Source organism: Phocoena sinus, chromosome 8 (assembly GCF_008692025.1).
Source record: "Phocoena sinus isolate mPhoSin1 chromosome 8, mPhoSin1.pri, whole genome shotgun sequence".
NCBI classification, from domain to species: domain Eukaryota; kingdom Metazoa; phylum Chordata; class Mammalia; order Artiodactyla; family Phocoenidae; genus Phocoena; species Phocoena sinus.
This window is the reverse complement of record NC_045770.1, coordinates 103699206-103755840: the sequence shown is the minus strand read 5'-3', so window position 1 is coordinate 103755840 and position 56635 is coordinate 103699206. Positions and strand designations below refer to the sequence as shown.

General features: G+C 55.9%; 8 protein-coding genes and 1 non-coding gene across 45 annotated transcripts; 5 read left to right on the top strand and 4 right to left on the bottom strand.

Annotated features, from left to right (window-relative positions):
• The first annotated feature begins 3465 nt into the window (after nucleotides 1-3465).
• On the top strand, nucleotides 3466-12175 carry FOSL1 (FOS like 1, AP-1 transcription factor subunit). Of its 5 annotated transcripts, none has more exons than XM_032641040.1 (5): nucleotides 3466-4318; nucleotides 6138-6335; nucleotides 8245-8352; nucleotides 9006-9162; nucleotides 9811-10080. In XM_032641040.1, exons 1-5 carry the CDS (start codon nucleotides 4229-4231, stop codon nucleotides 9969-9971), a joined length of 714 nt encoding a protein of 237 aa, XP_032496931.1. In that variant the 5' UTR covers nucleotides 3466-4228; the 3' UTR covers nucleotides 9972-10080. The 5 variants fall into 5 exon arrangements, with proteins under 5 accessions (XP_032496931.1, XP_032496930.1, XP_032496932.1 ...); XM_032641043.1 differs by adding an exon at nucleotides 4734-5424 and having other exon boundaries at nucleotides 3476-4318; nucleotides 6141-6335; nucleotides 9006-10080; XM_032641042.1 differs by adding an exon at nucleotides 4734-5424 and having other exon boundaries at nucleotides 3818-4318; nucleotides 9006-10080.
• CCDC85B (coiled-coil domain containing 85B) lies at nucleotides 9775-13367 on the bottom strand. Its single transcript, XM_032641044.1, has one exon. The coding sequence runs from the start codon at nucleotides 11512-11514 to the stop codon at nucleotides 10906-10908; it is 609 nt and encodes a 202-aa protein (XP_032496935.1). The 5' UTR covers nucleotides 11515-13367; the 3' UTR covers nucleotides 9775-10905.
• An 84-nt stretch (nucleotides 13368-13451) lies between these two features.
• FIBP (FGF1 intracellular binding protein) lies at nucleotides 13452-17261 on the top strand. 3 transcript variants are annotated; one of them, XM_032638949.1, is made up of 10 exons: nucleotides 13459-13738; nucleotides 13940-14138; nucleotides 14340-14466; nucleotides 14971-15071; nucleotides 15554-15708; nucleotides 16030-16138; nucleotides 16216-16279; nucleotides 16529-16615; nucleotides 16703-16800; nucleotides 17140-17261. In XM_032638949.1, the coding sequence occupies exons 1-10, from the start codon at nucleotides 13654-13656 to the stop codon at nucleotides 17207-17209; spliced, it is 1095 nt and encodes a 364-aa protein (XP_032494840.1). In that variant the 5' UTR covers nucleotides 13459-13653; the 3' UTR covers nucleotides 17210-17261. The 3 variants fall into 3 exon arrangements, with proteins under 3 accessions (XP_032494839.1, XP_032494840.1, XP_032494841.1); XM_032638950.1 differs by having other exon boundaries at nucleotides 13474-13738; nucleotides 15554-15687; XM_032638948.1 differs by having other exon boundaries at nucleotides 13452-13738; nucleotides 15554-15687; nucleotides 16529-16800.
• A 204-nt stretch (nucleotides 17262-17465) lies between these two features.
• CTSW (cathepsin W) lies at nucleotides 17466-20941 on the bottom strand. Its single transcript, XM_032638951.1, has 10 exons — nucleotides 20785-20941; nucleotides 20451-20535; nucleotides 19506-19619; nucleotides 18957-19111; nucleotides 18753-18849; nucleotides 18590-18670; nucleotides 18324-18449; nucleotides 18065-18129; nucleotides 17779-17988; nucleotides 17466-17693 (listed from the first exon to the last, which is right to left on the bottom strand). The coding sequence occupies exons 1-10, from the start codon at nucleotides 20869-20871 to the stop codon at nucleotides 17583-17585; spliced, it is 1131 nt and encodes a 376-aa protein (XP_032494842.1). The 5' UTR covers nucleotides 20872-20941; the 3' UTR covers nucleotides 17466-17582.
• Nucleotides 20942-23182: 2241 nt separating this feature from the next.
• On the top strand, nucleotides 23183-30833 carry EFEMP2 (EGF containing fibulin extracellular matrix protein 2). Of its 4 annotated transcripts, none has more exons than XM_032638934.1 (12): nucleotides 23183-23619; nucleotides 24081-24141; nucleotides 24448-24565; nucleotides 24794-24842; nucleotides 25437-25643; nucleotides 26248-26370; nucleotides 26652-26768; nucleotides 26913-27032; nucleotides 28371-28490; nucleotides 28579-28705; nucleotides 28948-29143; nucleotides 30011-30833. In XM_032638934.1, the coding sequence occupies exons 1-12, from the start codon at nucleotides 23448-23450 to the stop codon at nucleotides 30170-30172; spliced, it is 1572 nt and encodes a 523-aa protein (XP_032494825.1). In that variant the 5' UTR covers nucleotides 23183-23447; the 3' UTR covers nucleotides 30173-30833. The 4 variants fall into 4 exon arrangements, with proteins under 4 accessions (XP_032494825.1, XP_032494827.1, XP_032494826.1 ...); XM_032638936.1 differs by having other exon boundaries at nucleotides 23189-23538; XM_032638935.1 differs by having other exon boundaries at nucleotides 23190-23592.
• Nucleotides 30834-31004: 171 nt separating this feature from the next.
• Nucleotides 31005-36683, bottom strand: MUS81 (MUS81 structure-specific endonuclease subunit). Of its 13 annotated transcripts, none has more exons than XR_004350961.1 (17): nucleotides 36266-36683; nucleotides 36046-36172; nucleotides 35726-35808; nucleotides 35082-35180; nucleotides 34898-34966; nucleotides 34652-34737; nucleotides 34213-34353; nucleotides 33942-34040; nucleotides 33738-33859; nucleotides 33547-33644; nucleotides 32866-32982; nucleotides 32676-32771; nucleotides 32366-32494; nucleotides 32248-32289; nucleotides 31525-31665; nucleotides 31256-31339; nucleotides 31117-31164 (listed from the first exon to the last, which is right to left on the bottom strand). XR_004350961.1 is itself a non-coding variant. In XM_032638927.1 (16 exons), the coding sequence occupies exons 1-16, from the start codon at nucleotides 36398-36400 to the stop codon at nucleotides 31098-31100; spliced, it is 1656 nt and encodes a 551-aa protein (XP_032494818.1). In that variant the 5' UTR covers nucleotides 36401-36682; the 3' UTR covers nucleotides 31005-31097. The 13 variants fall into 13 exon arrangements, 6 of the variants coding, with proteins under 6 accessions (XP_032494818.1, XP_032494820.1, XP_032494819.1 ...); XR_004350958.1 differs by having other exon boundaries at nucleotides 31124-31164; nucleotides 32186-32289; XR_004350959.1 differs by lacking the exon at nucleotides 31525-31665 and having other exon boundaries at nucleotides 31005-31164.
• A 2410-nt stretch (nucleotides 36684-39093) lies between these two features.
• CFL1 (cofilin 1) lies at nucleotides 39094-42704 on the top strand. Of its 4 annotated transcripts, none has more exons than XM_032638952.1 (4): nucleotides 39094-39250; nucleotides 41151-41458; nucleotides 41738-41814; nucleotides 42041-42704. In XM_032638952.1, exons 1-4 carry the CDS (start codon nucleotides 39248-39250, stop codon nucleotides 42151-42153), a joined length of 501 nt encoding a protein of 166 aa, XP_032494843.1. In that variant the 5' UTR covers nucleotides 39094-39247; the 3' UTR covers nucleotides 42154-42704. The 4 variants fall into 4 exon arrangements, with proteins under 4 accessions (XP_032494843.1, XP_032494846.1, XP_032494847.1 ...); XM_032638955.1 differs by lacking the exon at nucleotides 39094-39250 and adding an exon at nucleotides 39499-39740 and having other exon boundaries at nucleotides 42041-42699; XM_032638956.1 differs by lacking the exon at nucleotides 39094-39250 and adding an exon at nucleotides 39735-39757 and having other exon boundaries at nucleotides 42041-42699.
• Nucleotides 42443-53014, bottom strand: SNX32 (sorting nexin 32). 13 transcript variants are annotated; one of them, XR_004350966.1, is made up of 14 exons: nucleotides 52705-53014; nucleotides 47884-47988; nucleotides 47441-47551; nucleotides 47199-47341; nucleotides 46879-47002; nucleotides 46616-46720; nucleotides 46315-46420; nucleotides 46077-46152; nucleotides 45822-45861; nucleotides 44964-45050; nucleotides 44699-44884; nucleotides 44538-44623; nucleotides 44006-44223; nucleotides 42443-43291 (listed from the first exon to the last, which is right to left on the bottom strand). XR_004350966.1 is itself a non-coding variant. In XM_032638940.1 (13 exons), the coding sequence occupies exons 1-13, from the start codon at nucleotides 52738-52740 to the stop codon at nucleotides 44088-44090; spliced, it is 1341 nt and encodes a 446-aa protein (XP_032494831.1). In that variant the 5' UTR covers nucleotides 52741-53013; the 3' UTR covers nucleotides 43867-44087. The 13 variants fall into 13 exon arrangements, 9 of the variants coding, with proteins under 9 accessions (XP_032494831.1, XP_032494836.1, XP_032494837.1 ...); XR_004350967.1 differs by having other exon boundaries at nucleotides 44538-44858; nucleotides 47199-47320; nucleotides 52705-53004; XM_032638940.1 differs by lacking the exon at nucleotides 42443-43291 and having other exon boundaries at nucleotides 43867-44223; nucleotides 52705-53013.
• On the top strand, nucleotides 49293-49365 carry TRNAW-CCA. Its single transcript has one exon. It is a non-coding gene; the product is annotated as a tRNA-Trp (tRNA).
• Nucleotides 53015-56635: the final 3621 nt, after the last annotated feature.

Here is a 56635-nt window from a genome sequence, read left to right as displayed (position 1 = left end):
TGTTAGGTATATGCCCAAGATAAATGGAAACACATGTTCACACAAAAGCTTGTACACAATGTCCACAGAAGCATTATTCATAATAGCCAAAAAGTAGAAACAACCCAACGTCCATCAACTGATGAATAAATAAATTGTGGTATAGCCATACAATTGAATATTATTCAGCCATAAAAAGGAATGAGGTGTCGCTACTTGCTACAACACTGATCAGCCTGGAAAACATTATGCTAAGTGAAAGAAGCCAGACACAAAAGGTCACAAATTGTACAATAAATTTTCCATTTATATGAAGTGTCCATATGAGGCAAATCTGTAGAAACAGAAAGCAGATTAGTGGATACCAGGGGATGGGAGGAGGGGCTAATTGGGAGTCATTACTTAATGGATATGGAGTGTTTTTCTGGGATAATTTAAAAGTTTTAAAACTAGAGAGAAGTGGTGGTTGCACAACATCGTGAATGCACAAAATCCCATTGAAGTGTACACTTTAAAATGGCTAGGAAGGAACTTCCCTGTTGGCGCAGTGATTAAGAATCCGCCTCCCAATGCAGGGACACCAATTCGATCCCTGGTCCGAGAAGACCTCACATGCCGCGGAGCAACTAAGCCCGTGCGTTGCAACTACTGAGCCTGTGCTCTAGAGCCCGCGAGTTACAACTACTGAAGCGCGCGCGCCTAGAACCCGTGCTCCGCAACAAGAGAAGCCACCGCAATGAAAAGTGTGCATACTGCAACGAAGAATAGCCCCAGCTCGCCATAACTAGGGAAAGCCCATGTGCAGGAAGGAAGACCCAACGCAGCCAAAAATAAAAATCAATTAATTAATTAAAAGACTTTAACAAAACATTAATTTAAAATGGCTAATTGTATATTATATGAATTTCACCTCAATTTTAAAACTAAATAAACTTCAATGTAGAAAGTGAACGGAAACTGGAAAACATAAACATCACCTACAATGCCCTGGGAGCATTGACAGAACCTACTGGGCGCAAGGCACACTCATCCACCACCTCCTTTCACCTCATTGCAGCCACAGGAGGTGGAGATTGTCAGGGGCTCAGAGAGGGAAAGTGATTGAGCCAGTCTCACACAGCTGCCAAGGGACAATGCCTGGATCGTTCAGACCTCCCAGCCCCCAGACTCCTGAAACCACTGTGGCCCCCTGGGATTCTCACCAGGCCTCCCTGGGTGGGAGCCGGTGAGGTCAGGGGCCAGGAACGTTACTGCAGCCACGAGGCGGGCGTTAGTGACTGAGGAGCTTGGAATGTGCTGCCTCTGAAAAGACCTCTTTGTGGCTCCACTGACGGTTAGAGCAGGAAGGGACTTTCAGAGTCACGTAATCACACACACGCACACACACACACACACACACACACGAAACCTGAGCCCCTGCTCAGTCACTGTCCCAGGCTGCTTGGGGAGTGGGGGTAGGGTGGTGTTTCTGGAGCCGGCAGACGAATGCAGTCCAGGCTGACCTGTGTTAAGCCTCGCCTCGCATGTGCCACAACCTGGCTGCCTGTGTCACTCCGACCTGTCCTGCTTGGACTTAGCCAAGGAATTCAGATATCAGTTAGCGTGTGTGCATGCGCGTGAGTACCTTAGCCTGTGATCAGAGCCCCCAGAGCTCCCAGCCCTGGGGCTTTTTATTAACACGTCATTATTTTTGCTATTTGTCAAATTTTTACTATATGCTGTATGAAGCATGTGACATCATTTTATATCTATTCTCCGACAACCCTGAGACGTTATCACTATATAGTTATGGTTATGTCTTCATTTTACAGATGAGGCTCTGAGAGATTGTATGCCTCATCCAGAGCACACAGCTGGCGAGCAGCCGAACCGGAATTCGAATTCAGACCTCAGGCTTGTCTGATTCCAGCATATCTGTTCTTTTCCGTGAATCACACTGCCTCAAAAAATCTCTCTCTCTCTCTCTCCCTCTCTCTCTCTCTCTCATGCACGCACATGCACACACACGCGTGCACACACACACACACCCCCATATATTTCTCATTCTGGTAAACTGTTGGTGGTTCCTTTTCTTTTTAGAGAATGACAAGCATTGAGTAGAATAAGGGCAAGGGAGAGGCACCAGGCTGGTAACCACCTTCTGAGTGCACATCACTTTACAGCCTACAAAGCACTTTCACATTTGTGATCTCATCTGATTCCACAGCAACCCCATGAGGTCAGCAGGAGGCTCAATTATTCCCATTGGGAGTGGGACTCAGAAGGAAGGTGACCCGCCCAGGGTAACAGAGACAGAAAATGGTGGTACTGAGACTGGAAGCCCAGGGCCAAGCTGGCCCCTTGGCTCTAAGTCCTGAATGTGTCAACTGACCCTGACGTCTGTCCCCAAGGAAGGCAGCCCAGGTCCCCACCTTCCTGAAATCTTCCTTCCCTGAGGACAAAACTGGAGCTGATCAAAAGGAGGTACCAATGGAGGGCCTCCCTAGTGACACAGTGGTTAAGAATCTGCCTGCCAATGCAGGGGACACAGGTTCGAGCCCTGGTCCGGGAAGATCCCACATGCCGCGAAGCAACTAAGCCCGTGCACCACAACTACTGAGCCTGAGCTCTAGAGCCCGCAAGTCACAACTACTGAGCCCACATGCCACAACTACTGAAGCCTGCGCGCCTAGAACCCGTGCTCTGCAACAAGAGAAGTCATGACAACAAGAAACCTGCGCACTGCAACAAAGAGTAGCCCCCGCTCACCGCAACTAGAGAAAGGCCGCGCACAGTAACAAAGACCCAACACAGCCAAAAATAAATAAACAATTTTTTAAAAAGGAGGTACCAGTGGAAAGCAGGAGAGCCCAACTCTCTCTCTGTATAGTTGTGTGACACTGGCAGCTCCTTGTTCTCTCCAGGCCTCAGTTACTTCATCTGTAGAATGGGAAGAGGCAAAGAAGAAGTTTCAGGGTGGTTCTCTCAGCACTGATATTGTGCGTGTGTGAAAACATGTCTGTCTGTGAGGACTTTGAAAATCCTTGCCTGAGCCCGGGTTTGGAGCTCCCACAGCCCTGATTTGGCAACCTGCTTCAGCCACTGGCTTAGTGATCTTAGGCACCTCATTTCAACATCTCTCAGCCTCAGTTTCCCCATCTGTAAAATGGGGATGATAACGACACCTACCTCCCATGGTTGTTGGTCTTTGGTTGTTGACATTTGGTCCTGGCCTCACATTCACACAGACCTTTGACATAATCCCCAAACGAGGGTGGTGACTATGCAATCCTGGAAGAGCAGTTACAGTATTTAAAGAAGATGGCGTTTATCAGAGCACAGGACAACTGTGTCCCACCACAAGCTCTCACTGCTTATAGGGGCTCTGAATTAAAATTTGTTATAGCTCCTGAGATTATCCTGAGAGTACTGCGATTATATTGCATTGCATTTGTGGGTAGTTCAACGCATTAATATGTCATTGTAAGCATTTAAAATATACACCATTTTGGTAACCCTGGTTTGTCATTTATTCACTTTTTAGTATACCTGAACCCTAAAACAATGCAAGTGTGTGGGCCTCACGCCAAGACTTGGATGGCAGTAGCACGGTCCCTGGCAGTAAATGATGATGATGATGATAATTACATCAATCACATTTATAATCCGATTTACAGTTTCCAGACCCCTTTCACATTCTTCATTCCAACTTCCCACGCATGGCAAGCTCGCTATGTGATTATTTCGTCCCATTTTACGGATGCAAACACTGAGGCCAGACCAAGCAGTGAGAGGCTGCGGCGGAGTCTGGCGGCGAAGGTCTAGGTCTGCGCTTGATGCCTGGGCGGGGCTGGGTGGGGCGGGGCGCCCGGCTGCTCTCAGGTGCGTCTGTCCGCGGAGGAATCCTTCGCTCCACCTGGGCGCGGCGAGGAAATTGCACCATGTATGGGCAGCTACGTCAGAGGGGGCGGACCCGCCGCTGTCTCTGGGGGCCGCCAAGTCCTCCCCTTTTGCCCAACAAAAGTCGGCTACTGGATCGTAGGAAGCGATGAAAAGTTCAGGGCGGACTGACAAAAGGCAGTGCGTCTGGAGAGGTGGAGCCCAGAGTTGTCCAGAACCGCTGCGATACGCCCGCTCTCCGCTCCCACCCCCAGTGGAAGTGGTTCAGCCCGAGGACTTCTCATTCATAAAAAGAAAAGACTCCGCTAGGAGCGAGTGAGTCAGAACCGAAGCCGCCGACGCGGACCCCACAAGGCAGCCAGCCCAGGGCATGTTCCGAGACTACGGGGAACCCGGGCCGAGCTCCGGGGCCGGTGGTGCGTACGGCGGCCCGGCGCAGCCCCCGGCGACAGGCCAGCAGGTGAGAGGAACCCGACGCCTGGGATCCCCAGGTGGACAGAGCCTGGGACTGTGCGGGCCGCTCCCGCACACTCGGGGACTGGGACCGGGAACAAGGAGCAGGGAATGGGTCTCGGAGCAGTGGCAGCGGATTATGCCCATTCTCCGCTAAGGGCACTTTCTCCCCCACACCCCAGCGGAACGGGCACGGCGGGCGGAGCAAACATCTGCGGACATCCCCTCTCGCGCTCGTACCCCTTCCCGTCTCTGTCTGCTGTCTATCTGTCCCTCCGTCTCCGTTACCTTCTTTCCTTCTTCCTGTTCATCGCTAATTTCTTTGTCCCATCTACGTCGGAAGGGGACCCCTTAGTCCGGGATTAGTCCTAGCCCCGACAGGATCAGAGAGGGTCTGATCCATCTCGGACTCACTTTCCGAGGTCCGGAGTCTGAGCCGCGGCCGCCGAGACGTCCCTACGCACGGGATCCACCGCCAGGCTAGCGCCGACAGACTGCGAATCCTCGGCAGTCTGTCTGTGATCATCCGTGTGCCTGACCGTTTGTTTGTCCCTCCCCACCGCGTCGCCAAGTCCTCATCCCCATCTCGGCGCAGTGGAGCCTGGTGGGCCCCGGGAGACTGGCCCTTGACCCTTTTACGGGTTGGGGTCGGTGGAAACCGCGAGGTGCCGGAAGTGCGCGAGGTCCTGCAGCGGCAACTCCCGCGCCCCCGACTCTCGGCACCGAACGGCGCCCGCTGAGGGTTGAGGGGGGACCCGGAAGGCTGCAGGTGCCCATTTCCTGTCGAGGGGCCGTGAGCACGTGTCGCTAGGGGAGGGAAGGAGCGGCGTCCGTTCCGCCGAGTCACGGCGGCGAGTCACGGCGGCTGACTCACCCGGAGCGCCCCTCCCTTCCTGGCTCGGAGCGTCCCGGGCCCGGACAACCTCGGGAGCGGGAGATGCCGCCGGCGGCACCTCGGCCCGGAACTGGGGTCACTGGGTCACTGGGCCCGCAGCGCTGAGCCGGGGACACTGCTGTCCAGACTTGCCTGGGCTTGAACCCAGTTCTCCTCCGGAACACTGAGCCCCCATCTCAACCCATTCCACACCTTTCTGGCTGAAAGTATCATGACAGGTAATACCTGGAGCGCATACTGCGCAGCCTTGCGTTGTGATGGGCAGTTTCCACCTCATTTACTTTACCTCACAGAATCCAAGACCCCACTGATTTTAAAACCCACCATTATTTTGTGCCACTAATTTTTTTTTAAAAGTGGCCAATTCAACTATGATTTCAGAGCTACTGAAGGGAACTTGTTAGCATCAGTGAAATGCTGTAATCCTCACCTATGACAGTATTAAAAACAAGGAAACGGAGGCACATTGAAGTTAAATAATTCGCCCTGACAGCCAGTAAATGGCTGAGCTAAGATTAGAACTGGGCTAGCTTGAACCCAGAGCAGTGGCTCTTGCCCACCATGGCCCCTGTGTGTTGGGCACCTGCCAGTTACCAGGCTCTGTCACACACACATTCTCTCACCTGATTCTCACAGTCACCCTCGAAGTTAGGGGCTGTCATTATCCTCTTTATGTAGATGGGACTCAGGCAGGGTGCAAAAGTGGGTAAGAAGAGCCTGGCTGCCTGGGTCCAAACCCCACTTCCCACTTATTGGCTGTGTGTCTAGGGACAACAGTTTTCCTGTCAGAAAATGAAGATACTGTTGTGCAAATTATATGAGTCAGTATTTGTAAAGTGGTTGGGACAGCACCTGGAATTCACACTTTATTACTGGAAGCCCCTCAATCCACAGAGACCTTATCCCTGGCCCTCCATGTCTTATCCCTCAGAAGTTCCACCTCGTGCCAAGCATCAACACTGTGAGTGGCAGCCAGGAGCTGCAGTGGATGGTTCAGCCTCACTTCCTGGGACCCAGCGGCTACCCCAGGCCTCTGGCCTACCCCCAGTACAGTCCCCCACAGCCCCGGCCAGGAGTCATCCGGGCCCTGGGCCAAATTCCAGCAGTGCATCGCCGGCTCTGTGAACAGGTAAGAAGCAGTGGCGTTTGCACGGGTTCTTGTGCCCACAGGGATGCTGAGGTGCAGAGCATAAGCTCTTGCCCAGAACACAGGCTTAGAAGGGGCATGGGGAGAACAGACCCACTGGTGACTACTGGCCAAGACAGAAAGTGATGAGACCCCCTGGGGAGACCCAGAGGGCAAAGCAGTCACTTCTGGATCAAGGAAGGCTTCCTACAGGCCTAGAAGGATTTGAATAGAGAGAAAGATGAAAGAAAAGACATTCCAGGAAGAGAGGATGGCAGGAGAAGGAAAGGAGGTAGCAGTGAGAACATGTAAGGTGTATGTGTGGAAAGTTGTGTGGACAGTAGAGGGTCTCCAGCTGCTGACAGGTATGGAGAGGGCGGGCTTATGCTGTCTATGTTGCTGGGAAGAGAACAGAAAGAGGAGGGTTCCCTTCAGCTACTCTCTGAGGCTCTGTTTCTCTATCTCATTTAATCCTCACGAAAACCCTCTTGGGAATGAACTCTGGTATTCCCCGTTTTACAGCCAAGGAAATGAAGGCACAGAGAGGTAGTCACTTGCCCAAGATCACACAAGTAGTGAGTAATGAGACAGGTCTGTCCAATTCTAAAGTCAGATCTAAAGTCAGTCAAACCACTGTCTCACCAGGAGGTTAAGAGAAGGCTTGAAGCTTAGAGAGCTGGGAACTCTTACCTCCCAGACCAGGGTTCTTAGCAGTACACTGCTAATAAAGTCCGTGCCAAAGTAAATGAATAAGAGCTAGAGGGTCTTTAGGGAGTGGTTCCGCTTTCCTCTCCCTGGGGCATTTTGGTATCTGAGACTATAGTGGGTGAGGTCTGCACGTTAAGGAGCTGGCTCTGACAGCAGAGGAGAGGATGGGGAGGACGTCAGGATCCTAAGAAAGATGTGCCATCGGCCAGGGGTGACTTCCCCAGAAACAGAATGGCTGGCTTTTGTGACCAACTGGAAGGAGACCATGGTGTAAGCCCCAGAGGCAGGCTCCTGGACTTCCTTCAGCCATGATCCTGGGTACTCCTAGACTGAGGCTGTGAGCTGTGAGTGGGGTCCTTTCGGGGGAGGTGGTCTCCATCAGCTGGCCTCTTTCTCAACGTTAAATAGAGTGAGTGGATTTTAATTTCTGTTCTGGAACCACAAACAAGTTATTCGTCTTCTCTGGGCTTCAGTTCCTTACACGAAAAGTTGGGTTAAGAATCTGTATAAACAGATGTAGAGAACAAACGTATGGACACCAAGGGGGGAAAGCAGCAGGGTGGGGGGGCATGTGGGGTGGGATGAACTGGGAGACTGGGATTGACATATATACACTAATATGTATAAAATAGATAACTAATAAGAACCTGCTGCATAAAAAAATAAATAAAATAAAATTTAAATGATTAAAAGGAATCTGTGTAACGCTCTTAGCTGGCACATAGTAGATTCCCGATGAACAACTACTTAGCAGCTCTCATTAGCCCCTCTTGGTGCTTACAGCCCCTGGGGAAGAGGAGACTCGGTTATCAAGAGACTGAAAAGAATGAGGGTCCTTTTAAAAAGAGTGGCCTGGTCCCAGAGGCTCAGGGGAGGAAAGGCCACTTATAGCTGCGGAATGAAAGAAAGCTTCCAGGAACGGCCAGGGTCGGGTGGGGAATCTTAGTTGAGCCTGGGAGAGAAGGAGGGTTAAGGTTTGTAGAAGGACGGGAAGGGCATTCCGAGAGGAATCATAGGAGGCAAAAGCTGGGTGCGAGGAGGAAATATGACTCATCCAAGCTTACTAAAGCGGGGAACCGGTCGGGGTGCAGAGGTCCCAAAACGCAGCCTGAGGGTGCCCCTGCGCTGCCATGCCCTCGGCCAGGCTCCTACCACTGGGCCAGCAGCACAGAGTCCACCTCACTGCTCTCTCTACCCTCCCCAGATCAGCCCCGAGGAGGAGGAACGCCGTCGAGTGAGGCGCGAGAGGAACAAGCTAGCCGCGGCCAAGTGCAGGAACCGGAGGAAAGAACTGACCGACTTCCTGCAGGCGGTGAGCACCGGCGAGTGCGGAGGGTGCCCAGGTCCCGGCCCACCCAACCTCAGAAGGCCCCCAGTTCCCAAGAGCCCGCGGGGCCGCAGGGGGCGCCGGTATATGAAGTCCCCTGCCCCACCCCCGGCTCCCTGTCGGAGGCGCACTCCGACGAGGAAACTGTGATTAAAAATTAATTGCAGGGCTTCCCTGGTGGCGCAGTGGTTGGGAGTCCGCCTGCCGATGCAGGGGACACGGGTTCGTGCCCCGGTCCGGGAAGATCCCACATGCCGTGGAGCGGCTGGGCCCGTGAGCCATGGCCACTGAGCCTGCGCGTCCGGAGCCTGTGCTCCGCAATGGGAGAGGCCACAGCAGTGAGAGGCCCGCGTACCACAAAAAAATTAATTGCAGCGCGTCTCTCTCTGAACAGAGCTGAAGCTGGGACCGACAATGTCCTTCCAAGATGCCCCCCAAGCCTGATGGGAGTCGTGCCCATTTTCTCCCATCGACTCATGGGAGTTGTAGTCCAGACTTGCTGGAGACTCCCCACTCCCTCCCGCCCCCTCGCCACCACCACCCACTTTCCGCGCCCCAACCTTCCAATCACTACCATAGTGGGAGGCTCCGCGGTATTCAGCCCTCATCCTCCTGACTCCTCTCCTGATCGTCCACAGGAGACCGACAAACTGGAGGACGAGAAATCCGGGCTGCAGCGAGAGATTGAGGAGCTGCAGAAACAGAAGGAGCGCCTGGAGCTGGTGCTGGAAGCCCACCGCCCCATCTGCAAAATCCCGGAAGGGGCCAAGGAGAGCGAAACCAGCGGCACAGGCGGTACCAGTGGCACCAGCAGCCCACCAGCCCCCTCCCGCTCTGTGCCTTGTATCTCCCTTTCCCCAGGGCCTGTGCTTGAACCCGAAGCATTGCACACTCCCACGCTCATGACCACACCCTCCCTGACTCCTTTCACCCCCAGTCTGGTCTTCACCTACCCCAGCACACCGGAGCCCTGTGCCTCAGCCCACCGCAGGAGTAGCAGCAGCAGTGGGGACCCCTCTTCTGACCCCCTTGGCTCCCCAACCCTCCTGGCCTTATGAGGCACTCCAGCCCCCACTCCCTGCGGGTGCTACCCTCACCAATATTTCCCTGCCCATTGGTCCAGCTGGCCTGGACCATATCTCATGTCCAACCCCAGCAGATTCTTCTCCATCCCTCCAGATGAGACTGGGCATATTTTGCTTCCTGGTAGTGCCAGCTTGGGGCTACCAAAGCTGCCCACTCTTTCTCTAGAGCTGGCCTCTCTAGCACAATTTGCACTAAGTCAGAGACAAAGTGGTTCCTGTTTGTTGGAGAAAATTCCGGGCAGCTCCCAAGGGACTTTGTAGATTCTCAGAGGTCCTCTGGAGCCCTAAACCCCTGCAGATCACCCCTATAGTCATCATCACCCTCTTCCTGTGATTCACCCAATCCTACCCCTGACAGGAGGTGATGCTCTACCCGCCGAGAACACTAACCCACCCAGCCCCACTGCCAGCAGCACCAGGTTATTGACCCAGGACACTCTGCCAGCCCCTCCTAAATGGAACAGCTCAGGAGGTGCCAGAGGTTTCTATGATGAGCTGACCTGCAGCCCCCAGCTCTGAGAAGACTTTAGCTCCAAGCCTCCACAGCGTGGGCAGCTGCTATTTATTTTCCTAAAGAGAGTATTTTTATACAAACCTGCCAAAATGGAATAAAAGGCTTGCAGCTCTAGCCTGCTCTCATTGGACCCAGAGGCTAAAGGGAGAAGATTTGGAGCCAGAAGCCCTAGGCTCCCATTTCAGCTCCACCAATTCACTACATGACCATGGACAAATTCTTTGATATTTCTGGACCTTGATTTTCTTATCTGACAAGTGAGGCTACTTCTGTTCTGCCTCAGCTCCAGTACTGAGAGGAGGCACAGAAGTGCTATGAGGTGCCAAGCCAAGAGGATTACCATCCTCCTCCTGGTGGGGGCCCACAGTGCTCCCAAAGGAGGGCACTGTTATACCCCTTCCAGCCTCCCGGGAGGCGGCTGAGTGGGTTTCAGGCCCCCAACACCTGCTTCCTGCCCCATTGTCTTGGACAGGAAGGAGCCGGGAAGGGAGCTGGAGCCACTTCAGGGGCTGGATTACGGCCTGTCCTGGGGCCTGATGGGGGGAGCCAGTGGCTTACCCCGGTTCCACATCCCGCCCCAGGATGCAAGTAATGGGGGAGTCAGACACCTTAGTTCTGCAGTCCCTCCAGATGGGAATGGTACCCAGTCTCAACGTTCCCGCCCTCGTCCCAACGCCGGCGAGTCCCAAACAGACGCTGCCCCAGCCATGGGCTCTGCTTCCGCCTCAGTTTATTAGCCTCCACCCAGCCCCCAGCAAGTCCCTCCGCTCCAGCCTCCAGTCCCCCTCCTGCCCCGCCAGCGAGCGCCAGGGGTCCTCCTCAGTGTTAGGGTTTCTAAGTCCATGCCAGCGGCCCCTCGACCTCAGCGGGTGCCGAGGTCCACCGCAATCTCCGCGCTGGAGGAGCAATCCGGGCGGGCGTCGGCGCGAAGCTGTGCCCTCAATCATCTGGGGAGCAGGCCAGGGGCAACTGATCGGGGCTGCCCACGCTGCCGGTACTGGAGCTTCCATCGCCCAGGTCACGGGGACCGCAGGGGGGCAAGGCCAGCTCGGGTGTCGGCCCAGCGCCAGAGCCCCCCGAGCCGCCGGTACCGCCGCGCGGGCCCCACTCCTCGCCCAGCGCCAGGCAGAGCTCCTTAAGGGCCAGGTTCTCCCGCAGCAGCTCCTCCTGGCGGCCTTCCAGCTCGGCCAGCTTCTGCCAACAACCGCCTAGATCCTCGCGCACGGCTCGGGATGCTTGGGTCCCGAAGAGCTGCCACTGGCGAGCGGCTCGCCGCCCGCGCTGGCGCTCCGAGTCCAGGAAGCAGCAGAGGTCGCGCAGCTCGCGGTTCTCGGCCTGTAGGCGCCGGTTGAGCTGCTTGAGCTCGCGGATCTCGCCCAGGTGACCCTGTAGCTGCCGATTCACCTCCTGCATGAGGCGGCCGCGCTGCATCAGAGCCGCCAGACGCGCCGCCTCCTCCCGCCGCAGGCGCCGCACCAGCTCCTCCTTGCCCAGAGCCGCCATCTCTTCATCCGTCAGCTCCTCCAGGCCGCCCGTCTCGGCCTCCATGGCTGCTCAAGCCTCTGGAGCATCGCCTGCCCGCCGCCGCGGCCCAGGAGCCCCACGACGAGCTCCTCGCCGCTGGGGCTCAGGCACCCGCTCCGTGGACAGGCTGTGGTAGAGATAGCTTAGGCTGCAGCAGCCGCGCGGGGGTGGGCACGCGGCGGGGCGCGCGCCGGGTCGGGACTGCATGGCGTCAAGGAAGAACAGCCAATCCGAGCCAGCTCCCTCGGAAGGGGGCGGTGCCAAGGAGCCGGGAGCAAGGCCCTTCCCCGCCCACTCTGGACCGCGGAGTCCCCGACTCTCGCGGACACTCGGTACCCGCGTCACCGACCTCCGCGGCAGTCAACAGCAAACTAGAAGCTTCGTACCTTCCAATTCGAAACCTCCTCAAGCTCGAGCTCCCTCTGAGAACCAAGATTCGGGGGTCGGCCCCCGACTTTCCTGCCCACCCCCGGGCGAAATCCAGACGGATCGCCTTTCCTTCCTTCCTAGCTTTGCTCGAACTCAAGAGTCTCGGCTCACTGAGCATCGCTCCCAGTCCACGGAAACATAAGTCCAAACGTCCTGGCTCACCATCAGCCTATTCTCCCTCTCACGGACCGTGTCCTGCCCAGTGGGAGGGGCATACAAGGGATTCTTTTGTTCAATAAACTATTATTGTATGTAAGGCTTATAGAGAAACAAACTTGATCAATATCCTTATACTGTCCTTAAAGAGATCGTAATCTGGCAGAGGAGACGAGCTGCGTTAAACAAAAAGCAAATGGAAGAAGAGCACATTTTGAGGGACCGCCCCCTACCTGCAAAAGGTTTCCCAAAAGAGGTGATATCCGAGGGGCCCTGAAAGATGCATAGGACTTTGGCAAGTAATGAGAGAGCTATTTCAAGGAGAGGGAATAGCATGATGAAAATCGCTGGGGTCTGAAAGAGCCTTGCTGCTTTGGAAACCGTGAGAGTAGCTTGTTTTTTGGGTTTTTTGTTTATTTGTTTGTTTTGGAAAGGCAGGTGCTTAGAGATAGTGGTAAGAGAGGAAGGGAGGTAACAAAGGTAATCAGAAGCCAGATTTTTAAGAGTTTTCAATACTAGGCTGGAGCATTTACACAGGCCAGTAAGAATTTAAGCAGGAGAGTAACATTTTTAAATATGTATTTTGTAAAAAAGGTTGTTTGGACGGCTTTGTGTGGGATGGACCACAGGGAGGGGATGTAGGCAGAGAGATTACTAAGAACACTGTGTCAATGGGCAAGGAGAGCTATGCAGGAGTGGGCTGGGACAGTGCCAGTGGGGGTGGAGAGGACAGAACAGATACTAGAAATATTCAGAAGGCAAATCGGCAGAACTGAATGTAGGGAGAGAGGAGTCTGGGAGAAAGCCCAGGTTTCTGGTATGAGAACCGCGTGGATGGTGGGGCTGTCACCAAGATAGGAATGCAGGAAAGAAACAGATTCGGGAGACCGACAGGTCTGTCTGGCTTTTGAAGGTCCTGTGGGGGACAGAGTGGAGTCACACATAGGTGGCCGTCTGGATGTGTACTTGCAGACAGAGCTCTAAGCTGCAGAATAAGAGAGGTCATTAGTGTGTGTCGGGGGGGTTAAAACCATGGGAACAGGTGCCCCATGTTCGGAGAGGGGCTCGTCTGCAGGATGGACTGAGGGGCTCCCACCCAGCAAGGGCCCTTGAGGATGAGCCAGACACCTTTTTTTCAGAGAAAAGACTTAGGATAGAGCCCAGTGGAGCCCCTAAATTTAGGATACAGGTCAAAGTAGGGAGGCCCCGAAAAGGGCAGAGAAAAACCAGAAGGATGTGAGGGTAGAGGTTGCCGGGATAGGTCAAACTGGCCGGAGACCTTGACTCTGGACGCCCTCCCGCTAACCTGGCCGGGGTGAGGGTGGGGTGGGGTGGGGACTGAGAGCCTGAGATTCCCCCTCCCGCGGGGAGGAGGGAGGGGCTACTCCACTGCCTCCGCCTCTTTCCTCGCCGCTCCTGCCCCGACTCGCTGTGTCCCGGAAGTGGTCCTTTTCTGGCTCCGGGTGCCGGGAGCCGAATGCCTGTGCTCACGGAAGTGGCTCGGCGGCGGCGCGCCGGGCCCGGGCAGTGCGTGCTCCTGCTGGGGCGCTGCGGTAGCGCCCGGGTCCCGGCGTTGCCATGACCAGCGAGCTGGACATCTTCGTGGGGAACACGACCCTCATCGACGAGGACGTGTATCGCCTCTGGCTGGACGGTTATTCGGGTCTGTGGGGGACCGTCTGTGGGTGCCGGTTTGGCGGAGCTATTGTTTTGGATGGGAGAGCGGGCAGAGCCAGGAGTAGGCATCCTATAGGGCAGTGGGCAGAGGCCTGGGAGTACCGAATACATAGGGGTCGGGGCTGGAATCCCTGAAGGGCCTCTGGGGTCGGCGGGGCGGCGCCTGATGCTAGCGCTCACTTCCTAGTGAGCGACGCGGTGGCCCTGAGGGTGCGCTCGGGAATCCTGGAGCAGACCGGCGCCACAGCAGCGGTGCTGCAGAGCGACACCATGGACCACTACCGTACTTTCCAAATGCTTGAGCGCCTGCTACACGCCCCGCCCAAGCTGCTGCACCAGCTCATCTTTCAGATCCCGCCCTCTCGACAGGCGCTGCTCATCGAGAGGTGCTCACCTGGCGGGATGGTGGGGACGCCAACCAGTCTGGCCATATACCCATTCTGCAGGCTGAAAATGAGGCCCAGGGAGGGACGGGGCTTATCTAGGCCGGGAGAAAGTTGAGAGCAGAAGGGGCCAAACCCAGGTCCTGCCAGTTCTCCTTTCACCTCCTTTATGGAAAGTCAGCAGTGTCCCCTGACTCCTCACAGGTACTATGCCTTTGACGAGGCCTTTGTGCGGGAGGTGCTGGGCAAGAAGCTGTCCAAGGGCACTAAGAAAGACCTGGATGACATCAGCACCAAAACAGGCATCACCCTCAAGAGCTGCCGGAGACAGGTGGACACCACACTCATCTGCATCCCACCCCTTCACACCATCCCTTTGGTCGCTGCCCCACCTCCAGGCTCCTCCAGCACCTCGGTGGCAGTGGCTTCATATCCACTCTGCTCTCTTTTTGGCCCTTGCAAGCCATCCCCTACTCTTCAGCCAGAGTGACCTCTCAGAAGCCCAGATCTGACCTTAGCTTTCCTGGGGCTTAGCCAGGAGGGTCAGTTTCAGCACAAATTAGTGAAGAACTGGAGAGCATGATGCTAAAATGGGGGTGACTTTATTGATAAGAGTGAGTAAACATGTATCCAAGGCAAGATGGCAGAAGCTGGTGAACACTTGTTGAATTGATAACAGGTATTAATAATTAATAGTTTGTTGAAGGAATAACAGATGCTCCATCAGTGTCTGTTGACTGGATAGGTGGGTAGGTGATAGAGGGACGTTCACTAAACAGCTTATTGGGTGAGCAACCTCTGACCAGTCCTCTCTCCTCCTCTAACTGCCCTGCAGTTTGACAACTTTAAGCGAGTCTTCAAGGTGGTGGAGGAAATGCGGGGCTCCCTGGTCGATAACATCCAGCAACACTTCCTCCTGTCCGACCGGCTGGCCAGGTGAGGGGCTAGATGAGGAGCCAGCTGCCTCCCCCTCCTTGCGCCCTGAGGCTGGTCCATGTTCCCCACACCAACCCGCTTGACCTCCTGGCTGGGCTGGGGGGATGGTTATCCCACTCCTGGTCTGTACTTTGGATCAGACTGGCCTGGGTTTGAATCCCAGCCCGGCCATTCACCAACTGGGCTGTTGTGAGGTGCCACATGGAAAGCCCATGATGGCACAGCCCCTGGGGCTTAGTATGTACTCAGTGAATGGTAGCTGTTACCCTGTGGTCTCCCATTGTGTCCCTTAGGAGACCTGGGCTGAAACCTTCTCTTTCCCCAGATGAGGAGGCCCAGAGAAAAGTGACTTGAAACACATCACACAGTGAGTTAGGGTAGAGAGAGGCCAGAACTCGGATGCCCAGCCAGTGTTGCAGGTGGGAGCTGCTTGCTAAGAAGGAATTTCAAGCCCTGATGGGCCCACTCTCCCCTCCCTGCAGGGACTATGCAGCCATCGTCTTCTTTGCCAACAATCGCTTTGAGACGGGGAAGAAAAAACTGCAGTATCTGAGCTTTGGGGACTTTGCCTTCTGTGCTGAGCTCATGATCCAGAACTGGACCCTCGGAGCCGTCGGTGAGGCCCCCACCGACCCAGGTGCCTGGACGCCTCCTCACCTTCTCAGGGCCTGGCTTCCCACCAGCGGTTTCTCCTGCAGGCCCCCGTTCCCAGCATCCTTTCTTCTTCAGGGCCCCTCCCCAGCCACTTCTGCTCCCAGTCCGGTGTTCCCACCCACACGTCTGCAGACAGAGGGCCCACGGCTTCCCTATGGCTTGGGGCCAGTCACTCCACGTCCCTCACACTCCACTTGCTCTTTTATCTCATGGGGCGCAATGAGGTGGTGGGGGAGGAAGGCTCGGGATGTCACAGGAGGGGTTTTTATCTCCCACCCCAACTCCCTTCATGGACCTCACTCAGACCCCCAAGCGGATGACATGGACATGGACTTAGACAAGGAGTTTCTCCAGGACTTGAAGGAGCTCAAGGTGCTTGTGGCTGACAAGGACCTTCTGGACCTGCACAAGAGGTGACCCTTGGGGTCTATGGGGCGGGGCCTGAAGTGGGGGCCCAGGCGACTCTGGGCTTGACCCTGTCTCCCTGCAGCCTGGTGTGCACTGCCCTCCGGGGAAAGCTCGGGGTCTTCTCTGAGATGGAAGCCAACTTCAAGGTCTGTGGCCCAATCCAGCCTCTGTCTCATTGGCATCGTCAGCCTCCAGAGCACTGTCCCCTCCGGGCAGCTCTGCTCATGCCTGAGATTGACCGGCAGGTGGCGCTGCTGCTCCCTCTGCCTGCCTATGAAGGGGGAGCCAGCTCTTAAACAATGGGGAGTTATTTGATTGAGGGAGGTGGATAGATTTGGGCTCAGCCCCCAGCCTCTTGGGCAGAAGGCAGAACTCCCAGGCTCCCTGCCCCACAGAACCTGTCCCGGGGGCTGGTGAATGTGGCCGCCAAGCTGACCCACAATAAGGATGTCAGAGACCTGTTTGTGGACCTTGTGGAGAAGGTGAGCTGTCCTGCCCGCTGCCCTCTGATCCCCATCCTGGCCTGTCCCTGGGCTGTACCAGTGCTAGATGTTACCTCGGACCCACAGTTCGTGGAACCCTGCCGCTCCGACCACTGGCCGTTGAATGATGTGCGACTCTTCCTGAATCAGTACGCGGCATCGGTCCACTCCCTGGATGGCTTCCGGTGAGACACCCCAGGCTTCCTCACTCTGCCGGCCTCCTTCTGGGGCCTAGCCCTCCTGCAGACTCAGAGTTCCCTGTTCTGTCGCCCTGGAGGTGGAAGTCTGTGTTGACTAGAGTCTCAGCTCCACCTCTTGGAAGCTGTGACCCTGACTCTGGACAGGTTCCTTAAGCTCTCCTTTCCTCAGTCCCCTCGTACATAAGCTGGGGGTGATAATGATGAGGATCATAGGGATATTGTGAGGATCAAACAAGTGAAGGTGTAGAGAGCACTTAGAGCAGTGTCATGACACGAGGGGGATACAGTAAACGCCAGCCGATCCCGTTACTGTTATCATTGCAGGCACCAGGCCCTCTGGGACCGCTACATGGGCACCCTCCGTGGCTGCCTCCTGCGTCTCTGTCATGACTGAGGCCCTCTCCCCCTGCCCTGCCCACAATGACAATAAAGTTGCCATGACTTTGGAGGAGGCTGTGAGTGGGTACAATTATGGGTCCGCGTGCGGGAGTGTGTGCAGGTTGCACGCGTGTGTCTCTGAGTGTCACAGTGTCTAAGGATGTATGTGTCCGTTGGCCCCGCAGGGACTAGGACATGTCAGAGAATATTATCTATGTACTCCCCATCCATTTCCCACCCCAGCTGAGTCCACTCCGAAGACAGGGGTCTTGTCTAGGTTTATTCAATCCGTAGCAGAAACACTGGGAGAATAGGCAAAAACCTTGGGGTGGGGTGGGCAGGGAGGTAGCTGGCACAGCAGGAGAGAGCTGAGGGGCAGCCAGGTGGGCTCAGGGAGGGCAGGAGACTTGGTGCTTCTTAACGGGTTTGTCCACTCTGGCAGTGAGCGGGTACTTGGTGATGCCGCAGGTATCACTCCCTCGGTGCAGCCGGAAATAGCCCTAGGAAGTTAGGGGACATCAGGGCCAGTCGGCGGGGAGAGGTCTGTCCGGCCCTGTCCTCCCGCCCCCAGTAGATCACACTCACCTCCTCACCCCAGTTGGCCCCCCAGGAGTTCTTCAGGATCCAGTATGGGATGGAGTGGCGAGGATGAGGACGAGACCGGGATGAGATTGCCTCTGCCTGCCTCCCCTCCACCGACTTGCTTTTACCAAAACCCACCAGCAGGACAGAATGATCCACAAACCGGGGGTCACAGGTGGTAGGTGTGGCCTTGATCACACCCTTCTGGTATTGCTGCAGGGGCAGAGAGGCTGAGTCGGGGGCCACCTCCCCTATATACCCCTCCCCCCAGTTCCCTACCTTATCCCACCTGCAATAGCTTCATGTTGATGGTCACAGTGATGGGGCCTTGGGTGGCCAGGTACCTGGCGATGCCTGGGGGTGGAATGTGCCGTCAGGCCCTGCCTGTCCTGTGCCCCCTGCTCTCGGCTCATGGGTGTCTCTATCTTTCTCTTTCCCACGCCCAACCCCCCGCCCCAAAATCCCTCCATCTCTGTCTGTATCCCTGTCTGTCCGTCCCTGTCATTCTCCCCCCTGGGCCCGCCCATGTGTCTCCATCCTGCCGGTACTCTGCTCGCAGGGCTGCAGCATGATGAAATCCTGGATCCAGGCCACCTTCTTGCGCTTCTTAGCCCGGCATCTGTGGGGTTCGCTGTTCCCCTTGAATGGGTAGTCCTTATCACTGGCCAGGCCACCTGGACATGAGCAAGGCCCCGGAGGAGACTCGGCTCAGCTCCGGAACATCCCATCCCCCACCCCCCCGACACACACACACACACACACACACACACACACACACACACACACACAGCTGCCCCGAGAGACAGGCACTCACTGTTGTTGAGGACAGTTATGAATGCATCCCAGACGAAACCGCCCTTGCAGCCATTCCCACAGCGGTTACAGTCGAGCAGCTCTGGTGCAAACAGGGACAGTGTGGGTGCCCAGGCCTCAGGCATCCCCGCCTCAGTCACACAGGTCCCCTCCCCCAGCCATACCTTGCACAGAGACTTCCAGAGACTCATGGTATTTGATGGCCCACAGGGCCTCGATGTTGCCCGCTGCTGCCATGGCCCAGCAGCAGTTGCAGTTTTGCTAGTGGTAGAAGGATGGGGGTGGGGGTAGGGAATGCAGGCCTTGCCCCTCCCCTCCCCCTCCCGCCACCAGGGCTGGATTGGGCCAGGCCGCATGGGGGCAGATACCTGATTCCTGATGGATGAGATGATGCCAGCCTTCTTCCGCCAGTCACAGGTCCGGGGCACTGACTGCCCCCACTCTTCAGACCCTACCTTTTGGCTCACACTGGGGGCCTCTCCAGCCACGCTCTGATGCCCATAAAGCTGGCCAAACTCCTCCTCTGGGAGACAGATGGGGCCCCCAAGTTTCGCAGTTTTTACCCCCTCTCCCCCACAGTCTGCCTCTCACTTCAGCCATCCACATCCTCAGCCATCTGAGTCCCCCTAATACCCTGGGAGACAGAAAGGCAAGGGTACTGAGGCCTAGAGAGAGGCCAGGTTCCTTGCTGGGGTGCATTCCCCTGCACCTGCTGCCTCCCCCTGAGCTGGGTTGCGACCCCGGCTCCGGAGTTCCTGCCCCTGATCTCTGATTTGGGCCAAGCACCCAGGCCTCTGGTCCTCAGAGTCCCTCTGGGAAACAAAAGCCAGAAACCTGCCCTGTCCATCTGCTAGTATCCCTGGAGAAGGTTCTGCTTCCCCACCTACCACCTAGGAGCCAGGAGGGGGTCCTGGTACCTGTGAGGTCACTGAATGGAGTCACCCCAAACTCAGCTGTGCCCAAGTCCTCCTCTTGCAGCTGCTGAGCCTTGGCCAGGTTTCGGGCAAAGATGTCCAGGCGGCGAGCATGCTCTAGACCAAAAGGAGGTTGTCCCAGGCTGGCTTCCAAGCCCCCAGGGGTAGGAAGCGGTCCCTGGCTTGGCTTCTCATCCACACTCGCCCAGGTGAGCACTGGCTCTGTTTCCCATGGTCCTTGCAGGCCCTGCTACAGACACTTGGGCCGAGGAAGTGGCTCCCCAGCGCCCCTAGGGTTGGGTTTTCCCAGGAAGCCAGAAGAGGGGTATCTCCGCCCACCTGGGGGAGAAGCCAAGTAAAGGGTCAGAAGGCAGAGTGACTCAAGGGAAAAGTGGATGGTTAGAGACCGGCATCCTGCCTCTCTGTACTTCACATCTCTGACCGCAAGTCTGTGGCTGGAACGAGGTGGGGGAGGGTGGGGTACAGGTCCATGGCACAGGAAGTCTGGGCTGAAAGGTGCTTACAGACCATCCCCCTATGGGAGATGAGATCCAGAGGGCAGGGGCAGGGCTGGCAACTCCTGGGGGTGGAGAGGGAGTCCCCAGCTTGGGGACAAAATGGGTATCCTTGGGTGTTTGCTGAATGAACTCATGACTAGATGGCGGCCTCCTGCCTGCTGCCTGCAGTCACAGGAAAGTGGCTCTGGAGGTGAAGGATCCTCTTGGACCAGTCAGACCCCCAACAGCTGCCGCCTCCCTCCAGGTTCGTAGCCAAGGATGATCCTGTCCCCACTTGTGCATTTGGGAAACCAGGGAGTACACCCCGAGCCCTGTCACTGTCCTGCTGAGTGGCTTTGGCCAGGCACATCCCCCACCCTGTGGCTTGATTTCCTTGTCTCTTCAGTGGGAGAAGGGGGGTTGGACCGGAGACATTTGCGCCCCATGATACCTGCTGGGTGTGAATAACTCCGGTTGTACTGGATCTGGAACAACGTGAAGACCTCTTTCAGCTCCAGAGGCTGGGGACCTGGGTCCTGGAAAAACAACCAAGGGCAGTGGGGAGGGCGAGAGGTGAGGAGTCATTGCTGGGACCACACCTCAGCTCCCAGATGTGCCAGGACTGGGTTAGGGGAGCAGCCGGTTCAGCCGCTCTTCTCCCTGTGTGGGCCTGGACGCGTCAATCACCTCTCCAGCCTCAGATGCTCCCTCTGAGAAATAGGAGCAAAGCACTGTTTCTTGAGGGGGTGAGCCCCAGGCATGGGGAGCAGGCTGGGGACACTTACCTGGCCCCTGAGGGAGCTCTTGATGCCTTGGGCCAGGCCTGCCACCAACAGGGCCAGGAGATAGGAGAGATGGACAGTTAGTGACATGATGCCGCAGACCAGAGTGTCAGCGGCAGGAAGCTATGCAGACCAAGGTGGAGGGGCTGAGAGGGTGGAGCTGGAGAAGCCACAAAGGGGAAACCAGGCTGCGAGGGGGAGGAGGACCCCCAAGCACAAGACGCCTTCAGGCTTTTGTCCCTACATGGCCCCCTGCCTTCCTGTACCCCGCTCCACCCCTTCATTCAACAGAGGCTCTCTGCCCATGCTGTTCTGGGCAATTCTAGGGATATGGAGATGGATCTGTCCTTAAGGGGACAGGAGGAGACAGATCCTAAGTGGGCAGTGACAATATAAGGCCATCAGTGCCTTGAGGGGGAAACAGGGGGCTGTGGAAGCCACAGGCCCTGATGACTGGGGGGATGGATGGTGGTCAGTGGGCCCCGGGAAGCATTCTTGTTCATCCTATTACAAAGCTCAGTCAGCTCAGAAGTCACCTCCAAGAAGCTCACCCATCCTGTGGTGTAGCCTGCAGCTCCTTGCATCTGCGTCCCAACCACACTGGAGGTATCTGCCTTGTTTGTGTCCTCAGCGCCCAGGAAGGGGCTGGGCACAGAGCTGGCTCAGTGGGGATTTGTTGACTGAGCGATTGGTCATCATGGGTTTTAAATAGAAAAGTTCAGGGTCCAGGGGACAGCAAGTGGCATCTACTACCCCCTTCTGTTCTTCATTCCTATCACAGTCTGGGGATGGAGATGAGGGGTGTGGGTGGGCCTGAGGGGGCAGAAAAATAGCGGGGTTGGCATCTCAGACAGAGTAAGGCCGGAGGCTAAGGGCTGGGCAGGGGTGTTCACACCTGTTACTTCTGCCTTGGTTTTAAGTGGGTCCTTGGCCTAGGGAGCTCCCACATGGGCCTCCAGGCTGGCAACCAGCACCCAATACCAGAGATGGGTGAGCAAAAAACTGGCTTTCTCGGGGTTCCATGGGGATGGGAGCGACGGGAAGGGATCCATCCACTCACGAGCTCACCACCTCTTTTCTTCATTCATTAGGAATCTTCCCAAAGCTGTGAGATCCTGTTTTGCTGCACCCAGCCCCCACCCCCCCCCCCACCCACACACCCTGGATAGTAAGCCAAGGGACTCCTCTATTTGGAAAAAAGAGTGATGCTGCCTTTATTAAAATACAGTAGACAGACCATCCACAGAGGGGTACCTGGCTTCATGATTCTAGATCCCAGGCATGTGTCCCAAGCTGGTTCTGGCTGTGTGTGACCTGTGACTAAAGCCCCATGTCAGCCCTCAGAGCTGGAGGTTCACATAACAGCTTTATTGAGGTATAATTCACATACCATAAAATTCACCATTTTTAAGTATACAATTCAGCGGTTTTTCACGTATTTGCATAATGGTGCAACCATCACCACTGTCTAATATCAGAGCATTTTCATCACCCGAAAAGAAACCCCATACTCATTAGAAGTCATTTCCCCATTCCCCTTCCCGTGGCAAACACTCATCTAGTTTGTCTTTCAGATTCGCCTATTCTGGTTGTGTCATATAAGTAAGTGGAATATGTGGCCTTTTGTGTCTGGCTTCTTTCAACTAGTGTACTATTTTCAAGATTCATCCATGTTGTAGCATATATCAGTACTTCATTCCTTTTTATGGCTGAATAACATTCCACCTTGTTACCATTTTTTGCTTATCCTTTCATCAATTGATGAACATTAGATTGGTTCTATATTTTGGTTCTTATGAATAGTGTTGCTATATGAACACTGTATAGATTTCGTGTGTGTGTGCGGATTGTGTTTTCAATCCCCCTGTGTATATACCTAGGAGTGAAATCGCTGGGTCACGTGGTAACATTTCTGAGGACCTGCCAGACTGTTTTCCGCAGTGGCCGCCCCATCTTACATTCCCACCCACAGTGTATGAGTGTTCCAATTTCTCCGTCTCCTCGTCAGCACTTGTTACTGTCTGTCTTTTGGGTTTTAAAGAACTATTATTTTTAGGCTCCTTCCCCCCACGTTGGGGGATGGTGCTGGGAAGGATTTGGGGATGGCGAGGTGCTCTCCATTTCACACCGCACCCGGAAGGCTCACCCCAGGACCCACCGTTAAGTCCTCTCCTCTCCCCGGGCGGGGCGACAGTGAAGATAAACGGGGGTGGGAAAGGGAGCCGAGGGCTCGGCAGTTCCCACACGCCGTCTGCCTCCAGGCGGGGGACCCCTAGACACGCAGCCCTTTCCCGTCTGGCCCCGCCCTGAGACGTGGCCAGGGCAAGACCCCAACCCCTTCCTGGGAGCCAGCTCCGCCCAAACTCCTCCCCTTAGGGCTCTCCGTCTGCTTGGGAGAGGATGCAGAAACCCGGGGACTGGGGGAGGGGTGTGTGTGTGGGGTCGGGGGACGCTGGTGGGAGGATGGCCAGGAAGGCGATGGCACCGGACCCTGGCGTCCTGCACGCCCGAGTTCGGCCCTGCCCGCCTTCTCAGGGGCTTCCATTCATTCTGGGCCAGAAGTGAACTGCCGCCCCCGCCCCAAACTGAGGTAGCCTCTCGGACTGAGGGCTCGCAGGAGGCCGTTCTGGAGTGAAGGGACCGCCTGGCTGAAGACAGCCCTGGGGATGGAGAGGAGAAGGGACCGAGATGGACAGTTCTGGACCTGGGAGCGTCTCTTCTTAGGGCGAGGGTCTGGCGACCCTGGACGAAGTTCTGGTATTTCCAGAGTGACTGTCCGCGTGCACAGAATAACATTCTGGAGGCTGCAGAGTGAGGATCTGGAAGTCCCAGGATTAGGTGGGGTCTAGGTCCCCAGGATGACATTCTGGGAGGCGCAGAAAGAGTCTGTGGGCCCCGGCCTTAAGTGCACAGGAGTTCTGGGGGCGCAGATTAGGTAGGGTCTAGGTTCGCAGGATGACATTTTGGGGTGCGCAGAGTGAAAGCGTGGGGGCTCCTAAGTGAGTCGGGGGCCTGGCGTCAGGGCCAATGCCCCCAGGATCGGGCGCTAGGGGACCCTGGCCTGGCGCCGGGAGGCGTCTCCGGGAGGCGCCGCGGGGGACCGGGTGGGGGCCTGCGGCCGGCTGGGGGCGGAGAAGTGGGGGGTCGGGGTCCCTCCCCCTGGCGCGGGCTCAGGAATCCGCTGAGGGGCGGGCGGAGGCGCCGGGGTGGGCCGCGCCGCGGCGGGCGGGCGGGCGGGGGGCGCTTCCTGGGGCCGCGCGTCCAGGGAGCTGCGCCGTCCGCCTGTCCGTCTGCCGCAGGCACTTGCCGAAGCCAGCCGAGCCGCCGGAGCCGCGGGCCGCGGGGCCGTCGCGGGCCCAAGTGAGTGGCCGTCCATGGGGGGAGGGCGCGAGCCAGAGTCTCGGCCGAGTCGCGTCAGCAAGGAGCCGAGAGGCCCGCGCTCCTCGGCCGGAGCCGCTGGGGGACCGGGCGGGGGCGGGGCGGCCCCGGGCGGGTGGGCCCTGAACCCCGGCCTGCGTGAGGAGTCGGCCCTCGGCCCTGGGAGGCTCCGGGGCCCCAAGCACGGTTCCGGGCGGGAGGCGACCGGGGCCACGGCTCTGAGTCCTGGTATCGGGAATGCGGGCTGCTGCGGCAGAGGCGCCCTGACCCCCGCCCGCCATCCCCCAGCCCCAGGATGCTCCCCTTCGCCTCCTGCCTCCCCGCGTCTCTACTGCTCTGGGCGCTGCTGCTGTTGCTGTTGGGGGCAGCGTCTCCCCAGGATTCCGAGGAGCCCGACAGCTACACGGTGGGGACAGTGAGGTCACTGGCCTGGGCTGGGCTGGGCAGGGACACAGAGACCAGGATCCTGGGGTGGCTGCTGCTGGGGAAGATTCTCCCCTCCCCTGGTTGGTGGAGCAGCTGGGGCCATTGTTTGGAGCAGGCGGGGAGGGTGGCCAGGCTTGGGCCCTGGTCTTGGCCTGGTCAGCTAGAGGGGGCCAGGGGTGACCACTGGCCACCTCTGGTCCCCTTGTAGGAATGCACAGACGGCTATGAGTGGGACCCTGACAGCCAGCACTGCCGGGGTGAGGATGCTTGGGGGACTGACCCACCCCCGAGAACCGGGAAGGGGATTGCAACCCCACCTCCAAGAGCTGCTCTGTCTCCTGCCCAGCTCTGCCTGGCCGTGGCCAGCTCTGGTTCTCAGGGGGCCAGCTCGGCTAGGGGTGGAGAAACCATCCAGGCCCCTCCCTCTCAGAGAAACCCAGGACACCCTGCCCGCCCCCCTCCCCACCCCCTCAGGAGTCTAGAGAGCAACAGGGCGCTGTCCTGGATACCTCCTCTAATCACTGTCCTATCCAGCTTTGTCCCATCACGGCTCCAGGAGAGCAGTGCCTGCGGGGGTGGGTAAGGAGGCCTGCACATCACTGTTAGGCTGAGTCAGGGCCAGGGCTTTGGGGAGGGACAGAGACCCTCTTGGGGGCAAGAAAATGGGGGTGACTATAGGAGCAACTGCTCCACCCAGGGGTCCTGGGCAGGCAACCTTAGCTTCTTGAGTAGAGAGGAAAGGCCCTGCCCGGGTCACTCAGCTTAGAGAAGGCTGAGATGGGCTCCTGCCTCCCACCCCCTCCACGGCCGGCCCAGGAGACTGGCTGTGCCCAGCAGGCCCCTCTCCGCAGATGTCAATGAGTGCCTGACCATCCCGGAGGCCTGCAAGGGGGAAATGAAATGTATCAACCACTATGGGGGCTACTTGTGCCTGCCCCGCTCTGCTGCTGTCATCAGTGACCTGCATGGCGAGGGACCACCACCACCAGTGCCCCCCGCTGAGCACCCCAACCCCTGCCTCCCGGGCTATGAGCCCGATGAGCAAGAGAGCTGCACGGGTGAGTAAGGGTCACCCTGGCACTGAGGCTTCCAACTCTTCTACCAAGCGTCTCTCACTGCATCTTAAAAACTTACACCTCATGTTCCTCCCTTGCTCAAGAGCCTCCTCAGGGCCACTAGGATAACATTCAGACCCTTGTCCAGACCCTCACTTTGCGTGGGGCCTGCCGCAGGGGGCCCCAGCTCCTGTTACACTGCCCAGCCAGCCTCTGGGACCCTCACCTTGACTGCTGCAGACGTACTGCAAGAGCTCTGCCTCTCAGCCTCTGCCCCTGCCCCTTCCTGGTCTGCACCCCACCCCTGGGTGCCTCGGGCCTTGGAGGAAGGCCCTGGAATCTGTGCTCCTGGGAGTATGGGCAGGGCCTTATCCTATGCTTCCCTGACATGAGGTCTCCCAGCGTAGGGGTGCCGTTCTCATTGGCTCCAAGCTGGTAAACTCTTATTTGTGCTGTTGGGCGGGTCCACGTGTTCCTGTTGTGGGTGCATCAGTCACCCACACATCCATGTAAGTGGTACCTGACCTGTGTGCTCCCATACTGAGGTGTCTGTCGTGTCGGGTGGTGCATGGGCTGCCAGGCGGGGGCTGAGTGGTGTCTCCTGCAGACGTGGACGAGTGTGCCCAGGCCCTGCACGACTGCCGCCCCAGCCAGGAGTGCCATAACCTGCCTGGCTCCTACCAGTGTACTTGCCCCGACGGCTACCGCAAGATTGGGCCCGAGTGTGTGGGTGAGTCTGGGGAGCGGCCTTTCTGTTCCCTGCTCTGTGCCCATGACCTGGCTCTCACTCTAGCACCTGATCCCCATTCCAACCCATCCCCAGGTTTCACCCCAGTCCCCTGCCACCTCTGCCTTACTGTCCCCAGACACAGGACTGTATGCATGTATGTGTGAGTCCTGGCTGATCTGGCCCAGCCCAGACACAAGCAAGACTATGGGTGATGAGTCCCAGCTGGCCTGGGCTGCACCTGACATTTGCCCTCTGCTGTCCTTCCCCTGCCTCCATCTCAGATATAGATGAGTGCCGCTACCGCTACTGCCAGCACCGCTGTGTGAACTTGCCTGGTTCCTTTCGATGCCAGTGCGAGCCGGGCTTCCAGCTGGGGCCCAACAACCGCTCCTGTGTGGGTGAGGCCGGGCTGGGCCAGGCTCCTGGGTCCTGCGCAGGGTGGTGTGTGTGGGGGGAGCTCCCTTCCTGACCAGCCCAGGGGCAGCAGGGGCTCTAGGCTGCTCCTCGGCTTTCACCCCTCCCCCTCTTCCTGGCACCCCCAGATGTGAACGAATGTGACATGGGGGCTCCGTGTGAGCAGCGCTGCTTCAACTCCTATGGGACCTTCCTGTGTCGCTGCCACCAGGGCTATGAGCTGCACCGGGATGGCTTCTCCTGCAGTGGTGAGAGCTCCACCCCTGCCGCGTGTCCCTCCACTGGTCCCCCAGGCCCTGTGTCATGCTGCATCTCCTGCCCCACAGCCCTCCCCTTGATGCCTCCACGTCCCGTCCATCCTGCACCCATGTGCCTCCTGGTACTCCACCCCAGCTGGTGGCTGGGCACCTACAGAGCTGCCCACCAGAACTCCCAGCCTGGTGGGGAAGGCACAGAGGGGAGCAGTCAGATCCCCACCGAAGCTCAGTAGGGAGACTGAACGAAGATGTAGGTGCCCCCCTCCCTGGGAATCAGGCTGATGTGCGTGCGAATCCTGGACCAGGGCAAGTCACTCTTCTCTCTGAGTCCATTTAATTCTCCTGTAGAATAGGTTGTCTTGAGAATTAAGTGAGAAAATGACGACAGACTTTTTCAAGTCCCAAGCAGCAACGCTTTAAAGTGAATTAGCATTTATTGAGAAACTGCCCTGTGCAGTATGCTTTCCTTACATATTTGGCCTTATTTAATCCTGCCAACAATCCTATGAGATAAATAGCAGTTTTTCCTCCTCTGCAAATTGACATTAATACTTCCCTCAAGTTTTGTTGGGAGGACTACAAAAAATAAGATAAAATACTTCAGCGAAGAGAGATTGAGTGACTTGCCCAATGGGGCCAGGGCTCTATCCCACTCCATGTCAACCGGCCATGTGCCCTGTTTCTGTTATGCTTTGTGCTTTGCTGGTGAGGAAGGCCGCATTGGTACCTGGCTAGGTGCCGGGCAGCATAAGGGGCACAGAGGAGAAAACCTGGCTCCTGCCTCTGCTGCTCACAGTTGGCAGGAGGTGACTGTAATTGGGCGGATTGTAGGTTGCAGGATTCGGGCAAAGTACTGAAACCCAGAGCAGGCTGGGTTGCCTCGAGGGCTTACCAGTCTAAGCCACTGATTTTATTGACAGGAAAATTTAGGTTCCCCAAACTCAGTCAGTAGGATATAAAGCCAAACCTCTAGATTCCCAGTGCTCTCATTTAGTATCACCTTATAGTCCTGGGGCAAAGAGAGATCTGTGAGCTGGGCAGTCCTTTTTTTTTTTTTTTTTGCCATGTGGCTTCTGGGATGGAACCTATGCCCCCTGCAGTGGAAGCGCGGAGTCTTAACCACTGGACCGCCAGGAAAGTCCCCTGGGCAGTTCTTTCTTGAACCCTCTGTCCGCTGCTGAGTTCCGCAGGGCCTGTCTCTTCTGCTTCTTTCTACACTGAGCCTAACCTGGAGCCAGGCTCAGTCGATGAGATGAGCATGTGTGGGGCTGAGCTGGAGGACTGCGGCAGCCCAGTCCTCAGCCCCGCCCCCTCCCCCTCCCCCCTCAGATATCGATGAGTGCAGCTATTCCAGTTACCTCTGCCAGTACCGCTGTGTCAACGAGCCAGGCCGCTTCTCCTGCCACTGCCCGCAGGGCTACCAGTTGCTGGCCACGCGCTTGTGCCAAGGTACAGGTTGCCCTGGTGCAGCGGGCAGGGTGGTGTCAGGGGCTGGTGGCCTGGCATTCGGGTTCCAAGCCCCTCTCCCCCGGCACAGACATTGACGAGTGTGAGTCGGGTGCGCACCAGTGCTCTGAGGCCCAAACGTGTGTCAACTTCCACGGGGGCTACCGCTGCGTGGACACCAACCGCTGCGTGGAGCCCTATGTCCAGGTGTCGGACAAGTGAGTCTACTCGACACCAGGCCATAGCAGAAACTACAACTCCCAGAGGGCTCTGCGGCTGACTGGCACCTGTTCGGGCTGCCGAGTGCTCTGAGGGCCGATGGGAGTTGTAGTCCAACTAAACCACACATGCTGTTACAGCAGGAGTGGGAGGATCCTTTTGGGATCCCTAATTCTGGGGGTGGGCCAGACTTGGAGGATGGGCTACGACCTCATTCGTGTTCCCATCTCGGGGTCTCCAGTCGCTGCCTCTGTCCGGCTTCCAACCCCCTGTGCCGGGAGCAGCCCTCGTCCATCGTGCACCGCTACATGAGCATCACCTCGGAGCGGAGCGTACCAGCCGACGTGTTCCAAATCCAAGCGACCTCCGTCTACCCTGGCGCCTACAATGCTTTTCAGATCCGTGCTGGAAACTCGCAGGGAGACTTCTACATTAGGGTAAGGCTTTCCCCTAACCCCACCCCTCAACTGACTTGCATAATCCAAAACTGAATTCCAGGAAACCTTAAGTGGGAGACGCAACTATGCCACCATGCCCCGCCTCTTCTCTCAGTGTCCCTCACCCCAGGGGTCAGAATTTCTGTAGCAAGGTAGAAGTGTTCTAAATTCCCTTGGTACAAACTACAGATTGTTAAATACAATTCTAGCAAGGCACTCAGACACGGGTTTGAGTCCCTGTGCTGGTCTGCGTATCTGGCTTCAACTGCTTCACCCTTAGGACAAAGGACTAGCATGAGGCTGGAGGTAACAGACACAGCAGAGTCTGGGAAGGGCAAACAAGTGGAGCTGGATCTTAGAGAGAGAGGCAGCAGGGGTTGGCACAGGGGCCTGGGGTCTGAGAATCCAGCTCTCTGCTGGTGGAGGTGGGAGGAGGGCAGGGTCTGGATGTGACACAGTGAGAGGGGTGTTAAGGGTTTGTCTGGTACCAGTGCTGGTTTTCTCTTTCTGGAATTGAGTGCTTTGAAGGGGAGTCTGCCTGCTCCAGGTCACCAAAAGCCCCACTGCTCCCGAGTCTCACACCTGGTCCTGAATCAGTTGACCACGGTTAGACAAAAGAAGAACTAGCTGGAAAGGGTGGGAAGAGCACCAGTAGGATGTTTCTGAGGGCAGGAGCCCGGGTGCAGATGTCGAGGGAGTCACAGGTCTGGATGAGCGCCTGGGGTCCCAGGCTGACCAGGGCTCTCTCCACTCCACAGCCAACTGGTCGTGGATACCAGACTCAGGGCAGGGAGGTGATGGCGGGGTAGCGTCCTGGTGTGTAGGTTGACGTGATCTACGTGTCTCCCCACCCACTGTACCCTACAGCAAATCAACAATGTCAGCGCCATGCTGGTCCTTGCGCGCCCTGTGACAGGCCCCCGGGAGTACGTGCTGGACCTCGAGATGGTCACCATGAACTCCCTCATGAGCTACCGGGCCAGCTCTGTACTGAGACTCACCGTCTTCGTGGGGGCCTACACCTTCTGAGGAGTGGGCGGGGGAGCTCTCAGGGAGGGGGAGGTTCCCTGTAGCCGAGGAGCCTGGGGCTCAGGGATGACTGTGTTCTGCTAAAAAGGGAAGATGCTGTTGTGAAGGGTAGAGAGAGAAAGGCAATAAAGGGAGAAAGAAGGAGTCCTGGTGGCTGAGGTGGGTGGGTCACACTGCAGTGAACCCCAGAGTGGGGAAAGGGCAGGCTCATGGGAGGCGGGCCACGTCCACCTAAAGGTGGGGGGTGTCTCTGTCCAGGCTGAAGGGCTCCATTGACAGGAGCTGGGAGCTGCATCCCCAAGACTGGAACTGGCTTATAGACCATGGGCATCAGAATCACCCTGAGGAGGGAAGAGGTAATGAGGCTGCAGACTCTAGGCCCTAGCCCAGACATGTGGGCTTGGCTGCTCTGCAGTGGGCCCGAACAATCCTGCTCTAGACAGTGCCAGGAGGCCCTGGGTTTCAATCCTAGCTTGGCCTCAAACGATCAATTTGGAGAAATCCTAGTAGCTCCCTGAGCCTCAGTGTTCCAATCCATAAAATGAGGCAACTGGACTGTTAGCGCTTTATAAACTTTTCTTTTCCAAGCTACAGAACTTCTTCTCAAAGGAAACTTTATTTGATCAGAGAACTCGGATGACATAAACTAGATTCAAAGTTGCAACGCCTCCCTGACTTCATCTCCCTGGCAGTCTCAGTGCCCTGCCAGGGGACCCCACGGGTCCTGAGGAGCTCAGTTTAAAAACTGGACCCAATGGTCTCCCCAGTTCCTACCTGGATATCTTACAAGACCCCTGGGGCCTGCCATCTCCTCCTAACACATAAAGCTGCAAACACTTAAGATTTTTATTGTAGCCCAAAGATCCCGGTTAAAAGGCTGCGTAGCCTGGGAAGATGGAGGCGGGGTTCTGTCTTGTGGCATAGCTCAGGTCAGGGGGCCGTGGCTGCAGTAAAGCTGTGACAAGGTCCTGCTCAGAGCTGGCCCCAGATTCCTGCACAAAGAGAAAGGCAAGTAAGGGTCAGGCCTGGGTGAGGGTAACCGCACCTCACCTACTCTCTCCAGGTTCTGTCTCCTGCCCTCACCTCTGCAGAGGTCCACACTTGATGGTGCTCAGCAGCATTTCCTTTTCCTTCAGCGTGGCACAGGCGTCATAGGCGGCCAGCAGGCTGAGGGTGGGGTGGGGAGTATGAGTTTCTAAGTTTGGGCAATGGCTGACTGCTGGCCCATCCTGAGTGGCTCAGGCCAGTGTCACGGGAGGCGGGCCGGAAGAGGTTGGCATGGGTTAGAGGAGTCAGGACCATGGCTGCACTTCCTGAACCTGGCATTCAAGGCCCTGCTCCATCCTGCTCACCCTCCTTTCATGCTCCTGCAAATGTTTCCCAAGTATGGCTGTTCTTGGCCCAGTCTTCATGGCCCGCCCACTCCTCCAGGAAGCCTTCTCTGCTGCACCAGGTACAGGAAGTCCCCTCCATACGAACCTTCAAGTTGCGAACTTTCAAAGATATGAACATATGTTTGCATGTCCAATCACGTAAGTTAGTTCATGTGTCTGGTGTACATGCTCACTCACGTGCATCCTCTACAGGTGGGTGTGCTTTACTCTACAGTACTGTATAGAGTACGGTAGTAGAGTATCTTTACTTCAAGCCCAGGATGTCCAGAAGCAAGCGTAAAAGCAGCGGTATATAGCTGACTGTGTTAGTTGGGTATTTAAGCTAACTTTGTTAGACTTACGAACAAATCGGACTCATGAACGTGCTCTTGGAATGGAACTTGTTCATATGTAGGGGACTTAACTGTAGAATGTCTCTCTCCCCCTCCTCCCAATGCCTGAGATTCTGTCTGGTCTTGGCTGGCTGTGTCTTCCTCACCACCGGACCTCCATGAACTCCTCAGGTATCAGCTGGGTCTGTCCAGCCCTCACAGAGCCAGACCACCCGCAAGGCACTGGCTGAGTTGACGTCCACGCAGGGTGGGCGGGGGCAGAGGACAGGGGCTCTGTGGCCGCCTACCTGGCAGGGGTGCTGTACTGATCTACCAGGGCTGCCGCCTTCTCCCCGCTCACTCCACGCACCTGCATCAGCTGCCTGGCAAACACCTCCCGCACAGACTGGGCCTGGGGTCGGGGGAGGACCATGTGAGGAGCGGCCCAGGGCTGGGCCTTGTAAGGAGGGGCTGGGCAGAGGCAGTACCTTGTTCTTGATGGCTCCCACGTTGAAGTCGTTGAAGGTGAGGAGTGAGCAGAGAGGGTTTGGGGAGGGCCCAGCCCTTGATTCAGGGTCCCCTTGGGTTCCCCAGGGGCGACTGTGGAGGGTGTGGCCCTGAGGAAAGAGGGAACTGAGGCCAGGCCAGAGCTCTAGGGGACAACCCCCAGCCAGGCCTTGCCCCATCCCAGGCCTCAGTGGGCCAGCCTGAGAAACAGGGATCTCACTCACCTCGCCTTCCTCGAGGGAACACGCAACCTAAGTAAGGGGCCAGTGCCGGATGGATGCACCTGCTCACCTGGTATAGTCTCTGCAGGCCCCTTGTCAACAGGGCCAGGTAGGCTGCTGACTCCTTAATATCTGCTGTGCGTTTCACAAAGAAGCCATCGATGACCTGGAGAAGAGGATCCAAGGGAAAGAGAGTGGCTCCTGAGCGGAGCCGTAGACCACAGGGTCCCTGCCAGCCTGGCCCTGCCCTCCCGGCTCACCTGAGTGTTGGTGACAGCCTGCAGCAGCGTGCCCTCGGGAAGGCTGAGGTTACGCACTGAGCCATGCTCTTCCACCAGGTATACTCGACGGCCCAGGCCGCAGCGCTTCAGCCGGAACTGGGCAGGCAGTTGGGGAGGGTGAGGTGGGTCAAAACCTGGATGCTCATGTGCTAGGTGTCCATCAAGTCACCCTCAAAACCGTCACAAGACCTTGGTCCCACCAGTTCGCCTCCTCATCCTCCCTAGCTTCTCCACCTGCCTCAGAGTGGCCTCCACACCTTTGCTCACGCTGCTACTCTTGCACAGAAAGCCCTGCCACCATCTGAGCGATGCCCATTCTCCAAGCTTCCCTTGGCCTGTACGTGGCCTATGGGGTCAGCCTAGCAGCCAGCACTGACACATAGCTGCTGCGGTTCCACTTCTGGAGGGGTGAGCCTTGTTTACCCCAGGCTGCAGGGGCTGGACACCCTAGGGGTCTTAACATGCTCCTCAGCCCTGCCCAGAGACCCTGCATACCTACTGTGCGCCTGGAGGGGCCTGAGGGGAGTCTGATCTCGGGGCTGCCCTGGAGCAGCTCTAGAGGGGGTGTGGCTGGAGGTGTGGGAGCTCTGCCTGGATACCACCCAGAAGTGCCCCTGAGCGGGCCCGGGGCAGGGAGGGTGGTGAGGCCAGTGAAGGAACCTTTTGCTCCTGGAAGCGGCTGTCAATGATGCTGCTGCACAGGTCATCCAGCCGCTTTCGCTCCACGATGTGGTCCAAGACTAGTTCTTTAGGTCGTGCTGCCGAGAGGCCAAGAAGGGTCCCGTTGGCTCGCGTCCCCTCACCCTCCAGGCCCTGCCTCTGCCCCCCACCTGCCCATCCACACCCCTTACCCGGGTCCCTGGGACTGGTCTCTTGGGCCACCCACACGAAGTCCCCGACGTGCAGCTTGCGCACCGTGTGGGTCACGTGCAGCCGCTGCAGCTCTCGGAGCAGCTCTGGCCTGGGTCCCGCCCTGGAGTTGCATGGTGGGAGGCCTGAGGGCAGGCCAGGGCCCTCGCCGCGTCCTCTCCCTCACCTCCCCCCACCTCACTCACCCCTTGGTCTCGCCAACATCCACGCACAACAGCACCCTGTACTCTCCAGGTCCCAGCTCCAGCGGTGGCTGTTGGACGTTCCCTTCGCTGGCGCCACTACTGGGGAGAAGGGGTGGAAGTTGGTGTGTGCAAGGCCCGGGCTGCTGCTCCTCTAACCCCTAGGAGGTGGGGCAGCCGCAGCTCAGCTGGAGCTGATGGAGACAGGGTGGGGTCCTGGCCTCATTTGGGGGACGATTCCTGCTCCCCTGTTCTCCCCCCTCCCCCTCCTCACCGCTCAGCTGAGGCCGCTCCTGGCACCGCAGGCTCCTCCCCAGGGGGCTCCTCTGGCCCGCTGCCCACACTCAGCAAGCTCAGGCCCTCTGACTCAGCCAGCTTCTGGGCCAGCTCCAGACCCTCTGGGGTCAGTGAGTACCTGGTGGGTGGAAAAAGAGAACACAGATCTCCCTTCTTCACTCATACTTGGCGGGCTCCCCTGCCTGCCCCCAGCTAGACTGGTCTCACCAGCCGAGGCGACACTTCACAAACAAGGCCAGCGGCTGCCCAACACCCCTCCTGCGAGCCACGTTCTCGCCCCTCAGATCAGCTGCCTCTGGACAGCCCAGGGCCACTCCTCAGGTCGGCAACAAGTACACGTCAGGCTGCAGGGCCACCTCAGCACGGCACGCCTACTCCCCGGCCCTGCCTCCTGCATCTCACGTCGTTCTCCCCACCTAGCTGGCTGCTGCGTCCTGAGGACCAGATTCCTGTGGAGGAGGGAGCGGAGAGCTGGCCAGGACCGAGCACTTCCAGGGGCCACCTGTTCGTACGGGAGGAGACCCTTAGAGAGCTCCCAGGGCTACCACCTGCCCACTCCCTTGTCCCACCCCGCTGCTTGCTCACAAGAAGGGCAGCCTGTGGTGGGCTCAGGGTCAGATCCAGAGCCACTTGGCTCCCTCCTTCCCCCTCTCAGTGCTCACCCCTGGAGCCTTCTGGGCACACCTCTGCAGCAGCTCCTCCTTGGTTAGGAAGCCGTGGCTGCTAGGATTCTGTAACCAAGGCAGAAATGTAACCAACTTAGGTTCAGTGCCTGAGCAGCCTGCCCCAGGAGCCGCAGGCCCGTGGCCCCAGTTCCCCGGACTCCCGATTTGGTCAGGCGCTCACCAGGTGTTCCCGGTACAGCAGCAGCAGTACTGCTCGAGCTCCCGAGTGCCGAGCTGGCCAATACTTGCCAGAGCCTCCTGCTTTGAGCTGGGTTGGACCCTGAAAGGTACAGGGGGCCTTTGAAGCCAAAAGCCAGCCAGCTGTTGCAGACGCAATCCCTGGCAAAGCTGAGGTTCAGGTTCTACCTCAGCAGACTAAATGGCCCTGAGCAAATTACTCAGCTGCCTCTCTAGCTTCTGTATCTGTAAAATAGGCCATGTGATAGTATGATCTCCTGCAAACTTGGGATGAGACGGTGAACAGTTTCAGGGGACGGGGAGTGGGGTAGGGGTGTAAGCGGCCTGGCCCAGCCTCAGTTCTAGCACAGGACAGAGAAGGTAATACAAGACTCAACAGCAAATCCCATAATTTACTGGGTTTGGCCCCCTAAATAGCTTGATCATGGAATTCTCTCAACTGACTCTATTATAACTCACTATCTACACCTACAGATAAGAAAATTAAGCATCAGACAGAATAAATCATTTGCCCAGAGCCAGGTGTCACTGGTGGGATTTGGACCCAGGCCAGCTAAGTCCCCCAAGCCAGAAAATCTTACTCCTGATGCTCCCGTTTTCCCTTCTACCCCCCTGCCCTCTCCTCACTGGCATGTAAGGATCCTGGACTTTGGCAGGCCTTTCCCGGGCTGGACTCTTCGCTCCAGGTGGTGAACATGGGGCGTGGTCACCTGCGGGAGTAGAAGAGAGTCAACCCTGGACCCTGGAATCCAGCAGGTAGGATGGTCTGGGACGCGGCCAGCTCAAGTGGTTGGTGAGGTTCTGAAAAAGTCAGCCACTAGCCCGACGTCAAACAGCAACTTGGACAGGAGCAGGGAGCCTGAAGCCAAAGTATCCCAGGTGGTTACAAAAGCTGCATCTGAGGGAGGCTCAGGGGACCACCGACCCCTGCTCCCAGCGTTCACCACCTGATGCCTTGTGCTGCTGCAGCCGCCGGTCCAGCATCCGGCAGAGCCCGTCTCCGAAGTGCTGTAGGATCTTAGCTTCCTTGCCGCTGTGCAGGGGCAGTGGGTACCGCCGTAGGGAGCGCAGTGCCTGGCGGGGTAGGGGTACAGTACCGGGTCAGGGTGGACCTGGCTGTCTGGCCCGGCCAGCACCTGTCCCCCATCAGGCCCGGCCAGAACCCACCTTCTGAAACACGAATTGCGTGCGGCGCCCTCTGCTGGCTGCCTCGTCCCGCCACTCGGTCAGCCAGCGTACGAAGAGCGGGTTGGCGCAAACGGGCAGCGGTCGTTTCCGGCCCAGGCGGACCGGCGCTGCCATGAGCCCCAGGGCGTGAGCCCCAGCCCTCACGCCGGCAGAACTGAAATGCCGCTAGTTCTGGAGACGGGATTCGAACACCTGGTTCCGGCGGAGGAGGGCGGGACCTCTCCAATCACGTGGTCCCATGCGGGGAACTTACCAAGAGGACTGATTTTTGCTGCCCACCCCGCCCCTGTACTACTCTAAGTGGTCGGTGCCAAGCACAGTCTCTACCGCCTCTCGCCTTCCCGCCGCCCCGGGACAGGACGAGCCTTTCGGACGCGCCCCGCCCGCCCCAGGCCTTGACCCGCCCCTTCCTCCCACCCCAGATTCGAGAGCGGGGATGGGGGGGTGGGGGGTCCTCTTTGTGCAGGAGAGAGGAAGGTGGACAGCGCCGCCCTGTGGCTGGGAGGTCTGGTTGGGGCGGTGCATACCGAGTAACCTAAGGCTGTCAGTTTCAGGCTCGCTCTAGCGGAGGACGGTATAGAGACTGGGCTTATGAAGAGTCCGGGGGGGGGTGGGGGAACAAATGGGTTGCCGGTAGTTTTGTCGGAGGGACATTAGGAATGGGTACAGGGAATGAGGACACGAAGGTAACGCGAGAGCAGCTGAAAGACCCTCCGAGGAAATGGTGATCCCGAGCTGGGGCCTCCATGGGGGAGGGGCGCGAAGTCGGGGACACGCAGGGAAGGCCAAAGCTTGCAGGACGGGGAGAGGGGGACAGAGGACAAGTAGAGAGGGAACAAATAGGAGGTACTGGACATCGGAATACGTGGGAGGGGCTGAAGTGGTCACGTTGTTGGATTCGGGGTAGCAGCCTGGGAGTAAGAAGCCCGGATAAGGGGAAAACACTTCATCTTTTTTTTTTTTTTAATTATTTATTTTGGGGTCTGTTTTGGGTCTTCGTTTCTGTGCGAGGGCTTTCTCTAGTTGCGGCAAGTGCGGGCCTCTCACTGTCGCGGCCTCTCTTGTTGCGGAGCACAGGCTCCAGACGCGCAGGCTCAGTAGTTGTGGCTCACGGGCCCAGTTGCTCCGCGGCACGTGGGATCTTCCCAGACCAGGGCTCGAACCCTTGTCCCCTGCATTGGCAGGCAGATTCTCAACCACTGCGCCACCAGGGAAGCCCCACTTCATCGTTTTTGAGACTCATTGGAGGTGGGGGACCCTTAGGGAGGTTAAACTATGCAGAGGGGTCCCAGTTGAGCACGAGAGTCTCGCTAGCAAATTAGAGTAGCCCTCATCTGCTACACCGGAAGTAGCGAGGTGCGGATCTGAGGCCTTACAGGAGCGGAGAGGCGGGCGCCAGAGCTTCCAGGCCCGCCCCTTCAAACTCCGCCCCGCCTCGATCCCTCACCACCCCCCCCAGCCTGCTCCACACTCCCGCCTCCCGCCCGACGCTGCCTTATAAGGAGCCTCCAGCGGGCGTTCGGTTTGGCCCCGCCTCCTTTAGCCTCATGTCCTAATAAGGACATCTAGGGCATCCCGCAGCTAGGGGCGGGCGGGAGCGCGTCTCCAGGGTAACTGCGAAGTCTCCCTCCCCCTCATCGTTGCTCTAGGAAACTCCGAAGCTCAAAAAAGGTGGAGCCAGCCTCCTCTCCAGGCAGGGCCGCTTGCGCGAGGCCGTTGAGCTGTGGCCCCCACCTGAGGCTCCCGGGAGCTCGGTTGGTGGGCGATGCGGCGGAAGGTCCCCGACTACAACCCCCGGCATGCTCTGCGACGTACCCCACTCTCGGGAGTCGCTCCCCGGGTCCTGAAGCCCAGCCTTCTGGCTCTTCGTTTACACCTTTTATTCTGCATATGGGATCAACGCCCCCAATTCTCTTGTTTGCGACCCTGTCTTCTCTTCCTGCAGAGTAAGAGGGCATGGCCTTTGTTCGAGGCCAAAGAAATCTTCCCGGAGTCCCCCACTCCAGTTTCTTTTTTTGAAGGTTATGCTCCCACAGAGCTTCTGTCTCAATTTCTGCCGGTACTAATTAACCATACGCCTGGTTACCAACTCGAGAATGAGACTCAAGTTTGGTTTAATATCTATTTCCGCTTTTCACTGTTTAGTAAAAGGCACATAATCCTTGAATGCACAAACCCCTGTCTCATGATTTTGGCTTATTACCTCATGATTTTGCCAAACACCCTAAAAACAAGTACAAATCTCTATTTTCAAAGATTTCCTCGTAGCCTTTCCCTTGCGTTTTTTTCTCTTATTTTATTGACGTTGCATATGGCCTTTTCTCAGTAGACAAGAGTGGCTTTACACATGGAGGATGCTTAACAAATGTTTATTGTATAGAAGGTGCCTTATACTAGCGATTCTCCTTGCTCTAGGGCTGGATTCCAGGTCAATGAATAGGTGCTTCAATTCGGAAAACCAAAATACTAACTCACTGAAAATTTTCAGACCAAAGGATCCAGATTGTGCCAAGATAGATCTTAGGAAAACCGTTTCCCTCCGAGGTAGAGAGCCGCGAAGTCGGGGCTCATTTTCAGGTCTTATTACCCAACGCCGAGGCCTTCGCTCAGCTCCGAGCATTTCCTGGGAAATTCGACCAACGGGTGCGCTCTCCGTGCCATAGCCCCGCCTCTCTCGGCTGTTTTGAACTACATTTCCCAGGATGCAACGTGGAGCAGGGAGGCCGTCAGGTGAAAAAGACTCTGTTACCCAGCGAGCCCGAAGACGGCGCAGGACCCTCGGACTTCATTTCCCGTCGGCCCGCGGGGGGAGCGCCGGAAGCCCGCCCCGCCCCTCATTGTGCGGCTCGTACTAAACGGAAGGGGCCGGGAGAGGCCGCGTTCAGTCGGATCCCGGCAGCAGCTGCAGCGGCTCTTGTCTTTTCTGGCTCTCCTTGCTATCTCCTTTTCTCTTCCGGAAACATGGTGAGCGGCAGGCCATGGCGCCGGAGGGGAGGCGGCTGCGGGTCGATCATCTACGCGCGCTAAAGGGAACGGGGGAGCGACGTCGGCATCCCCTCCCCCAGCTCCCCGGGCGGGATGAGGGTCTCGTGCTGAGGGGCGGGCGGCGCTGGGACGCGCGTGCGCGCCCGCGGGCGCCGGTGAGGGCCGGCTTGGACGTCGCTCGCGCGCCCCCTGGACTCCCTTCCCCTCCCCCATCCCGCTGTTGCGCCCGCGCGGACAAGGGCCGTGGGGGAGGGGTCCAGGGCGCGCGCGCCCGTCCCTCGCTGAGCAGCCGGTGTCGCGCGCCGCGGCGGGGCCGAAGAAAGTCGGCTCACGGGGGCGCGCTCGACGGGAGCACGCGGCATCCAAACCTGGCCCGGGGGCGGCGAAGGAAAAGCGCGCGATAGGTCTCGGCGCGCGCGCCCCACCCAGGGGCTGTTCCTGTCTGCGCGTCACCCTCCCTCTCTGGCGGGTCTGTCTCGAGAGCAGGTGGCAGGGATGCTCGCAAGGGGCGGGGGCGGCGCGGCTAGCGGGGATGCGGGGGTGTCCGGGTCCGGGCGCAGGCGCCTGGGATTAGAGACTTGCACCGCGCAGCACAGAGCGGACAGCGCGGAGATCACGGCCGTGCTCGGGAGCTAGCGAGCCCACAAGGCGAGCTGGGTTCGCAGACTACACCCGGCGGAGGCTGGAACGGCGCTGTCGGCCGGCGCGTGCGCACACGGTCCGGCCTGGCTGCTGGGCCCGAAGCCGTGGACCAGCGGGGCTGTCGGCTTTCCAGGATGGGGCCTGAGGGTGGAGCCGAGTTTAGGGAAGTGACCCAGGCGGGCACCGCCCGGAAACCACCCCGTCCCCTGTGTTCGGCCCGAGGGCTGCGAGAGCCGACGGTTGGGTAATTTGTCCAGGCTCGCAGCGCAGGGGGGGCGATAAGCTTGTCGGTAAGGGCGCTTCCTTAGGGTTGAGGCCCTGGAGGTGTTGCTTCCTCTAGGTACGGGTTTTTTTTCGGGGAGGGGGCTGAGTCTAGCCGATCTCCTTTCCCCGCCTACTCCGGAAGCGGCTCAGTCACGTGGCCGGCTTCCTCTGCAGTTCCGGGAGCGGGGGCAGATTTCACCGTGGACAGTCTCACCCCCATTCCTGGCTAGAGTGGCCCCCAACACGACCCAGAATAGAAGTTTAAAGAGCTCTCACGGACCGTGGGCCCTTGAGTTTGGACTGCTAACTTCTATCAGCGACCTTTGGGGCCTGCATTTTTTTCCGGAGAACAGGGAGTTGTCGGGTAGGGCCGTAATTAGGGGTTTGTTGTTCTTGCTTTGGTTTAGGAAGACTCCAGCAGAGAAAGGGATACCTTGTGTGATAACTGCGTTGAACAGTTCTGATGGGCTTGCTAGAACTGTTGAGCACCGTTGGTGACTCCTCTAGCGTTGTGGGTCCTGGTTCTCTCTTAGAGATGACTATGACCTGGTTGTCTGGGTCCCCTTCTACTCTCTGTGAAGTTCTGAGTCAGCACTATGCAAAAGCTGAGACTGAGTATTGTGCGTCTGTAGGTTCTTTTAATTCTGGATTCACATCTTGGCCAAGACTTTGCTTTTCACAGGTCTTTAATCTAGCCTGCAGGATGTCGGAGTGGGGAGGAATGGTGTTGAATTATGTGATCAGAGGTCTCTTCTGTGGCGGCTCTTCTGGGGTTGTGTCACATCTGATCCTTTGACAGTGACTTGGATGGGAAACTAGTGATACTTGTCTTGGGAAGGGGATTAATGACGTCTTGGGGCTGAGGACTATATTTGTTGACATCTAGACAGATTTCCTAAGAAAGCAAAGGAGGGACTTCAGGGCACGTCCCAGAAACTTGTTCCTTATGAGGTGCGTGTGGCTCGTCCTCTAGGCCTCTGGTGTGGCTGTCTCTGATGGGGTCATCAAAGTGTTCAACGACATGAAGGTGCGTAAGTCGTCGACACCAGAGGAGGTGAAGAAGCGCAAGAAGGCGGTGCTCTTCTGCCTGAGCGAGGACAAGAAGAACATCATCTTGGAGGAGGGCAAGGAGATCCTGGTAGGTGATGTGGGCCAGACTGTAGACGACCCCTACACCACCTTTGTCAAGATGCTGCCAGACAAGGACTGCCGCTACGCCCTCTATGACGCAACCTATGAGACCAAGGAGAGCAAGAAGGAGGACCTGGTGTTCATCTTCTGGTGAGCTTCTCCTGCAGGCACCTTTTCCTGTCACCTGCTGTAGGTCTGCCCCACCCTGCTTTCCCAGGACAGGAAGGTCTGTGGCTCCTTGTTAACCCAGTGTTGTGTGTTTCACGGGAGAGTGTTGTAATAAAATGCCTGTCAGTGAGGAACTTGATAAAAGCTTGAACGTTAGGGGCCAGCTCAGGAGTTTCTGGAAGTCCTGTATCACTTCAGGGCACTTGCTAGACTTGGAGGAGGGGGCTTTGCGGCAAGTTCTCTGATTCTGTTTCCCTCCAGGGCCCCTGAGTGTGCACCCCTTAAGAGCAAAATGATCTACGCCAGCTCCAAGGACGCCATCAAGAAGAAGCTGACGGGTAAGGGCCAGCGCTGGTGGTGCCGTATGCCCTTGCATTCAGGCCTTGGCTGCAGGGTGGGGTGGACGGCATGGTAGAGGAGAGCCCTCTCTCTCTGTCTCCTTTTCACTACCCGCTGGATGTAGCCTTATCCCACCATCTGTTCTGCTGGCTCCTTCCCAGCCGCAGCACACCCACTCCCGCCCCAGGGCTCCCTCTCACAGATGCTCCCCCTTCTCCTCCACAGGGATCAAGCATGAATTGCAAGCAAACTGCTACGAGGAGGTCAAGGACCGCTGCACCCTGGCAGAGAAGCTGGGGGGCAGCGCCGTCATCTCTCTGGAGGGCAAGCCTTTGTGAGCCCCCTCCAGCCCCCTGCCTGGAGCATCTGGCAGCCCCAGACCTGCCCATGGGGGTTGCAGGCTGCCCCCTTCCTGCCAGACCGGAGGGGCTGGGGGGATCCCAGCAGGGGGAGGGCAGTCCCTTCACCCCAGTTGCCAAACAGCCCCCCCACCCCCTGGACCTTCCTCCTCCTCCCTCCATCCCTGACGGTTCTGGCCTTCCCAAACCGCTTTTGATCTTCTGATTCCTCTTGGGTTGAAACAGACCAAGTTCCCCCCAGGAACCCCTGTTTGGGGGGGACCTGTATTTTTTTTAACGACACCCCAGTTCCCTCCTTGTTCCTTCCTTTTCCCATGCTGCCAACTTCTAACCACAATAGTGACTCTGTGCTTGTCTGTTTAGTTCTGTGTATAAATGGAATGTTGTGGAGATGACCCCTCCCTGCGCCGCCCGGTTCCCTTCCCCCTTGCCCCTGGTCACAGCCACTCATGGAAGCAGGACCAGTAAGGGACCCTCAATTAAAAAAACAAAAAAAAACCACACAACAATAAAAAGGCTCACTAATGGGATGTTTGTTTTGAGGTTGGGGCCCAGGGGACCTTGGGGGCGGGTAGGCTGGGAGAATGTGCAGCATCTCTTCCCTAACCCTCCCTCCAGCCAGCCCCACACACCCTCATTTGGCGCCAGTGACTAGCTGAGCCTCCTTTCTGACAGTTCCCTCTCTGTATCCTGGCGTCATAGTTGGCAGCAGCCTGGAAGGTAGCTGAGCCAGGGTGTGTCTGCTGCTGGCTGCAGGGGTTCCTTGAACAGAGGGGCTTAATCCCTGAACTGGTTTCTTCTGTTGCCTTGACCCAGGTGGGCAGTAGGACAGTGAGGCCCATTCCGTGATCCCCTGTGCAGCCTTGCCCAGATGTGGGCCCCGAGACTACAAGTTACTGGTTGCTTCTTGAGCTTTTTCTCCACCTTCAGTATTTGGTCTTTGCTCTGCTCTCTCCCCTGGATGGCTGACTCATTTATGAGGGCTGGGTCCAGTGGCTGCTGTGAGTCCGAAGCCAGGTTGAGTCTTTGGCCTTCTGCAGATGTGGCTGGGGGCCAGGGTGGGGCCAGCGAGGTGGAGTCCAGGACTTCAGACCCAGGTGTCTTGGGCTCCACCTTCCTGTGTTTAACCAAGAGAGTGTTGGCTAGAGCCCCACGCTTCTTGCTGGCATTGCTGTGGGCTCTTTTCCAGCCCTGTGCTTTAGGTTTAGGTTTTCACCTGCCCTGCAGGTAAGGTGGAAGTGTTGCCCTAGGGGTGGTGGTGATGGAAGATTTATACCCTGCCCCCTCCTCCGCCTCCCACCATCAACTAAAAAAAAGCCTCCTGAAGTTAAAGAGCTGGTTCCTTAGTTCCTTGGAGCTTGCCAGTATCTCTGGTAGGGAGGCAGGAAGGGGTAGTTCCATTTTACTGATTAGGAAATGGCTGTAGAGAATTTATAATTCGTTTTATGCGTGGTTTTTTCCCGGGTTTATGGGGGTGGTGGCACGCCTTGAAGACTGCTCCTGGATTCCAAGTTCTGGGTCTTGTACCTTCCCACAGAGAGCACCACTGGCGCTCTGAAAAATGGCTGAAGACACTGCAGGGGTGTCCCCCACCGTGTTCCCCCAGGATCTGGTCTCTACCATGGTGCCCCGATAGAGGATGTACTTGGTGGGCCCTCCAACTGGGAAGTCAGGACAAGCAAGCCTCCTTGGTACAGAACCAGGCTTTTTATTTGTGAACAAGCTGGAGACAAATGAACTCGGGGGGCCAGAGGTGGGTTGAGGCTACCCCATAGCCTCTGGGGAGGGATGTCAGGGCCCCTGGGTTTCCCCAGGTTAGGGCTCTGCTTACCTGTGGCCAAGTGTGGTGCCCATGCTGCCCTATCTTGCAGGGCCTGGCACCTTGGGGTAGGGGTAGGCCTTGCCCCGAGAAGTCACGGGGCATGGTGAGTGGCTCCTGGGGTGGGGAAGGAGGCATCTTGCTGGGGTGGGAGGTCGGGGGGCACTCTGGTGGCTCTAAGGTTCCCCCTTGAGGGTGACAAGGGTGTTCCGGAGAAGCAGGGTGCTGGCCTGCAGAGGAGAGATTCTTGATGGCTCTCATCTGCTGCTACCCCCTCTGTTACCCCACCTTGCATAGCCCCTCTGTCCCCATCCCTGTCCTCAGCAATAACAGCTACCATTTATTGAGGCCTCACTACCAATGACAGAAGGGAATGGTCCTGATCCAAAATGGGGAACTGTGGTCCTGAACAGCTGGGGCTGCTCCTGGCAGCCTGACCTCCACCGCACCCCCCATGCGCCAAGACACTTGATAAGGGCCTAGAGGCCCAGCGGTGGGAGGCCAGGAAAGCAGCAAGAAGGCTCGGTGAGGCTGGCGGGCTCACCTTAGCGTGTTTGAGCTCCAGCTCCGCCAGCTCGATGAGGTTCTTGCGGAAGGAGGAGACGCGGCGGGATCTGAAGTCCATGAGCTCTGGAGAAGAGAGGAATGGGGACCCCGGCAGAGTCAGCAGTGCAGTGGCAGGGGCTCCAGGGCCGTGGGGCTTACCCTGCTTGGCTGAGTCGGAGAGGCGTTCAAAGCGCTGGCAGCACAGCTGCTGGTGGCTCTCGGCGGTCCGCACCTCCCGGTTCCTGGTGCGCGCCTTGTCCAGTGCCTTGTTGGCGTTCTCATAGTCTGCCAGCGCCCGCAGCCGCCGGTACAGCAGGTCCTGGGGCCGGCAGGGGCACAGGATCCCTGGCCCACGGCCCTTGCCTACCTGCCCGCCCTCCCTGGTGGCTCCAGCCCCGAGGTCTGCTCTGGGGCCACCTCTCACCTTGGCTGCCTGTGAGTCGCGCACGTAGTACCTCAGCATGTCCGACAGCTTCAGGTCCTCGTCAGAAGCCACTCGGCCCTCCAGTTTCTGCATCAGGAAAGTGGAGGCTGGGGAGGGAGCTGGTGGGGGGGCAGCTAAGGACTGGGGGTGCTGCTGTTCATCTAAACACCAAGTAGGGTCACTTGATACCCACGCTATGTCAAGCCCTGTGGTTCGGGGGAGCAGGCCAGGGAAGGCTTCACAGAGGAGGCGGCATCTGATCTGGATCTTGGGGGTTGAGCAGGGCTTAGACGACAGCCAAAGGCTTTGCAGGTGTGCAAGCCTGGTATGTTTTCAGGGAACCATAAGTTCAGTGGGGCACTTGGGCAGCAGTGGGCCAGATCACAACAGGCTTAAGATGCAAGCTAGGGACTTTGGGCTTTGTGTCTTGGGTAGTTTCAAGGAGGGATAGGGTCACTGAAGGGCCCTGAGCAGGGAAGAGATGGGGTCCAACGGACATTTTAGGAAGACTGGCACACTGGTGACTTTCTTGGAGCGGAGTTCAGGAAGAGCGTGTCTGTGGCAGGATGCTGGCAGCACGGAACAGTCTGCCAGAGGCACGTGGCACATCCTTGTAAGTGCCTCGCCAAGCCACTTCCCACCTCCTCCCCCATCACCACACACCCACACTTGAGGCTGGATCCCTGTCTCCACTCCATCTCTTATTAAACTAGTCTGCAGAGTGAGTCCAGGGCCTCACTGAGCCCAAGTTATCACCGAACATTCCAAAATGACCCTGGAGCTTTCCCCTCTCCCGGGACACTCTCTTCCCTGCAAAGGATCATTGGGTGGCCTTTCAACACAGAAGGCAGTACTCACCCTTAGTCGTTCAAAGAGCTCTGCCAATTTGAGGAAGCTCCTAGGAGGCGGTGGGGAGGAGTTAGGGCAGGGGTCTTAGGGATTGCTTAAAGCTTCCCTGCCCTGGTGAACCTTCCCTCTCTCTCGCAAAGCCCAAGAGGAGCTTCTGCATCTCCCACTAGAGCTGATAGTAGGCTTCCATGGAGTGACCCCTCATGGACAGACACAGTATTATGGGCAAAGAAAGAGGGCAGAGGGGCAAGAGGGAGTCCTCACGTCTTTAGCTGGTTGACTTCTTGTGTTCCCAGACTGCTCAGTGCAGCTGAGATAGGGATATAATCATCTGCCAGGCCTGTTGGGGAAGAGCCGTCTATCAGAGCCCCTTGGTCTGCACGTCAAGTCCCAGCCCTGGTGTTTGTGGCCACGGGCAGACACAGGGCGTTTCCTGCTCTCTCCTCTCCCCTGGGGAGTAGGGCCCCTGGGGAGAGTCCAGGGCCCCTGGGACCCTGCGTACACTTGTGAGAGTGCATGACTCGGTCTGCCCGGAGGCAGGCGTCCCGGATGCGGGTGTGGTACTCCAGCAGGAAGGTCCTCTCATGCTCGAAGAAGTCATCCACCTCCTAAGGGAGCCAGACAGGACCCACTCACACCGAGTCACCAGGAGCAGCGCAGTCTCGGGCTCCCGGGCGTGGCACAATCTCCCTCTAGGCGGGGCCCAATCAGTGGCTTCCCTCCCACAGGGACCCAGGGTCTCAATCCTTGCTGGGGACTTGAGGCCCTGGGTTGAATCCAGAGAGGGGGGCCCCCCAAGTCACCTTGAGCCCTGACATGCCAGTGATGAGGGCTTCATCTGCAGACTTCACAATATTCCTCAGAAACCCCCCAAGGAGCTCCTTCCTGTTCTTTCCTCGGACACTCAGCTGAGGCACACGTGGGGAGGGTGTGACGTCAGGGTGGGCATTTGCACCTCCCACCCCCGGCATATACCACTCGCCGAGCTGATGAGATAGCGGCCTGAGCCCACTTAGAGCCTTGCCCCCCACCCCCGGGGGGACCCCAGCTCTGTGGCCCAGCTCACATCCTGGCCATATTCCAAAAAGACAAAGAAGTTGTGGTCTCGACGCAGGGTGGGGTGGGCCGCCAGGCGCTGCAGAAAGACTTCATGCATTGCAACTGTCTTCTTAAAGATGGCCAGATACTCCCTGCAGAGGAGGGCAGGCAGCTCGCGGGCCCTCCCTGGCTCCTTCCCCCCTCCTGCCCCCTTCCCCCTCGGCAGCCCTGGAGCGAGGAGCAGGGTCCTGAGCATCCACAGGGGACAGTCAGGGGAGAAACCCTGGGGCTGTCAGGAGAGGCTGGGCTGGGGCTTTGTCACAGACAGGAACGGGAGGCGGCACTCACGCTTCCAGTTCCTCCTTCATTTTGGCAAACTCTTCCCGCGTGATAGAGCTGTCTCCCTCACCCAACTTCTGCAGTTTTTCCCTTGAAGCCTCAAAGTCTGGCCTTGGAGGGGCTGGGGGGATCTGCTCCAAGGAGGGACAGAGCTGGAAGTCCTCTCGTCGTTGAGAAGGCCGTCACCCGCGCCCCGAAGCCTGGCCCAGCCTCCCGGCCTCCCCCCGGTGCCCAGGCCGGCCTGTCCTCACAATGAGACCGGCGTACTCCTCGTTTTCCACGTAGGCATTGTGTAGCCAGATGAACTCTTCATGATGTCGCACGACTGAGAACTCGGTCTGGGCCAAGTGAGGGACGCAGCTCTGGAAGCCAGGGAACCTAGCTGAGGTGTCTTTCCTCCCCTGCCCAAACCCTACACCCACCAAGCTTCCCGGGCACCCACTTTTGGGCCTCCCCAATCCCACATCCCATGGGAGGCATCCATGACTACCCTCAGGAGGGTGGACAGGGGATGGTAGTACTTGGGGCCTTAGGCAGGCAAAGGCTGTACGAGACTAGACAAGATGCCCTCTTTCTCAGAGGGCCAGGGGCCAAGAGCCAGGCTGAGGAGCCGGGCCCAGAGGCTACGCGGGCATCTGCGCGCCGGGCTCCTGAAGCAGCCATCTGAACCCCCCCTGCTCCGGCGCAGCCTCACCTTGGTTTGAACAGTGAATTTCACCTTGTCCCGCTCGCTGACGGCATCAGAGATCTCCACCTGTAAGGACCTGTCTCCCTGCAGGTCCGGGGACATGGAGGAGGGCTGTGGGGGAAGGGAGGTCCCTGACATGACTGGCCACGCCCCCCCCGCCCATCCTCGCCGCAGGCTTCCGGTCCTCCTGCAGAGCCCACCTCAGCAGCATTACTCCCACCACGCCCTGGGGGCGCCGGCTGTTACCCCCCACCTCCCGAGGGATCCTGATAAGTCACTGCTCAGGATTCACAATGACACTTTCCCACCCTGCCATCCTCTGAAGTAGGCAGAACTCTCCCCGTTTGATAGGCCTGGAAGCTGTGACCACCAGAGAAGTGAAATAACTTGGCCGAGATCATACAGGTGCAAAGCGGCAAGACCAGATTTGAACAGAGTTTCTCGGTTCCAAACCCCATGCACTTCCTCAGTTACCGGCCCACCCCTTCTCAGCTGGTTACCTCAGGTACATTTCACCAGGTGTAAAGTGAGCTGGATAAGATGGTCCCACCCCTTTTGAGGGGCTCCTGAGACCATTCCATTCACTACGTTTGGTACCAAGAGGCACTGACTTGGAGGCCAAGCACTTGTATTTTTTCTCTAAGTGAAAAGGTCCTTGAGGCACCAAGTTACTAGTTCATTCTTACACTGAGCTATCTCAACAAGCATTTAGTGAACACCTGCTATGTCCACACCATTGTGCCAAGAGGTACTAGGGAGAGAGGTAGAGGCTCAGAAGCCACTCTCCCTTCAAGTACTACTCACCAGTATATAAACTGACACCTGCCCACCTCTCACACCCAGACGCCTCCCTCTCTCCTCTCACAGGCTTTAGCACTTATTTGGGACACTGTGGGACCACTCTTAGACTTCTAGCACCATAGATTAATTTTACCTGGCCTTGAGCCTCATATCAATGCAGTTACACAGTATATACTATTTTGTGTCCATGTTCTTTAGTGAGACCCATCTATGTCATTGAGTGCAGTGTTTCTTTTTCATTGCTGTGTAGTGTTCCATCGTATGACCGTATCGTAGTTTATCCATTCTACTGTTGGTGGTCTTTTGGATTATTTCAAGTTTGGGGCTATTATGAATAAAGCTGCCATGAACATTCTTGCATATATCTTTTGAGGGACCTAAGTACTCATTTCTGTTGGGTACGAGAATGGCTTCGTCAGAGGGTAGGCATGTGTTTAAAACGCTTTCATAGATACTGCCAAACAGTTTTCCAAGGTGACTGTACTAATTCACACTCCCTCCAGCACTGAATGAAAGTTCCAGTTGCACCACATCCTTGCCAACATTTAGAATTGTTAGTCCTTTTAATTTTAGCCTTACTGGTGGAGGTACAGTAATACTGCATTGTGGGGACTTCCCTGGTGGTCCAGTGGTTAAGACTCCATGCTCCCAATGCAGGGGGCCCAGGTTCAATCCCTGGTCAGGGAACTAGATCCCGCATGCCACAACTGAAAGATCCCACTTGCCGCAACTAAAAAAAAAAGATCCCACATGCCACAACAAAGATCCCGCGTGTGGCAACGAAGATCCCACGTGCCACAACTAAGACCAGTGCCACCAAATAAATAAATATATCTTTTTTTAAAAAAATAGTGCATAGTGGCTTTAACTTGTATTCCCTGGTGAGAAATGATATTGAACACCATTTCATGTACCTATTAGACATTCAGATATCTTCTTTTGTAAAGTGCCTATTCATGTCTTTTGCTCCTCCCTGCCATCCTCTTTTAAAAATCAGATCATCTTTCTCTTATTGATTTGTAGGAACTCTTTAAATATCCTGGAGACAAGCCCTTTGTCAGTTATATGTTTTGCCAATATCTCCTACTCTATGGGTTGCCTTTTCACTCTCTTAATGGCTTATAATTTTACAAGCTCAACATATCAATCTTTTCTGGTTTGTGTACTCTTGAAGAAGCACTCCTACCCCAAGGTCATGAAGATAGTCTCCTATTTTTTTCTTCCAGAAATTAACAGTTTTAGGTCTATGATCCATTTAATTCATCTTGTATGCAGTGTAAGGTATGGGTTGTGATTCATTTTTGCCCTATAAATAGCCAGTGATTTTACCACTATTTGTTTAAAAACACTATTTTCTCACTATTGATTTGTTTTGGTAGAAAATCAATTGACCTCATAAGTGTGATCAGTTCTGTATTCTCTATTCTGTTCCACTGATCTATATATCTATACTTTTGATAATATCACACTCTCTTGATTACTGTAATTGACAGGCAACGTTGAAATCAGGTAGAATTAACTTTGTTCTTTTTCAAAATCATTTTGGCTATTGTAGATCCTTTGCATTTCCACATAAATTTTAGAATCAGCTTGTTATTTTCTACCCCCAAAGAACTTTCTGGGATTTGATTGAGATTACATTGAATCTATAGATCAAATTGAGAAGGACAGACATTTTTACAATACTGAATCTTCCAGTCTATGAACATGGAATATCTTTCCAGTGATTTAGGTCTTCTTTAATTTTTCTCAGTAATTATATATATATATATAGATTTATTTATTTGTTTATTTTTGGCTGCGTTGGGTCTTGGTTGCTGTGTGCGGGTTTTCTCTGGTTGTGGCGAGCGGGGGCTACTCTTCGTTGTGGTGCGCAGGCCTCAGTAGTTGTGGCTCACGGGCTGTAGAGTGCAGGCTCAGTAGTTGTGGCGCACGGGCTTAGCTGCTCTGCGGCATATGTAATTTTTTATTTTGCATATTTTGAAACTGTTATTAGGTGCATAAAATTGAGGAGTGTTTTCCTGTTGAACTGACTCTTTAATCACTATAAAATGTTCCTCTTTATTTCTAGTAATACTTCTTTCTTGTCTTCCAGTCTGAAATTGATAAAGCCACACCAGCTTTCTTTTGGTGTGTTCATAGTGTACATATTCCATCAGTTTTTCAATATTTCTATGTCCTTATAGCAGGTTTTTTTTTTTTTTTTTTTTTTGCGGTACGCGGGCCTCTCACTGTTGTGGCCTCTTCCGTTGCGGAGCACAGGCTCCGGACGCACAGGCTCAGCGGCCATGGCTCACGGGCCCAGCCGCACCGCGGCATGTGGGATCTTCCCGGACTGGGGCACGAACCTGTGTCTCCTGCATCGGCAGGCGGACTCTCAACCACTGTGCCACCAGGGAAGCCCTGGCAGGCATATTCTTAACCACTGCGCCACCAGGGAAGCCCAGATGTTTGTTTTTTAACTGTAGTTTTTGTTCCATTCATTATTATTGTAATTACTGATATAGTAGGCTATAAACCTGCCATCTTACTTTTTGTTTTCTCTTCATCTCATCTGTTTTTTGTTCCTTTATTCTTTCTTTCTTTTTTTTAAAACAAATTTTTATTGGAGTATAGTTGCTTTATTCTTTCTTTCTTGATTTCTGTTAGATTACTCAAGTATTTTATGTTATTTCATTTTCTCTGTTATATTTTTACTTACATATTCATTTATTACTCTTTTCATTTCTCTATATTTATAGGAGAATTTTGAAGAAGCCAATGATTACTCTGGAGAACATGGTCTAATAACAGATTTTCAAAGAGTCTGGCATCTACAAAGGTTAGGGGTGCACCCAACAGTTTGACAGCCCAGTATATCCTTAGAACACATAGCATCCACTATTACTGGTAACAGTAATAGTAATATAATAGCTAACACTTATATTTGCTCTACTTATATGCCAGGCATTGGTCTAAGCATTTTATATATATTAACTAATTTTTTTAAATATTTTTTTTGATGTGGACCATTTTTAAAGTCTTTATTGAATTTGTTACATTATTGCTTCTGCTTTATGTTTTGGATTTTTGACCACAATGCATGTGTGATCTTAGCTCCCCCACCAGGGATAGAACCTGCACCCCCTGCATTGGAAGGCAAAGTCTTAACCACTGGACCGCCATGGAAGTCCCTGTGTTAACTAATTTACCATGAATATGAACATAGATAAACACTGAAACAGATGCTTTCTGTTCCATACTTTGGTCTCTCACCCCTCTCACTTCTTCAAATTCCACTGATCCCCATTCCTCACTTCTTGGCTTCTCCAGCACCCCCATGGCAGGCTCTGCCTCTGTCCAACTGCCCCCCACCCCCAAAGTCTGGCTCATTGGTGCAATAGGCCCCCAAGTCCCCTGTCTCCTTCCTGCTTGGTAAATGCTTGAGGGAGATAGGACTTCAAAGATGGACCACAGCTGCTCCATCCTTATCCTCAGTCACAGCCCACTAGGCACATTCCTCCTACCCCTGAAAGTGTGCACCTCTGTATGCCCCACCCCTAACCATCCTTGGCACAAGGATGCTCAGAAACTATTTGTTGAATGAAGTCAAGAGGAAAGAATGAATGGTCTCATGATTACATGAACATAGATACACAAGTGAAGCCATTAGTGCTGAACAGTATTCCCCCACCTTGGGAAAGGAGGAGGGTACTCCAGCCCCTTCTCAATCCCTAACATCCTTCCTTCTTCCCCATCAAACCAGCATGAGTCGGTCCTGGGAAGGGGATGAGTAAGAGTGACGGGTCCTTTTCCATCTGTCGGGGCCACGGTAAACCCTGCCTCCTTTGACATCCTCACCAGCCCCCATGCTGATGCCACGGAAGCGCCCCACCCCCTTGCTCAGGTCTCGTGCGTGGGCACGAACACACACACACACACACACACACACACACACACACACACACACACCATTCCCTGATTGGGCATCACTGGGTATCATGGAGTGAGGTGAAGGTTGGGAGGGTGTTTGCATCCTTTCTGTACCTTGCTCTCCTTCCCAGCCTCTAGATGCTCCTCCATCACTCTCGTGCTCGACTACAGCACACAAGAATTCCGCGGCGGGTTACTGCCCGCGCGCTCCCGTAGGTTGGTCGCCGGTAAATCGCCCCGAGGAACGGACCCAGTGGGGATCCTATCAGCTGACAGAGGCACTCTCCCCTCCCTACCAAGGAGTCACCTGGAGCCGGGCGTGGTTCCACGCCGTTCCCTCGCAGCCGCGCCTTTTGATTGGGTAGCAGGTTTACCGTGCGGGACACCATTGGCTGCAACGCCTGTCGTTCCTGTGCCTGGGCCCCAGCTTTTAAGGGGCAGCGCGGAACTGAGAGGGCCGGGAACAACCCACAGCTTGGAGAATGGAGTCGGGGGGGCGGGGGGACTCTAGGATCGCAGAGGTCTAGTGTCGCGTCAGCCCACGCCCCAGGCTGGCTGACTCCCGCCCGCCGCCCCTCTGGGCCGCGCCTTCTAACGGCCTGGCGCGGCCTGCGCGTGCGCACTACCCTAGTCTCGCGCCCTACAGGCGGTGGGCGGGGCGGCAGGCCAGAGGGCTGGGTGGGAGGGTGGGGTGGGTGAGGGGAAGGGGGAGCCGGTTTTGGGGGGCGGACTAGGGACGAAGACAAGGGCTAATGTCTTTGGAGAAAGGGGTTCCGTTTGGACATCCGCTCTGGGACATGAGGGAGTGGCTGGGTAAGCCGCAAAGGGCGGCGAGGGGGCGCGACAGGGCCCGCGGCCAGGGCGCCCGAGGCCAGGCGCGGACCCGCGGGCGGTCGCAACTGGAGCCTGGAAGCAGAGGGCCGCAGACGATGCGAGAAAAATTGTGGATGCCCTGGAACGGGCTCATCGTGATCGGGAAGAGAATGGAGCTCCTGGGTAGAAACACGCAAAAGCCTAGGATGTGGGACCCGAAGCTTGAGTCTGAGGACTGGAGACTGGAAGGTGTGGAAAAGGCAGTCTTGAGAGGAAAGTCAGGCCGGAGTCAGGAAAGGATGGATGTGAAACGAGTGCGCAGTGTAGCAAGTGCAGTACAGGCTTCCGCGGGTTTGCGGAAAGACAACTCCAAGGAGGTGTGGGGAAAGCAAGAAGTCAGACACGAAATAGGAGCTGAATCTGAGAATGCAGGGACTACAGCGGGGTCTAGGGGGGGACCTGGCTTTAAAGAGAGGTTCAAGTTTACTGGAGTGGGAACCAGTGGAGAGGACTCGAGATCCAGAGGATACGAACTAGGGCAGAATGCGGAGGAGCTGAGGTCAAGTGGAGAGAAGCTGAGGTTGAGTGGAGAGAAGCTGGTGTTCAGCGGGGAAAGGCGGGGATCCAGGGGAGAGAAGCTGGGGACTAGTGGAGAGAAATTGGAGGGTTCAAGAATGGGGAGCATAAATGAAGAGAAAATTGAAAGATTGAAAGTTACTGGTGATGAAAGATTGATAGAAATTACTGATGCTGAGATGGACATTCCTTTTGAAAAGGTAGAGGAGAACAATGAAGAGATTGAGGAAGGGGTGGGGGTTGAGGAGGATGTCTTGGATGAAGTGAATTATAATACTGATGAATCCATTTCTATGGAAGAGAGATTATAGACAAAGGTACCAGTGAATGAGGCAGATGAAGGATTTAAGGTAAAGAAGGAAAGAGAAGCAGATAGGGGAAGTATTGCAAGTCAGAGAGGAGAAATTAGAGACAAGCAGAACGTTACTGACCCTGAAGGGGTAAATATGGGAGGGAAAGGAGAGCATCTTTGCCTAAGAGAAGAGAGAGTGGGAATGAAGAGCTCCTGGGGATGAAGGCGGAGACCAGGACCAAAGGAAGTGAAGAAGAGCGATAAAGAAGGAAATGGAACATTTTGAGAAGAAAGAGAAGATTCGTTAATGTGTTGATAGGTAAAGGAAGAGTGGACATTGGTTTCTTGGAAAAGAACTGTGACTGAGGAGCTTATAGAGAAATGTTTGAGAAATGGATTTAGGATAGGCTAGAAGGATTTAGCTTAACACATGATTGGGTTTATGAGATGTAGGAGAATGCATAGTGAGAAAAATGGAAAGGTACAGCAGGGTAAGGATAGGTCATGGAGGTTGTGGACAGAGATGCAGGCTGGAGTGCAGTTTCTGAGAGAAGATCCTAAAGAATAATGAAGGGCTCCAAAGTGACAAAGGCAAGAGCAGAGATAAGAAAATAAAGAAGTGAAGAAAAAAAGTAAAAAGCCAAATCCCATAATAGTGATTATGTTTGTTGGATTTTAAAGTTATTTCCTTTACTATTTCTGTACCCTGCTCTCCCACGTAGCCAATTTTACAGTTTAATGGGACAGGCCTCTCTCAGGGCCCTGTATATCTGGACTGAGCCCAGCCTCCCTGATCTTCCCTGTAACTAGCCCCCAAATTGTATCCAGAATAATTGCTGGGCTCCACTATTTTTTTTTATATATACAAATTTATTTATTTATTTTTTTGGCTGCTTTGGGTCTTCGTTACTGCGCGCGGGCTTTCTCTAGTTACAGCGAGTGGAGGCTACTGTTCGATGCAGTGCATGGGTTTCTCATTGCAGTGGCTTCTCTTGTTGCAGAGCACGGGCTCTAGGCTCGTGAGCTTCAGTAGTTGTGGCATGCGGGCTCAGTAGTTGCGGCTTACGGACTCTAGAGCGCAGGCTCAGTAGCTGTGGTGCATGGGCTTGGTTGCTCCACAGCATGTGGGATCTTCCTGGGCCAGAGATTGAACCCATGTCCCCTGCATTGACAGGCGGATTCTTAACTACTATGCCACCAGGGACTTCCCGGGCTCTACTATTTAAAAAAAAATATTTATTTATTTATTTATTTGACTGCATCGGGTCTTAGTTGTGGCATGCAGGGATCTTCGTTGCAGCACATGGGCTCTCTAGTTATGGTACGCAGACTCTAGAGCATGCGGGCTCAGTAGTTGAGGCATGTGGGCTTAGTTGACCTGCGGCATGTAGGATCTTAGTTCCCCAACCAGGGATCAAACCCGCTTCCGGGTTTCTTAACCACTGGACCACCAGGGAAGTCCCTGGGCTCCACCTTTTTAATCACTTCACCATTATCACCATTTCCACAACTTCCCCTTACCTCCACATCAAATTTGAATTTGAAGTGGTCTCAATTATTTTGTATTATTATTATTATTTCCATCTTTGACTTTTAATGATGCATCTAATCACATGGACTTTTCCCCTTGTGTCTGTCTCCTTTGGGGCTTTCTTTGATGTCTTCCACATGTCATCCACCGTCCATCGTCACCCCAGGGAAGAGAGAAGATTCTCTGAGTATCTAGTGTCAAGGCATCAATATCAAGACTCTTGGGTAGGGATCTAAGAGGTGGCAAAAAGCAGTCAGGGATACTTAGGATGAAAGGAATACGTCACCCTTTCTCCTCCACATACTTTTTAAAGTCTATACAATTTCTAAGGCGTAGAAACTTCATCATATCATAAGTCTCATAACACAGATTTATAATAGCCTCATGTTTTTTAATTGTTAAGTTTTCTACACACCCCTACCTAATTTTCCCATCTCCAAAAGTGCTGTTAAACTCTATGCCATAATTTTGTTCGTATAGTCAAATCTAACAGATAATCTATCGATTCCTTTTTTTTTTTTTCCTGGAAATTTCCTTCTTGGAGTCCTTTGTCCTCTGGGTCTGGTGTAGGCTGGCTCGTCCTAGGCTTGTTCCAGAGCTGCTTTCCTGAGCTTCTTAACACTTCTCTCTGTTTTTCTGTGTTGGTTCTCCTACTGCATGGATCTTAGATCTTCTTCCCCTTTTTTGTTTTACAGCCTCATTTTGGTCAACCACATCATCTAATAGCTTCCAAAGAAAGTAACCACGGGAGGTAAACTTTGTAACACCTTATCTATCTGAAAATATTGACTCTTCTCTCATATTTGACTGATAGTTTAACTGGGTGTGCGATT

Excerpts from the sequence above, each read along its gene's own strand:
- FOSL1 (XM_032641039.1), top strand. The coding sequence starts at position 4,229 with ATGTTCCGAGACTACGGGGAACCCGGGCCGAGCTCCGGGGCCGGTGGT. Across the intron at positions 6,336-8,244 it reads ATCGCCGGCTCTGTGAACAG|ATCAGCCCCGAGGAGGAGGA; the intron begins GTAAGAAGCAGT and ends TACCCTCCCCAG. Across the intron at positions 8,353-9,005 it reads TGACCGACTTCCTGCAGGCG|GAGACCGACAAACTGGAGGA; the intron begins GTGAGCACCGGC and ends GATCGTCCACAG.
- CCDC85B (XM_032641044.1), bottom strand. The coding sequence starts at position 11,514 with ATGGAGGCCGAGACGGGCGGCCTGGAGGAGCTGACGGATGAAGAGATG.
- FIBP (XM_032638948.1), top strand. The coding sequence starts at position 13,654 with ATGACCAGCGAGCTGGACATCTTCGTGGGGAACACGACCCTCATCGAC. Across the intron at positions 15,688-16,029 it reads CTGGACCCTCGGAGCCGTCG|ACCCCCAAGCGGATGACATG; the intron begins GTGAGGCCCCCA and ends GACCTCACTCAG. Across the intron at positions 16,139-16,215 it reads CTTCTGGACCTGCACAAGAG|CCTGGTGTGCACTGCCCTCC; the intron begins GTGACCCTTGGG and ends GTCTCCCTGCAG.
- CTSW (XM_032638951.1), bottom strand. The coding sequence starts at position 20,871 with ATGTCACTAACTGTCCATCTCTCCTATCTCCTGGCCCTGTTGGTGGCA. Across the intron at positions 19,620-20,450 it reads GAGTTATTCACACCCAGCAG|AGCATGCTCGCCGCCTGGAC; the intron begins GTATCATGGGGC and ends CTTTTGGTCTAG. Across the intron at positions 17,989-18,064 it reads TCAACATGAAGCTATTGCAG|CAATACCAGAAGGGTGTGAT; the intron begins GTGGGATAAGGT and ends CTGCCCCTGCAG.
- EFEMP2 (XM_032638934.1), top strand. The coding sequence starts at position 23,448 with ATGGAGAGGAGAAGGGACCGAGATGGACAGTTCTGGACCTGGGAGCGT. Across the intron at positions 24,843-25,436 it reads TGACAGCCAGCACTGCCGGG|ATGTCAATGAGTGCCTGACC; the intron begins GTGAGGATGCTT and ends CCCTCTCCGCAG. Across the intron at positions 26,371-26,651 it reads GATTGGGCCCGAGTGTGTGG|ATATAGATGAGTGCCGCTAC; the intron begins GTGAGTCTGGGG and ends CCTCCATCTCAG.
- MUS81 (XM_032638927.1), bottom strand. The coding sequence starts at position 36,400 with ATGGCAGCGCCGGTCCGCCTGGGCCGGAAACGACCGCTGCCCGTTTGC. Across the intron at positions 31,340-32,185 it reads CAGTACAGCACCCCTGCCAG|CCTGCTGGCCGCCTATGACG; the intron begins GTAGGCGGCCAC and ends CCCCACCCTCAG. Across the intron at positions 31,165-31,255 it reads AAGTGTGGACCTCTGCAGAG|GAATCTGGGGCCAGCTCTGA; the intron begins GTGAGGGCAGGA and ends CTCTTTGTGCAG.
- CFL1 (XM_032638952.1), top strand. Across the intron at positions 41,459-41,737 it reads GACCTGGTGTTCATCTTCTG|GGCCCCTGAGTGTGCACCCC; the intron begins GTGAGCTTCTCC and ends GTTTCCCTCCAG. Across the intron at positions 41,815-42,040 it reads CATCAAGAAGAAGCTGACGG|GGATCAAGCATGAATTGCAA; the intron begins GTAAGGGCCAGC and ends TCTCCTCCACAG.
- SNX32 (XM_032638938.1), bottom strand. The coding sequence starts at position 52,740 with ATGGAGGAGCATCTAGAGGCTGGGAAGGAGAGCAAG. Across the intron at positions 47,342-47,440 it reads AGGAGTACGCCGGTCTCATT|CTCTGTCCCTCCTTGGAGCA; the intron begins GTGAGGACAGGC and ends GAGGACTTCCAG. Across the intron at positions 46,421-46,615 it reads CTGGCATGTCAGGGCTCAAG|GAGGTGGATGACTTCTTCGA; the intron begins GTGACTTGGGGG and ends TGGCTCCCTTAG.